Source organism: Panthera pardus, unplaced genomic scaffold, assembly GCF_024362965.1.
Source record: "Panthera pardus isolate Hobbes unplaced genomic scaffold, ASM2436296v1 HiC_scaffold_8, whole genome shotgun sequence".
Taxonomy (NCBI): Eukaryota; Metazoa; Chordata; class Mammalia; order Carnivora; family Felidae; genus Panthera; species Panthera pardus.
In genome coordinates this window covers 50,095,977-50,168,065 of record NW_026527013.1, presented here as the reverse complement: position 1 = coordinate 50,168,065, position 72,089 = coordinate 50,095,977, and positions in this window count along the sequence as shown.

Sequence of the window (72,089 nt, the reverse complement as noted above, 5' to 3'; positions counted from 1 at the left end):
AGTAGGACAGAGTTGTAGGATTCCACTTATACAAGATCCCTAAAGTAGTCAAATACATGGAGAGAGTAGAGTAGTGATTACCAATGGCTTGGATAGGGATGAATGGGGAGTTGCTGTTTAATGCATGCAGAGTTTCAGTTTGGAATGATGAAAAAGTTCTGAAAATAAATGGTGATGATTGCACAGCAATGTGAACATCCCTAATGCTACTGGAGTGTGTACTTAAAACTGGCAAAGGTAGTAAATTTTATGTTATGTATATTTTCCCAGATTTTTTTTTAAAAAGCTACTTGCAGAGGTTTACCTGAATACTCATAAACTACTCTTAGACAGCCAGACAGTATTCTATTTACATTATAATACTCTAAACTAGACCCAGTGGCACAAATTTTAGTTGCTTATAAAATTCCAGTAAACCTAGATATAAATTCAATATAATGTTACAAAATTTAAAATGTTGTCTTTCCAATACACAAATTACATCTCAAAGTTTTACTGTAGAGCATTATCTCTGAAATGCTATGGAAGTAGATTGTGACTTTGCACACTGACTGTTTATGAGCCTGGACAGTTAACTCCCATCCTTGTGTTGAGGTGAGAAACAATGGCCATCTTGTCATCATGTCTGGGTTAAGAACTGTAATAGGTGCTAAGGATAGAGAAGGTCACAATTAAGTCTGTTCCTTCCTCTCAAGGGCTTTTGATATTGTGGATAAAACATACAAATGAATGCTTTCTTGGGAAGTAGTGACAAGCAGTTGCTAACTCATTATAGTGTTCTGTTACCCACTTTGCCTCTGGCCCAAGAACACTTCTCACCTTTTATCTAGCCATTGTCAATACTTAGAACATTTCTGTTGATTTATTTTAGCCTCTGACTGTTTCCACAAGAGCATGATAAAATGTAAATAGGAAATCAAGGTCAGAAAAGAGAGAAGCTGAGAGGCTCAGTGAAATAATATACCCCATCCCAAAGCAACTCATTATACGTTTCTCCCAATTTCCTATTGTTTCCTTTACATGGCAGCAGTGAGAAAGCTTTCTTGAGTTCTAGCAAGATTGATTTTCCAATGGGTTGCAATTATTCACAATCACTGTTTTTGACTTTTGTCTATGAATGAAGCATTGCAGATGGAATTTATGGATATCATTATGTGGAAATGAATTTCATTTGTAATAAATTATTAAAAAATATCTGCTTTTGGGTATGCTAGATGTTTGGGTCATTGATAGAGTTTTATGTGGACAGAGAAAGGCTGGTTTGGACTTACTGATACATTTGGCCAAAGTGCTTATTATGTGATAATTGATATAGATATATATTTTGATGACAAAAACAAATAGCATACACACACACACACACACACACACAACTTTAATGTGTGGTCTTTTTTCATTTACATGCACAGTTATGTAATGGATATTTCTCAAAATAGTTGTGTACTTGATTTTACCATGATCTTGATAATGAAAGCTTTCCTTTCCAAGAATAATATTCAAAGATTTAACTGTGGTTATTTTCCCACTAGAAACTAAGAATTGCCCTCTGCTTTGCTTACTTACTTCTCTATCCACTTGTCTTGTTTTGCCATCTTCTTTATTACCATTGCTGTGCCCTAGTACAGGCCCCCAGTGCTCTCACCTGGATTCCTGCAGCCATTCTCCCTAGCTGCATTTCCACTTTCCCTCCAATGGGGTTGACATTGGAGTGACCGTTATAAAATGCTAATCTACTCTTGCCACCCTCTGCCTCAATAATCTGCAAAGACTTCGCACTGTTGCTTTCAGAGTAAAGTGCCAACACATTGGCTGGCAAGGATCTGACTATTCTAGTTGCTCACCACATTTGCACATGTATCTTCTATTCATGCAGAGCAATCACACTCACTTCCCAAATGTTCCATGCTCTCTTTTGCTCCGTGCCTTCATTCACAATGTTCCATCTTCCATTTTCCTATCTCTGCTTACCTTGTTAAGTCTTAGGAGCATAGAGCAATGGAAAGATATCAGCCCTTGGATTTGGATACAATAGTTGAACTATTTACCCTCTTGCTTAATATTATGTGTCTCTGGTTCTTTCATCTGCAAGACATCTTAAAAACAACTACCTTATAGGGCTTTCATGGCAATTAATAAGATAATCTAAGAAAAATCACTTATGACTTAACAGTCATTACTTCATCAATAATTGTTCTTATTATTCATAATACTGCTATTATTCATAATACTGATACCACCATGAGTTTTATTAAATAAACTATTCATGCATCACTTTTGTTGAGAGTACTTTCTGACATCTCCAAACAGGATTAGTTTTCCCTCTTTGACTCATCATAGGACTTGAAAACCCTTTATCTGTTTTAGCTGTCATCTAATTGTGTTGGCATTGTTTGCTTAGTTGTGTCTTGGTCTTGTTTACTTGTACATGTCTGGATAAGTGAGTGGGTGAATAAGAGAGTTCTCCAGGATCTACTGGTGTTTTCATAGCATCACCCAAAGTAACTAGTAGTTACTATTTAAGAAATAATCTCTAAATCAATGAGGTGTTTAGATATTTTTAAGCCAACAGCTTAGATAATTTTTTCTATGGAATTACGTATCATTTGAGGAGAAAGTGTGTATCCTGTGAGGTTGTTAAGTGTATGTTCAAGTGTCATTTGCTAATCTGCCCCTGCTCTTTGCTTTGGGGATGTGATGTTATTCCCCTTTTCCCCCAAATCCTTAACATGCCCCTGATGGTGGCAGGGCAGCAGAACATTGAAGATGTGATGCAGAATTCCAGAGGCTGCCTGGGCAAGTTAGACATGGAGCAGTTGACCTAAGTCTTGAAGGAGTCCAGAGTAGCAAGACAATAGGGTCAACTGATGCTGGAATGGAAGAAGTCTGGGCAAGTCATGGAGACCTGACTGGAATCTACAGCAGAGATGTTGGAGTCAAGGAAACATCCTCTCTGGTGAATGGAGATGTCTTCAATGGACACTTGGTACCAGCTCTGAGGGCCCTTACCCCTGTTTTCCTACCACATTGTGTGTCAGATATATGTATTCTTTATCACATCAGAAGGACAGTGCTAGTATGTGATTCTTGTGAGCATCCTAAAAGAAATGTATTCACAAAAAAAGTCACTGAAAGAATTAATTCAAGATGGCAGAAGAAGAAGATGGTGGCATCTTCAGGCATTGGCTTCTCATCTTCTCTCTTCTAGTTCATTTTCCTCCCAGATAACTATAATTAGTGATAAATATGACACTGTCAGTCATCTGCTGTAAACACTTCAAGTGTTTCTTCATGTACTAGAAGGTCATACGCCCTCTTAATATTCTTAGCTCTCAATTCTCATCATTGTGCGCCCTCTTTCAATATTCCAGCCACCTAGAGCTTCCTCCAGTTTGTCAGATCACCTGGCCTTGGCACACAGCCTTTCCTAGGCTGGGTGTTTCCTCACCACTTTACTTGCTACCTTCTCTTTACACTCTGGTCTCGGCTTAAACATCAGTTCCAGAAGGAGATATTTCTGATGTGCTAGACTAGTTTTGGATGCTCTCCCTCATACCCCCTGGCTACTCCATAAGGTCCTGTGGTAACTTCCCTAGTCACCACACTCATCGCAATTTGTGGTATTTAATTGCTGAATGCCTGTTCTCTTGGCTAGACTGCAATATCATGAGAATTGGGGTCAAATCTATCTGATTCACTATTGAATCTCCTTAACTATAGCAATATATAACTATATGTAACTATTTATGTATATAAATATGTTTTATATATATAGTTTTATATATGACAATATATACTATATTATATATAAAGTTTTATATTTTATATAAATATATAAATGTTTTATATAAATATGTTTTATATTTTATCATCATATATATGTATATAATAAATGGTTGCTGCACATCTCTGAATAAAAACAATGATGACGACAACAACAACAACAACAACAACAACAAACTGGTGGTTTGGGAAGCAGTTGCTGGAAAATATACATCCCTAAGCTTGATAAACCTTGTTTTCTGAGAAAAAAGAGAGTCAATTTCCAAACCCAGATGGTCAGTATATCTTTTCTCTCCTCACTCATATTAGGACATTGGCAGGAATCTTCAATTACTCTTATATCTACCTGGTTGCATAGAAAATAGGACCAAGTTTTGTGGCCAAGGTGATGAATCATTGAGAGGAGCTTTTGGCCCAATGTACATGTCATGTGACTATGGGGATGCCACAACTTTCTGGAGTCTGGTAATTCATTCGATAGCACTTCTAGAGATCTTAGTTTACCTCTTTTTGAATTTTCTCTAACCCTTTCCATATTCACATATACTTCTCTCACCTGATGGTCAGTGCAAATAAACTAAACTGCTTCTTAAAGTTAGTTTTTCTACCTTAGATGATGATGACTTTATATCTATCTATCTATCTATCTATCTATCTATGTATCTATATGTCTCAATCTCTCTCTCTCCCTCTCCCTGTCTCTCTCAGGGAGAGGGAGAAGGACAGGGAGAGGGAGAGAGAGAGAGGGAGAGAGAGAGAGAGAGATCCTGACATAACAAAGGTTTATTTCCTTTATTACATAGGTATATAGTTTATTTTTACTATTCTTTATCCCAGAAAAGATTTAAGATGGTGTTATATTAACACTATCTACTCTGCCTGATTACCACAGACAACTGAAAAATACTGTAATGACATCTTCATGTAATTCTAAAGGATTATTGAGACACTTGATATACGATAGACTTATTTTTTCTCAATTTTCATTTTGATGTTTGTACTTATTTTCTCTTAACCAATTTTTCATTCATCTAAGGTATCACAATTCTTCATAAAATCAAGGCTCTTTCTGCTCAGAGGATTCTTCTCCCCAGATCACTCTATCTTTTGATTGCAGAACAATCTTCCTAATTCATAGGCTTGCAGATGGCTCTTAATATACCTAAGATCTTCAAGAGCTTTCAAATTCCTGTAGAATGAAGGCCAAATAGCTTAGCCTGGCATTTAGGATCCTCAAGCTGTATAGTGCTGACATCCTGCATTATTTTCTTTTGTTTGTTTGTTTGTTTGTTTTTTTGTCATAACCATTGATTGAGCACTAGCTGTGTGCAAGACCATGGTGTTAGGATGCTTCAAGCAATACTATGACAGACATGATTATGGTTCCAAGTATCTCACAAATATAAAAGCAGAGATCACATAAATATGATACAAATGAAGAAGAATGAGAAATTATTTCTGATTCTGTGTGTATGTGTATGGGAGAGTGGTGATCAGAAAACTCAGAGCTGGAAATATAGTAGGTGCTTACTTGGTGTAATGGGTGTGTACATGAAAGATGCCATGATGCAAGTTGTTCTGTTGGGAGGTTAATATGAGAGAAAGGATTGTAGTGGGTCCAGGCTGGAGATGATAAAATCATATATAATTGATCAAAGGAGATGAAGGGAGGTATGAACCTTGTTTGCCAGAAGGGGCTGTCAGTGAGAATAGGGTGTGGATGACCACAAAAGGGGTCGATGGAGAATCATCAAGAATATGTCTGAGCATAAGGGGGTTAAAGAGTACCAATATCGTTTCAAGTCTTGTGTGAAGTTGTTCTCAATACCAAAAAAAGGAAAATTAGGAGGGAGTTGAGGAGAAGGATTTCAGAGTACTTGACTTTGAGGACCCAGTGGAATATTCCAAGAGAGATGTCCCATGGCTGTTTCAGAAAAGAATAAACTCCAACAAACTTTGGAGTAGAGTTTAAGTAATAAATGGGAGTCTGTGGAACAGAAGGCATTTTTGAGATGTAGGTGAGATTTTTTGAGGAGATAGTTTTGAAAAAGCATTATTTTCTTCTCACCTTTTGGACATCCTGCTCCAGGCCTGCCTTTTGTGTTCCAGAGGTCACTGGGACCAACCATCCCCACCTTGCTTTTTCTGTGCATTCAACTCAGACGTCCTCTTCTCTACTTGACTAAGTACATCTTATGTCTGTTGAATTCTCCTAATGTTTCTTTAGCATCAACTATATACCAGGCACTTAGCTAGATGCTGCAGGTTATATAAACAGGTCCTCTGTCCTCCAGGGAGTTGTCTTTACATTCTTTGTCCAAGCTCCCACCCACATCAACCTTTCTCTCCATCAAATCTCTGGAGCATATCCTGTTGCATTTTGACATTTAGCACAGTGAGCCATGGTAATTGTATTTGTCCATCTAGACAATGGGTTCCTGAAGAGTAGACACTGTCATACTCTAGTTTGAGGTCCCTAAAGGCCTAACACAATGTTTTGCACACAGCTGGTACTCTTTCAAAGGCTATGTGACTCTGCTTTTATTTACTAGTATTCTCCTCTGCCCTCCACCACCCACCCCTTTATATCTACTGGAACAATTTCTTATATCTTAACTTTCTAGTTTGATGACTCAAGTCTAGATAAAAACATGACTTGTTATGACTCACAAATTATAGAGACATTTTTAATAGAGAGGCTATTCTGCTCACCTTGTCATTCAAAAGAGCTAAAGTGCTTTCTACATGCTAAATATACAAAGATGCCATAAACACTGCAGTGAAGAATGAAGTGATAATTAGTACTTAAGTAATTAATCACCCAGCTCAGTCCATGGTGGGTAGTTCAGTACAGTTACTGGTATAATCATCTTCCTTATGTTAAAATGACAAACATTTTAAGAAGAATTTTGGTTAAAGATTTCCATGGTTTGAGGATCATGCGGACATAAATTTCAGAGGTTGGAGAGCAACATATACTTGCCTGGCAAAGGATAAGTGGTTCCTTCTCAAGGACCTACCGTGAGTAACTAGTAGAACATCCGAAGTACCATTTCGAAAAAGGGTGTAAGGTAGAGTCTAGGATCAAAGGGAAAGTCTCACAAGGGGAAGTGTCCACTGCAAGTAAAGATCATAGAGTCACCTGCTTACCTTGTTAGGCCACATCCTCATCTACAGATGAAGAAACTGAGTCTTGGAGTAGGGACATTTTCAACAAATGAACATGTATTGAGGGCTACTATACGCTAGGCAATTCACCATGTAATGTGAGCATCCCCTGCACCTAGACACTATATTGAGAAAAAGAAGCACTACTTCAAAGGCTGTTAGCATAGTGCATGTGGTGGAAAGTGCATTTACTGTTCTCTGTTTCTAGTACACTCAAAAGAAGGAAAATATACTCATGCATTTATTTTCAGGTTACCCACTCAGCAAACAAATTGAATGTTGATTTCTTAACCTGACTGTCTAAATATAGTTACTTTTCACACCTTTTAATTTTCATAAGTCTTGCATCCCCCCGCCACCCTGCCCCCGGGAATAAGTTCACTTACATTTTCAAATAAGTAGTCTCTCTTCAAGATGGAAGTCCCTAATGTAGATGACTAATACTGACTTTGGAATTTCAGAATAAGCAAAGGTAAATTCATGAATTTGCTCTTTTTTTTTTTTTTTTTTTTGCCTTCAGCTACAAAACATTTGGTAGACATTGTCTTTAGTTATCTTACATATTCAACATCCCCAGAGTGATTTTAGTCTGGATATTAAATAGTCTGATACAGATGGTGGAAGAATTCTAGTTTTAAATTTAAATTTTAGATACTTTAATAGGCACATTTCAGGTATATAGCAATGTGATTAATGGAGCATCTGGAATTACCCATTATGTCCATGAAATTTAGGTGGCTCTGTTTTGTTGGATCCATGTTCAACAATACTCAAGGGAAGGAACTCTGCAGAAGGCCCATATTTGACACCAGACTTTTAGCTACTCTGTGACTTTTGGCAACTCATATTTAACTTCTGTATCTTTACATATATAATAGGGACTACAGGCTTACTTTGTTTTATTGCCTTATTGTGATTTGCATACATTGTGCTTTTTACAGATTGAAGGTTGGTGCCAAGAAGTCTATTGGCTCATTTTTCCAACAGCATTTGCTTACTTTGTGTGTCTGTGTCACATTTTGGTAGTGGTTGCAATTTTGCAAACTTTTTCTTTATTATTATATTTGTTGTGGTGATCTGTGATCAGTTATTATGACTCACTGAAAGCTTAGAAGATGGCTAACCCTTTTTAGCAATAACTTTTTTAAATTAAGGTATGTATATTTTTAGACATAATGTTATTGTACACTTACTAGCCTATAGTATAGTGTAAACATAATTTTATATGCACGGGGAAACAAAAAGTTCATTTGATTTACTTTATTGCAGTGGCCTGGAACTGAACCTGAAATATCTCCAAGATATGCCTGTTATAGTGAAACCTACCTTCTAGGGATAGTATCAACATTAGATATCATACTGGAGTTTATATCCAATGGCTTCTCATCTATTTTGGATGAGTGTAACAAATTACACTCACAACTTCATTAAAACCATTTTAGTATCTTCCATGATTCTGTATCATGATTTAGTATCTTCTATGATTCTGCGGGCTGACTGGGCACTTCTCCTCCCTTCTGTGTTTACTGGGGTCCTCTGGGGGCTCTGTTGTATGGAACATTCAAGATGGCTCCCTCATATGCTGGAAGTTGATGTTGCTGTCAGCTAGAGGCTCTGTTGGGCTTTTGACCGGACCGAATGAATTCTTCATGCAGTCTCTCCAAGTGACATGGTAGCTGCGTTCTGAGATAGAATGTTCCCAGTGCTCAGAGAGGAAGGAGACAAAAGCTTCTAGTCCTTTTGAGGCCTGGAGTTGAAGTCCCAGAACATCACTTTACTTATTCTCTTGATCAGAGCTCTCACATGGGCAGCCTAGATATAAGAGCATGGGAACTGGCTTCACGTCTTAATTCAAGGAATAACATGTGTGAGCCAGGGAAGGGATTCTTGGGGCCATATTTGAATACTTTCACCTCATTACATACAGGATCAAATCTAAAATCCTTACCATGACTTACTAGAATTGGTCCTCATCTCCCACCACCTCTGCCCTCTCTTCTACTTTCCCACTCCTCTTGCCACACAGGTCACCTTGCTCTTCTTCAAATATACAAATCTTGCTCCCACTTTGAGGTCCCAACCCTTGCTGTTCCTTTTTCCTGGAATGTTATTACCTTAGATTTTAGCTTAGCCTGTGGACTTCATTGTAACAACAGTTTCTCAGAGACCTCTTCCACGACCACCTTGTCAAGAAATAACACATACTTCTTTAATATAATATTATATTGGTTTTCTTTAGTTTTACCCATATTATTTCAGTTTTCTTCAAAAAGACTCTGGGACAGGAATGTGTGAGGTAACTGAAGAACTTCATTTTCTTCCCACTACTGACATTCTATTTCTTTTTGCTTACTGCCCATTTTTTCTCACTAGAAATGAGTTCTGTGAGGGCAAGGCCATTGTCTTATTTATAAATATTTCCAGTGCCTAGAACTATGTTTAAACATAGTGGATCTGTGTAAGTGTATAGACACACATATGTACATAACCAAGTAGGAATTAAATGAATGAACATAGCTTTGTACATTTTGTAGAGTGTTGTTGTTATTATTATTATTATTATTATTATTATTATTATTCCTGGGTAGAGATGTAAATACCACTCTTTCTCTAGTTGGGTCATTCTTACTTCTGAAACCATTTACTGAATGCATGCTACATGTAAGATCCTGTGCAAGGAGTATTTGCCTAAGGAATTAATAGTACCTGACTTATAATTTGTCTGATAGATCACATTATAAATGACAACAAGGTCTATGTTACATCCTCGCAGAGAGTTTCTGCTTATCCATACTTTACAGATTGGCCTTTAAAACCCTACCTTTCAACTTTGCGATTCTATGCCAAAGTCACAACTTTGCAATGAAATGCCCGAATATAGTTGTAGCTGTATGGTGATCCTGGACTGGGGGAGATGAAACTACCATTTACTGAATGACCACTGTGATCCGTGTGTCTTCTTTATCCTGTCCCATTTCATTAATACTACGATCCTGTGAAACAGAACATTTGGCCCCCAGTTTACAGAAGAGGAAACTGAGGTTCAGAGCGCCTCGATTCTCCCATTGATCTAGTGCCTAGCACAGAAGTGCTTAACAAATCTTTATAAATTACTGAACAAAAGACAAGTTAACCAAATTATTTTTAAAAATAACACCTGGAAATTGAATAGACTTGAATTTGAACCCAGGCTGATGGGCTCCAAAGGCCAAATGATTTCCACTATTCCGGAGCCAGGCACCATTGTCTTAGTAGCGTCAGTATCAAATCTAAAAATTTGAGAAGAGGAGAAATCTTAGAGGTAAGAGTTACAGATCCATTTTGAAAGTGGGAATGAGGCAGGAAATATGAAAATTGTTCAAATGGACATTTTATATTAGGTGCTATAGTTGGTTCGTTGAGGAACATCTGTTTAACATCACATGCAAAATAAAAACTTCTCTCTGATGTATTTGGCTCTTGTGTCTCCTAGAAAATGCTGGGAGATCTACATCCTTTGAATATTAATGAAGCAAATTAGCTCCAAAAATGCCCTACTGTGTCTCAACTCCAGGAACCAACATGACTCATTAGACTCCTGTTGATTAGAAATGTTCAAGTGGATTTTCTTTCCTTTCATTTTAATTAAATAAAGTTGACAGGCTTTCTTGACTCCCAATTGGCCAGGCCTCCCAATGCGTGGAATGAAAGGAAATGGCACCCTCTTCTAAATAACCCTTGCTGAGCTGTGTTGGGTTTTATTCTTTCTTGAAAGACCCCATGAAGCAATGCGTACATTTTAAGACAAATGAGATCCAAAATTTTTGCTGTTGGGAGAAAATATAGAGAGAAAAAAATATATTTTGTATATAATTTCAGATGAGTGGTTATAGAGATTACAAATTAGGTCAGGTTGGTCTTCTGAGTGTCACAATACTGTGTAAGCAATGAACACAATTGTAATTCTCCACCATCCAGCTGAGCCATAAGAGAAGACTGCAGTGATTCAAGGGCACTTAATTTTTTCATCTGGATGGTTGATGCACAGCCATAGAGACTCTGTGCAAGATCATAGCTGAGAACCTTATCATCCAAGGAAGACATATACTTTGATTTCTGTCTTTTATTTCCATTGTCACATAAAATCAGCTTAACCTTAAGTTCTACCATTCTTTGGTCAGTTTACAACCACATAAAGAATTCAGTGAACAGGAGCAGGGAATAAAGACCTGGAACAGGATAGTTTTGAAATATGCAGGAAAAGAAAAGGGACTTGCCTTCCCCTTTAACTTCCTGTCTACACTGCATCATCTTCTCTTCTGTTAACAAAGAGCAGAGAGCTCTGTGCACAATGGGACCAAAAGACCAGTTAATACAGTCTCCTACCTTTAAGACATTATTATTTCCATTGTACAGATGACATAACTGTACCAAAGAGGATAAAAGAGACTTCCCCATTGTCACAAACAATCAATTGATTAAAGTACATTGAGCACCTGACCCTGGTATGTTAAACACTATGGAAACAGAAATAAATAAGACCTAACTGTTATCCCTATGAACCACTGTCCCTAATCACTGTGTGACCTGGGACATCCAGTCCACCAGTTTAAAATATCTATTCAGTTCCTACTCTGTGCTGTGAAGTAGGTCAAATCACTTTTTTAACTCAAATTACTTCCCTTCTCTAGGCTCTGTGTCTTCATTACTCTTACCCTCAAATTCTATCTAATCCTAGAAAAGAGCAGTAGGCAACATGGAAAGAAGAAACTGGGGGTGGGAGGTCCTGTCTCAATCACTGTGTATTTAACCACGTGTAATGTAACCCATGCTGTAGGTGTTTGTTTACATATAATGATAGCTAACCTATGCTCTCTCCTTAAGGAACATGGAGTCTGCTGTGGACTGAGTTGTGTCTCCACCTCTACTTTCATATGTTAAAGCCCTAACTCTCAGTGGGACTTAATTTGGGACTAATTTTGGAGATAGAATCTTTAGGAGGTAATTAAGGTTCAGTGAGGTCTTATGGGTGGGGCTCTGTGGCTTTATAAAAGCAAGAAAAGAGACAGCGCTCCCCCTCTCCATGTGTGAGGGGTAGCAACCTGCAAGCTAGGAAGGAAGCCCTCATCAGAAACCAGACTCTGCTGGAAACTTGATCTCGGAATTCCAGCCTCTAGAACTGAGAGACATAAATTTCTGTTATTTAAGCCACTAGTTTGTGGTATTTTGTTATAACAGCCTGAGTGGACTGAGTCTAAGAAGACAAGAAAAATGGCACACCAAACCATACAAGATAGAATATAGTTGTGGTAAAGCCCTAAGTTGTGTTTCCTAGCTGTTTTCATATAATTCCTCTCTATCTCATATACTTCCCCCATACATACACGATCTTATATATACTTTTCAAAAATTTTGATTGAGGAAATGTGTGTGTGTGTGTGTGTGTGTGTGTGAGAGAGAGAGAGAGAGAGAGAGAGAGAGAGAGAGAGAATTTGGCAAATCTTTCTGTAACTCTCAAACCCCTGATGAGTTCTCAGCCTAGTATCTTGGAACAAATGCAATAGAAGTTGAAAGCAAGAAGAAAACGTGGCAGCAAAAACATGTAAGGAAAGCTCTTTATATCTAAATAGGCTGAAATCAAAATTAGGAAGACATTCTGGAAGAAGCAGAAGAATGCGAAATCTGTCTAAAAGTAGTCCTAGCCATGGTCATGTCCCCAACCTCTGCTCTCTCACCTCAAAATTTGTGGTAGTTTGGACTCATAATTTCAAGCAGTGGTGTGCTGGAAAAATGACTCTGGAAAACAAATTCTGATTTGTGGTGTTTGCTCATTTCTGAGGTGTAAATCTTCCCACAGTGGCTGATTTCATGCTATACTTGATGTTATTGACCATGAAGTTGGGAAGATATGAGCAGAATTCGCCCTCAAGAATCAATAGGAGGCAACTTTAGCACGTTATTGTAACGAACCTTAGAAGTTACATTATTCCAAACTTTGATTTGTAGAATTTAACCATCCCTGGAGAGGACTCGAGTGCTCCCCTGAGGGCACTGAGATGACCTAGACCTACTAGGCACTGCCACTCCCTCCCTATAGCCTTTCTATTCACCTTAAATCAGAGCAGCTCCACTTTAAGCATACACATTAGGTGTCTGGGTAGAACACCACTTGAACAAAGCTATTTAGTTGTACTTTAGGTAAGTGTTTGACAATTTGGTGTTTTCCAGAAAAAGGTTCCAAATATGTCAATATTTAGTGTATTATCATGAAAAGTTAAAAAAAAAAAACCTGGGAAAACTGCTCCTTTGTGTATTGGTTTTGTTTTAATATACCTTTGCATATAAAGTGTCCTGCAAACTCTTGCAATTAATAATACTATCTCAATTTTCTTGTAATTAAATCTATTCCTAACTTCTTTGATTAATAAAGATTACCTTTTTAAACACTTTACAGAGCAGGATTACATGTGATACTCTTTTGGGATATCTTTTCACTATATTTTCTAAAATTATTTTTGCCCTTAGTTGAAACCTCTGCTCTATGGATTAGAGAAGATACCAGACCAGTGGGAAGATTTATGAGAATACCTATGGACTTGATTCCCATGGGCATCTCCAGTTCTACATTTTTCTTTTTTTTAGCTCTATATTCTTGCTTTGGTTGTATTTGTGTGTGTTTTTCTTCTACTTTTCTTTGTTTTTTGATTGTATCCAAATATCAGTGTTCTCTGGAAAACTTCCTTTTCATCAGCTCCTTTTTAAAATGTGGCCACTATACCTAATAGGTGTTATTCCAAGCAGGGCCTAGAAAAAATAGGACTATTGTATTTCATGGATTCTAAGAAATACATTTTATTTTTTTTAATCTTAGCATCTTTGAAAGTGGGATCCAACTTACAGTTAAAGTTGTAGTCTAATTGGAAGCATTTTTTTCTCTTAGTGTTACATAAAATAATAGTGCATTTTACAATCAGTATCACCTTACATCAATATATAAGAGCTCTAAAAACTTGCAGCTCTAAGTGTTATCATATAATATTCATCTTTCTCTCTGACTTCTCTCAGTTAATGTCCTCAAGGTCCATACATGTTTTTGCAAAAGGCAAGATTCATAAGACATTATAGGTGCCTCATTCATATTTGTTAAATGAATGAATAAATGAAATGAATAAATGATTGAATATAACTTTTTTGTTCCTGTTTCTCCAAATCAACAGAAATAAGGGACCCAGTCCTGTTTCTTTATTTAAATACACATTCACACAGAATACTTTCTGAAATCAGGTCTACTAACAAATTAAAAATGGATGTTAGACTTAACTCTTCTTCAAACAGTAGATGGATCATTTCATCAAGTCATATTCCAGATGTTCTTTCTCCCTCCTTCCTCTTTTCTCCTTTTTTATTTAAAATATGATTGACATATAACATGGGGTAAGCTTAAGTTGTACAACATGTTGATTTAGTACATTTATATATTGTAATATGATTGCCATTATGGTGGCAACACCTCCGTCATGTCATGTTATTACCATTTCTTTTTTTTGTTGTGGGAGTAATTGAAATCTAGTTCCCTTACAAATTTGACTATTACAACACAATACTGCTGTGTATATTCACTACACTATGCATTAGATCTCTAGGACTTATTTACTACTAGCTGCAAATTTCTGCCCCTAACTAATATGTCTCCTATTCCTCCACTTCCAAACCCCTGGTTACCAATATTTTACTCTCTGTTTTTACAAATTTGGCTTTTCATATTTTATACATAAGTGATATCGTATAATATTTGTCTTTCTCTCTGACTTCTCTCACTTAGCTAATGTACTCAAGGTCCATCCATGTTTTTGCAAAAGGCAAGGTTTCTTTTATTCTCATGGCTGAGAAACATGCCAGTGTGTGTGTGTGTGTGTGCGCGCGCGCACGTGTATGCGTGCACGCAGCATCTTTATTCATTCGTATCTTGGCTATTGTGAATAATGTAACAATAAACATAGGACTGTAAATTTCTCTTTGATATTCTCTTTTCATTCCTTTTGGGCATATACACCGAAGTGGAATTGCTGAATCATATAGCAGATCTATTTTTTAAATTTTTTAAGGAATTTATGTGTTGTTTTTCAAAGTGGCTCAACCAATTTAAATTTCCACCAACAATGTAGAAGCATACCTCGTTTTATTGTGTTTTGCTTTATTGTGATATTTGGATTGTATTTTTTACAAATTGAAGGTTTTTGGCAGCCCTTCATCAAGCAAGTGTATAGGCACCATTTTTCCAACAGCATTTGCTCACTTCGTGTCTCTGTGTCAGATTTTGGTAATTCTCACAATATTTCAATTTTTCATTATTATTTTGTTACAGTGACTTGCAATTAGTGATTATAACCTATCAGAATTTCAGATGATAGCTGGCATTTTTTATCAGTAAAGTATTTTTTAATGTTTATTTATTTTGAGAGGGCGAGAGAGAGAGGGGGAGTGTGTGTGGCACAATATATATGTGCCACAAGTGGGGAAGGGGCAGAAAGAGAAAGAGAGAATCCCAAGCAGGCAGCACAGAGCTCAGGACATGGGGTTCAAACTCTTGAACCATGAGATCATGACCTGAGCCGAAATTAAGAACTATATGCTTGGGGCGCCTGGGTGGCTCAGTTGGTTAAGCATCTGACCAGCTCAGGTCATGATCTCACGGTCTGTGGGTTTGAACACGCGTTGGGCTCTGTGTAAACAGCTCAGATCCTGGAGCCTGCTTCAGATTCTGTGTCTCCCTCCCTCTCTGCCTATCCCCTGCTCACACTCTGTCTCTCTCTCTCTCTCTCTCTCTGTCTCTCTGTCTCTGTCTCTCTCTCAAAAATAAATAAGCACTTAAAAAAAAAAACCGAATTGGATGCTTAACTGACTGAGCTACCCAGGTGCCCCAAGAAAGTATTTTTAGTAAAGGTGTATATATTGTTTTTTCAGACATAATGGTATTGCATACTTAATAGTATAGCGTAAACATAACTTTTACATGTACTGGGAAACCAAAAATGCATTTGGCTAGTGTTAGTGTTCTATTCACTTTATTGTGGTGGTCTGGAACCATACCCACAATATCTCAGAGGTATGCCTATAATAAGTTTTCTTTTTCTCCATGTCCTTGCCAACACTTGTTATCTCTTATCTTTAAATTTATTTCCCTTTGTCCTCTCTTCTAGATCCCTTCCCAATCAGAATCAAAACAAATTCTTTTCCCTTTCTTGTGAAGAGAAATTGAGATATCTCAAGCTTCTCCAAACCCTGCTCAGGGTGACACCACCACTTCAAGGTCTTGGACTAAGTTCTTGGACCAAGGTTCTTTCTCCTAGACTCCATTTAGAAGGAGAAGGAAGTAAAGAGTAGGTTTGGTTTTATTTTGCTGATTATATACACATGCCCTCCACAATATTCCAGGTGGTGGACCTATTACTTCAGTTTTATTTCCTCCAGTGATAGACTGCCCACTATCTCCCAAAGCATAGAGGGTCCATGTGCAGATAGTTCCAGTTGTCAGAACATTGTCTTGTATATTGACCTGACATTTTCCTCATTGCAAGACTGTCCAGCTTTTATGATTTCATATATAAAAAGGGATTATATATGTGACAGTTGTTGAAGGATTTAAAGACAAGGGTCACATTAACTATGAATTTTCTATTCCACACAACATCATTTCTTTCTATGATTTCTTGAATGTCAAGACCTCCAGATTCTTTATCATGAAGAACTGTCTCCTTAGGTATATTCTAGTTTGTCAGGCTTCAACTGAGGGTATGGCAGCCAGATCTGAATGATACATCTCACATGAAGCTTACCAGTACATATGACCTTATATGCTTGATACAATTTAAAATTTTACATTATTTCATTTCCTTGTTCATTGCATTACGTTTTCATTACAATGTGGAGGCATGGTTCTTGCCCTTTTGTTCACCTTTTTATCATAGGTGTCTGGCAAATAGTAGATGCTCAACAAATGTATTGACTGAATGAATGAATGAATGAATGAGCTATCCTTTCTCCAGCATTTCTCACAGATGTCTTATAGCCATTCATGTATTTCATCTGTGAATTCTCTTGGTGTCTTCAAATGCTCTTTATCAGAAACCTAAACACAAAAAGCATTTTAAAGGCATTCAACCCAGCTTGAATTTCACCTTTCTTGTATCAGTAGTTATTGGTATATGATAGAACTAGAAGTTGATGGATCAATATCTGTCTATATTTTCTTTCTCCAGTCATTTATCTTTGTCACTCTTGCCTTACAGAAAAGTCAGAAGCAAGATAGAAATTGAGCAATGCTCTTTCTTCCCATCATCTCTCATTTTTAAACCATCCTTTCTGTGGTTTGTGGAAAACTTAAAAGTGTACTCAAACTCGATTATGGATGCTGTGCCATGGGGCTGCGGAGTGGATTCTATACTGAATGACCTAAACCTGCATCACTGATCAATTTGTGTTTTTGGATACACCCTGAATTCTGTTGTATCTTGAACCTTTCTCTTTATTGTGTGATTTAGGCATAATTAGAAATTCTTGAAAAAAGCAATTAGAAATTCTTGAGAAAAGGCAGGAGGCTTTTTGTCCTTTTCACTATTCTATTCAAATTTGGTGTTTGCCTTATCAATAGATATTGAAAATCCAGGAGAACTTGCATGACTCTGAGCAGTGTTCTTAGCCTGAAACCTTCGGAAGCATCCTCATTTCCAGGAAGTTGATTTGACTCTGCCTGCATGACAAGAGCCAGGAAGGGGAAGATGAGGTCATGGAGGGAAAAGCATTCCAAGACTAGAGGTGTGGGTGAAATTAGCTATTGGATTTCCATATAATCGTATTACATATCATTATGTAGATGATAAAAATTAAGAACTCATCTTCTAACGATTTGGAATAGTGTCCACAATGCATTATTTGCCTAAGAAAGAAAGTTAGAGCATAATGCAAATGATAAGATGCATTAAAAAATCACGTGACAAAAATCTGTGTGTGCGCATTTATGTTTTTGTTACACATGGGAATAGGAAAGATACTCACCACGCTATTAGTATCCATTAGTCTAGGAGAATGAAAAAAAAAGCAAAAGTGGGTTCGATGGTTACAGTTTTTTCTTATGTATGTTTTGTATTATTTACTTGGTTGTTATAAAAATGTTAGGATGTTCCTTTGGAAAGAGGAATTTTGTAAAAGATTAAAGGGACAACAAATCTAAACCCCAATAACTCTCCAAAAGAAAAACCAGGACAAGGTTGTAGAAAAGTAGAACTTCTAGGCATGTTCTCCTTCTTTTCATAGTTCTTCCTGTGAGGATGTGGCTTTTAAGGGGCAGGGAAAGAGATTAGACTTTTCTGACTTGTCCTTGAACCTTGAATATTGCTATATTTCACACATGATTCTAGATGGCTCGTGTGGTCAGAAAGGTCTCCTGAGTGCTGAAAACACATTAACTGTCTTCTCTGCTCTGTGTTGTTCATGTTTCTCAAAGGAGGCCATCCTGAAAACAATGTTGTGTGTTGTGGGGTAGAAGGAATGCCCACCCAGTTGTGAGAACAGGCAATATTAATGACATTAAACAAACACTTGATAATTTCTTGCCTAGGCTGAGCCATTTATATGATAATAGGTTTGCTATTGGGAATTTTTATTCTTTCGGATAAATCTAGAGTCTGACACCTAAACTCTCCCCAAAATAACAGCTCATGTTTACATGTGGTCTTCAAATAAAAAGCAACCTAGAATGTAGGAGTTGGAATAGTGGCTGTGGAGACAGACTGTGTGAATTTGAAACCAGGGTCTCTTACCAAAGTAGGTGTGTGACCTTGGGCAACATCCTGTGCACCTCAGTTTTTCCATCTGTCTAATAGAGTTATTAGATGACCAATGCACCACATGTAAAGTGCACCAATGCAATTCTTCTCAGCCTGCCTTTTAATTTAGCCACTGCTGAGGCAAACAGGTCCATGTGGGCTGAGGCCAGCTTTGCAGAAATGCAATGTGAAACTCACACATATCCCTTTAGGTTCCCGGGCTTCACTGCCACAGTGGTGTGAGAAGCATGCAGGAAAGTGACTGGTACTCACACGTCTGCAACCCAGACCTGTGGGGTCACCCTTGAACAATTGGGGGATCATCGTTCTGAGTATTTCCTTAGGGCTCTGTAGGGAAAAATGTGTGGTTTTCTAGAAAACTAGCCCCTGAATTGTCTAGATACTAGAGGATACCCTTCCAGATTATCTGATTCTCTATGAAGTATTTTACAATACCCTAAATTATAAGTGACTCACAGCAATGCAAAATTATTCTTGTCTATAGACATATTATGTCCTGTTCATAAGACTTTCTTTCCTGCTGTGGCAAAAGCAAGCTTGCCTCCATTTGTACATTCATTTCAATATTCCTCATCTGTGAATATGTCTGTTCTTTGGATTCTTTTGTAAAGTGATTAAAATATCTGTCTAGTTCCCTCATGGATTATGAGGTAAATATTTAACATGTGTCCATTTTTCTATCTGTATGAGAATCATGGTTTACTCAACTTGAAAAATTATCTTTTAACAGTTTCTTTTAATGTCCCAAGGGACTAAATACCAATAGCCTTTGTGTGTAACACAATTTTGTATTGTTTTTCCCTCCCTGAACCCATTACACTGCCTCTTATCCCTTTCTCCTGGCACTTTAATGTCACATTCCCAAGTAAACTACCTGTAGGTAAGCTTTTATTTTGGTTTCTGCCTTGAGGGGGTAAGGAATGGGTTGGGACAGGGGCTTAAGATGTAGAAGTTATTCTATAAATGTTTGTTATTATTTGGATAAATTGGTAAAGTTAATTGGAATCTTGAAACTAACAATGTAAGCTGTGTGTGGAGGATGGTAGCGTGACAAAATAGAAGGAGCTTGGGTCTCCAACAGTCATAGAACCACTATATTATCTCTAGTGCTTACATGAAAAAGAAGCAAATGTCTGTCTTGTGAAGTATGCCACCACACGTACATGTTGAGTTTCCTGTCACTCAGGACTGAACCTCATCCTAACTGATGCATTCCCTTTTCCTTCAAGCAGTCCTTGATACCAAAAGACATAGGCATCTAAGTGAAAGGTGGAGCTGACATGAGGAGGCCACTCATGAGTGATTAAGTTCTGGTTGCCATAGATCTGACTATAACCAATTCAGAACACCACAGTGGGCTAGAATTCTGCAGAAACTGTCTTGGTTAAGAGTGATTTGAATGGATTCAAGAGGAGTAGGTAGGATTTAAAGTAGCAAAAAGGATTGTGTAGGAAGTTCAAGATAGAAAGTGGCCTGAGGAATTACATGAAGGTGGCAAAGAGTACAAAGCAGGCCGTGGAGGGTGAGAGGGAAAAGACCATGTTAAAGAGGGCAGCAGAACATGGAGGAATGTGTGAAGAGTTCTCAGAGGGCCCCTTCTCCCCCTGCCCACCTCAAGAACAGCTGCAGGAGCCCTACAAAGTCTCACTTCTGAGAACCCCATGATTGTTCCATCAGTGTTTCTGGATACTTGTGACTCCTTGCTTTCATCAACCTCAGAGGGAGTTCTTATGTGCGTACAATGAAATGAAATAGGAAAATGACCTGTCAGAATGTCTGTTAACAACCTCTTTCCTCCTTCCTTTCTCTGATGACACCCCTCTCTGCACAAAATTCAGTCCTCAGCAATTTGTAACACAGTTTCAATACCTGATTCCTAATGGTGATAATTAAGCCATTTAGCTTGTCTACAGACACCAACTGGCATATTAAGTCTTTTGTTCCTATACTAAAAAAAGGTAATGATCCTTTTATATCAAACACTCATTAAAATAACAGTTCCCAAGCCTGGTGCTAATTGTGTCTCTTGTTACACAGTTAAAGATCACACCGACTCTGGATCACACCAAGTGATTATTTTTATTCATTAATAGCCAGCACATAGGAAGAAATGGATCTTACCTAGTCATTATGGAAGGGGGCTTTTTGATATCTTCAATGGGCACATCATCAGTAAGAGTCATGACAGCTCAGATTCTGTGTAATTATTGGAGTTTATGTTCTCTAACAGTATTTGACTATGTTGTTGAGGAAGTTTATTGCAAGGAGTTAAGAAAAGGAAAGGTATAACCCTATAGCCCAAGTCTTTAAAAGAGAGACACCTATGGACTCCATCCAGAAAGTTCAGCTAGATGATTGAAAGAAGCATCTGAACAGTGTGGTTTTCAGACATCATTACAAATTAATCACTTGTGTGTGTGTGTGTGTGTGTGTGTGTGTGTAAAATAGCTTCTATAGAAGTCTTCTAGAGTCTAGGGGTACCTGGGTGGGTCGGTCGGTTAAGTGTCCAACTTCAGCTCAGGTCATGATCTCACAGTTTGTTAGTTCGAAACCTGCATTGGGGTCTGTGCTGATAGCTCAGAGCCTGGAGCCTGTTTTGGATTCTGTGTCTCCCTCTCTCTCTCTCTCTGCCCTCCCCTGCTTGCACTCTGTCTCTGTCTCTCAAAAATAAACATGAAAAAAAAAAGTCTTCCAGGGTCTAGGCAATGCAGGGTCTAGTTTTCTACAAAACCACACATTTTTCCCTACAGAGCCCTAAGGAAGTACTCAGAACAATGATCTCCCAATTGTTCAAGGGTGACCCCACAGGTCTGGGTTGCAGACGTGTGAGTACCAGTCACTTTCCTGCATGCTTCTCACACCACTGTGGCAGTGAAGCCCGGGAACCTAAAGGGATATGTGTGAGTTTCACGTTGCATTTCTGCAAAGCTGGCCTCAGCCCACATGGACCTGTTTGCCTCAGCAGTGGCTTAACTAGAGGATTTGCATTGGTGTCCTTTCCATGGGAAAAAAGGCTCAGAAGGCTGAACTTAGTTGCCCAAAGTTACACAGCTAATTCAGTAGAACATTCTGGTTCAAATTCATGCAGTCTGTCTCCATAGACATCTTTCCAACTCTCAAATTCTAGGTTGCTTTTTATTGAAAAACACGTGTAAACATGAGCCATTGCTTAAGGGAGAGTTTAGGTGTCAGACTCTGGATTTATCTGAAAGAATAAAAATCTCCAATAGCAAACCTATTATAATATCAGTGGTTCAGCCTGGGGAAGAAATTAAGAGTTTGTTTAATGTCATTAGTATTGCCTAATCTCAGAACCCTGCAGGCTTCCCCATCCAGCCCTCCTCCCCCAGTACACACACACACTTGTCCTTTACTGAAAGAGTTTTGTAATATTTTTTTTTCAATTCTTCAAAGCCAGAATGAATTATAGAAGTGAGTATGGAGTCCTTTGGAGAAGTGGGAAAATTGCCTTCCACAAAATCGCTCTAGGAACTTGTAAGTCATGGTGTAAAGGAAATGTGAAAGCAACTTGGCCCCCACTGTCACCAGCTGTACAAATTATCAGTTTGTGGTTTGTGTGAAGTGGAGCTGGGATAGAGAATGTGGGTGCTTAAACAACCATTGGACACTTAATCACAGTTCACTGGAGACTTACAGGCTAGTCTAGGGGACACATTTAAGTTTGATTATTTATTTCTGTGGTGTACCTTTGAGGCAGATTATATATACATAAGTTTCTTTACTTGTGACTTCCCTTTTTTTCTGGCCATATTTCTGTGTCTAAAAATCCTTTTCATCCCCTGGTGGAAAATCCTCATGTGGTTTCCCTCAGCCAGGTTACTTTGACAATGAAAAATCAAGCAATGTTTGTGAGCCCCTCTCTCTCCTGCTTTGGTATAAGTAAATACTAGTGACTGTAGAATTTGTCTGGAAAAAGAAAAATGCCACCCTGGAGTGTTGTGGCAGGAAGAGTTTGCAGAATTTAGTGATGTTCTCTGTTTTTCTCATCTCTTATATGAGCTCTGTGACCTTGGACAGGTTGCTGAGACTGGCATCTCTGCTGATTACAAAGGTTAAACAGAGTTGATAATCCCCACCTCTCTCAAAAGGGCTGGAGGAGGGCAGTGTGAGACAGTTGCATTGAAAATAGCCTTGTAAACTATTAACTGCTGGACCACCCAAGATTCAGCAGATGCTAACATTTTTCTCTCTGACCTTCAATACAAGAAAAAGCCGAGGGTGTGAATACCTGTAATAACTCAGTCAAGGCCACAGTGCAGGGGCATAGGGGCTAATGTCATTCAAATGTATGTTGACATTATCCATGGTTAAGCCTAGAGAAACATTGTCTTGTTGCTTGTCTTTGGAAATAGCACCTGATAATAAAGTTGTATGGTCATTTGCCGTGTTCCACGCAAGGGTTTTCCATACATTCCTCTTATATTATGTCTGACTCTCAGCATAAACAAAAGACGGGGTGGTGGGTAGAATGTGTAATAATCAGGAAGCACACCACAGTGAAGGACACCATAGCACTTCTCTGTACTTGTTTATTCAGCTAACATTTGCAGAGTTCCTACTGTGTGCAGACAGTATACTGAGTAAACATATATCTTGGTGTTTGTTACTGAGACTGAGGCATGACCACATATGGCAATGCAAAAAGAGGCAGCTGTGAGGCTAAATGGTAGGTAAATCCTGGAACTAGCATATGCTTCCTACCCTAGGCTGGGGGACCCTGGCCTTAGCTCTGCAAATCAAAATCCAGGCCAAGAGCTTGGAGCTGCTTAAAGATCACTCCTCAGAGGTCACTAAAAGCTGCTAAGTGAATGTTCCCACTTTCCATCTGTCCCTCTAATCACAATCTCTGTGCTTCTTTTAGTCACAGCAAGCTCCCACATGAAGGGTGTGGGAGAAGACAGGACCCCCCCAACCCCAGCTTTTTGTTAATATGATTCTCCAAAGGCTCCTCTCCAAACTCTGGAGGAAACTGGAGCTGCTGGCTTGGGCTCAAGCTCGCAACAGCAGCAACTCAAAGATGTCATGTGGTCTGCACTAATTAGACCTGCCATAGCCATTACCAAAGAGAGCCAGAGCATTTAGGCAATTAGTGATGATTTGGCTAGTGTCCACAATTGCCAGATGGCCTCTGCAAGTCCCCCACGTTTTCAGAGAAATTACACATGGAGGCAAAGCTGGTGTCCTGTAAAGACATGGACAGAGTGAACATTCTAGACATGCAGTAGGAAGAAAAGATAATACTAATCATCCCAATCATAAACATAGGTGCTATTCATTGAACACCAGTGGTGTGCCAGCCTTGAGGCTAAATATTCCATGTGCTTATCAATTCAATCCTCACATCATCCCTATGGAGAAGGTGATGATCCTCATTTTAGTTGAGAGAAAATGAAGGCTTTGAGAGTTTGTCCAAGGTCACACAACAAGAATATTTAAAGCTGGGACTCAAACTCATTTCTTTCTGGCTGCAAAACATATTCTGGAATCACATAGACCATGTTGTGATAGGTTGGCAAGAAGATCTCCTTGAAATATATCAGTGCCCCAGCCTAGATTATGTCTCTCTTGTACATGCTCTTCCAGCACATATTAAGCCTTTTATTTATAGCTATAACTATCATATGCTAAATGCCTATGTGCCCTATTAGAGTAAGTGCAATGAAGGCAGGACTTTGTTGTTTTCTTTATCACATTATCTGCAAATATTTGCATTGTTCCTGGTATATAAAAAGTGGTCAACAGCCACTTGTTTATGAATTAATGAAAGCAGACAATCAGGCAAGAAAAAGAGGGCAAAAGAAATAAGACATGACTCATGAGAATATAAACAGATTGTTAGGTTTCATTTATATATTACAAATATATAACAGTGGTGTGCTAGTAAACCAGCTCTCTGGGGGGAGACAGTACCCAATTTGTAGTGTCTTACAGGTATACCTACTTCCACTCTGACCATTGTCAATCTACAAACATGATATCACTGAATGCAAAGTTGGGAAGTGATACACAGTTTTGTCTCTTGCCAGATTCAGCAGGACTTTCCCAAAATGTTTGAAGTCTGGGAAAGTCATTCTCCTCCCTGACTTTCATTCTTCCCATCTGCAGAATTAAGAGTTTGGGTTAGTGGTTTCCCCATTCTCTCTATCAGCCCTGAAATTCTATTAGCCTACATAGGAAGTCTTTCATTATTTTGTCCTCCTATTATGGTGATGGATGTCAGGAGGAGAAAATATGGAGGACTAAACCCCAAGAAAGATAGAGTAAGGGCTCAAGCCAACAGGTGGTTATAGCACATTGGCTTCATGTTTGCCTTTTTAAAAGAAATAACTCCCAGCACTTTTAAAAAAGGGAAACTTTTTACATCCATTTGAAGGAATAAATCCATTTTATTCCCAAGTAAAATACAGCTACCTGTCACTAATTTCAAAAGTCAAGCATTAGTGGATTTTGGAAAGCTAGTACTTAGTATTGGGGTACAGCTGAAGATAAACTACCCTGTAATGTGTTGGAGAGGTGTAGAGAGACTTACAGGTTCTGTATTTGAGAAAGACAAATTGATACAATGAGAGCATGGTGATAACTCTATTTTATGCCCTTCTGCTTACTTGACCATCTCCTCCCTTCTTTCACCATTTACTTTATAGTATGCAGGCTCTCCATCCAAGGTAAATGTAAGATGTCACAGAATATCCTAGGGAGAATAGGAAACTGTTATTGTGACTGTAATCTGTGAGAGCTGTATTTCTGCCTCTGTAATATTTTCAGTGGATGGTCACTTGGCCTTAACATCTCAGTTTCACAGGGCTGCTAAGTCACAATTCTGAGTGTTTATCTTGTAAAAAAATGAAAACCATAGATTTCTATCAACAGAAAATCCTTTCAAGGTAAGTCACTGTGATTTGGACAGTTCTGCACAGAAAACATTTCAAGAGGTTTAGAGATTGAGGGACAGAGAATGAGCTGTACATGTTTGCCATTTTCTGGGACTCAATGGTAAATGGATCATTTAAAGTGCTGGCAGTCACCTTTACAGTCAGGCTTATTAGATAGTTTGCATTGAAGTTTCACTCTACTCCTTAGTCAATATGTATAAAGCCCTTATTTCAAATTCAGATGTAGAAAGCATTTGTTCAACCACCAGTATTTGTCAAGAATGTTGGAGGGGTGTGGTGGGGAGAGGGAATAAATGAATAAAACCAGTTTTTAATATGGTACCAGAGGATGGAAGTATGAATGAGTAGTTAAGGAGTGTGATATGAATACAAACAGAAATATGTAGGAAAAACACAAGACTTTGGGTCATGTGCTGAGGAGAGAAGGCTCTGGAGTCAGATCAAATTTATTTATTAACGTTGTGACATTAAAGAAATTACTTAAACCTGAAAGTTTCGGTTTTTCTATATATATAAGGGGTAATAATAATAATCATGCTTATCTATCAAGTCGTTTTGCAGATTAGATGAGATAATGCATGTGAAGAACTCACCATAGTCTCTGACATGTAGTGAACACTCAATAAATACCAGCTATGATTAGTTCTTTTCTTTGGAATTAGTATTTTGGGTGAGATTAATGGGGGAGGGTGGTTTATGGGTAGGAGTGGGGATAGGGTAAGGCATTATAGGCAGACCACGCTGTATTTGGGTAATATTTACTACATTGATCCAACAAATACTGGATGGAGTTTGAAAAGGAGGACTAGAACAAGCTTGGAAAAGACTGATAAACCTAGTAGTGAAGGTGATCTCACCCTGAAGACCAAGGGACCCACTGTAATTTTTAAGGCAGTGATCAAATCTGTGTATAGAGTTTGCTGAGGTGATACAGTTTGCTCAGAGGGGAAGACTTTCAAGGCAGGATGACCTAGTAGAGGACTTTTGTCTAGAGATGCATATTAGGAAACCAGTGGTGTTGAACCATAGTTGACACCATGTGAGTGGGGAAAGGACTCCCACAGATATATGTAGAATGAGGAGATCAATGGTGACGGCTTAGGGAATCCCGCATTTCATGGATGGCAGAGAAACAAGCACTGACACTAAGGAAAGAGATAGTATGGAAGCTGACAGAGCTAAAAGCAGAGATTGGCTTCATGAAGGCAGAAAAAGGACGTCTCTGGGAGGAGAAGGTGGGATAGCAATGTCACGCACCACTGAGATCCCAAGAAGGTTGAGGCTTGAAAAGAGCCAAGAGTTGAAGCAATTAGTGCTTCATTGATGGTCTAATTAGAATGGTTTGAGCAAACTGCTAGATTAGAGTTGAGAAAAGGGGTGAGGAAATGGAGTCATGAGTGTGTACAACTCTTCAAGAAATTGAGAGGTAAGGGATAAAGAGACAAAGGTCATAACCTCAGGTTTGGGGCGGGGGAATGTGAAAGTTAAATAGTTTATGAACATTGAGATCCCCCAATACTTTTAAAGTGAATGGATTTGGTTGAGACAGAGGAATTGAAATGAATGAGAAAGAGAATAGTTACCTGTATAACCTAGAGAAGAGTAGATTAAACACGGCAAGTGGATATTGAACGATCCCTGCATCCCAGGTATAAATCCTGCTTGGTCGTGGTGAATAATTTTTTTAATGTATTATTAGATCCAGTTGGCTAATATCTTGTTGAGGATTTTTGCATCCATGTTCACCAGGGAATTGGTCTATAGTTCTCCTTTTTAGTGTGGTCTCTGTCTGGTTTTGGAATCAAGGTAATGTTGGCTTCATAGAAAGAGTTTGGAAGTTTTCCTTCCATTTCTATTTTTTGGAACAGTTTCAAGAGAATAGGTGTTAACTCTTCCTTAAATGTTTGGTAGAATTCCCTTGGAAAGCCATCTGGCCCTGGACTCTTGTTTTTTGGCAGATTTGTTATTACTAATTCGATTTCCTTACTGGTTATGGGTATGTTCAAATTTTCTATTTCTTCCTGTTTCAGTTTTGGTAGTGTATATGTTTCTAGGAATTTGTCCATTTCTTCCAGATTACCCTTTTTATTGGCATATAATTGCTCATAATATTCTCTTATTATTGCTTTTATTTTTGTTGTGTTGGTTGTGATCTCTTTTCTTTCATTCTTAATTTTATTTATTTGGGTCCTTTCCTTTTTCTTTTTGATCAAACTGGCTAGTAGTTTATCAATTTTGTTAATTATTTCAAATAACCAGCTACTGGTTTCATTGATCTGTTCTACTGTTTTTTTTTTTTTTTTTTTTTTTCGGTTTTGATAGTATTAATTTCTGCTCTGATCTTTATTATTTCCTGTCTTCTGCTTGTTTGGGGTTTATTGGCTGTTCTTTTTCCAGCTCCTTAAGGCATAAGGTTAGGCTGTGTATCTGAGACCTTTCTTCCTTCCTTAGGAAGGCCTGGATTACTATATACTTTCCTCTTATGACCACCTTTGCTGCATCCCAGAGGTTTTGGTTTGTGGTGTTATCATTTTTGTTGACTTCCCTATACTTCTTAATTTCCTCTTTAACTGCTTGGTTAGCCCATTCATTCTTTAGTAGGATGTTCTTCAGTCTCCAAGTATTTGTTACCTTTCCAAATTTTTTCTTGTGGTTGATTTTGAGTTTCATAGTGTTGTGGTCTGAAAATATGCATGATATGATCTTGATCTTTTTGTACTTACTTAGGGCTGATTTGTTTCCCAGTATATGGTCTATTCTGGAGAACATTCCATGTGTACTGGAGAAGAATGTATGTTCTGCTGCTTTAGGATGAAATGTTCTGAATATATCTGTTAAGTCCATCTGGTCCAGTGTGTCATTCAAAGCCATTGTTTCCTCATTGGTTTTTTGATTAGATGATCTGTCCATTGCTGTGAGTGGGCTGTTGATCTCCTACTATTATGGTACTACTATCAATGAGTTTCTTTATGTTTGTGATTAATTGATTTATATATTTGGGTGCTTTCACATTTGGTGCATAAATGTTTACAATTGTTAGGTCTTTGTAGATAGACCCCTTAATTATGATATAATGCCCTTATGCATCTCTTGATACAGTCTTATATGACTTTACTCATATGATGACTTTAAGAGACAAAACAGATGAACATAACAGAAGGGAAACAAAAGTAATGTAAAAACAGGGAGGGGGACAAAACAGGAGAGACTCATAAATATGAAGAACAAACTGAGGGTTACTGGAGGGGTTATGGGAGGGGGGAATGAGCTAAATGGGTAAGGGGCACTAAGGAATCTACTCCTGAAATCAGTGTTGCACTATATGCTAACTAATTTGGATGTAAATTAAACACACACACACACACACACACACACACACACACACACAGCAAGTGGAGAAGTTGGTCTTTGATGGGAGAGAAAACCCTATTCCCCTGAGTCAGAAGGGAGTAAGTAACCATCCATGGAAGGATTGCTAAAATTGGAGGTGGTGGCACACTGGCCTGTATTTTTTTTTCTCCTGTGGAACAAGTAGAGCTATTGTGTGAATGGAAGGAGGTAGAGGTGGAACCTTGATGCTTGATTGAATTGGTAAACTTTGGAGAAGGCCTCATGGGCAATGAGAAAGAATGTGAAGAAAGGCCAAGGAGAAGCTGTGAAAGTATGACTCAGAAAACATGATGTAGCCAAAAGGGCATAATTGTAGTTTTCTCTAACCCTTAGGAGGAATCCTGGGAGCAGTTGTGGAGAAAGCATATATGTGGGATTGATCCAGGGTTGGGGATTGGCAGGAAGTATACAGCAGAAAGGCTATAGGATAAAGGAATAAGGAAACTCCAAAGGGAAGGAATAAGGGCTAGGAGGGACTGAGAGGCTGGTATACTCACTTAGTAGGGGATAGAAATGTGAGACTATGCCCCTTGCCATCTTCCCATAATTCTGTCAGAACAACACCATACCATCTGTATCTGTCTCTCTTTGCTCATAAGTAAGTGAGCAAAGCAACCAATGCTGAATAATAGTACTCCAGACCATTCTATGCCAATGGAGGTAACAATATGTATTCATTGGATAGTTCCTATGGCAGCAACTGGAACAAGTAGAGCTTTGTAGGGTGACATAGAGTTTCTATGAGAATGAGACAATCCCTGCATCCAGTAATCTTAGAATTGGATTTCTATTAGCTTGGGAGGGATCATATCTTTATTTTCCTCTTCACTTCTTCCCCACATTAGAAGGATATCCAGAAATTTATGTAAGCAAAATGTTCCAGTTAGTTATCTTAAGCATGGTCAAAGGAGGAATTTAGAAAATTAACTTGGAAGGTTCCAGTAACACTAATTTACTCATGCGTATCTTATAAATGATCTCAGAAATTCCCATCTAGTAAGTTCTAGGCATTATCCTCTTGCTCTTCAAAGTCGGATATGCTTGGGTGAAGTTATATCTTCATGTCTTAGTGTGAATGAGTTCACCAGATAACTATCGCAAACTGAGGGGTATAGAGTTTAAATTCTTTGACTACCTCTTATTAAAGAAATATAATTGGGGCATTGGGTGTCTCAGTTGATTAAGCATCCAACTCTTGATTTTGACTCAGGTCATGATCTCACGGTTTGTGAGATTGAGCCCCATGTTGGACTCCATCTTCACAGTGTGGAGTCTGCTTGGGATTCTCTCTCTACCCCCCTCATCCTCCCCCACTCATGTGCATGCTCTCTTTCTTTAAATATAAATAAACATTTTCAAAAAAAATATAATTGCATTTGATAGGAAGACTTGAGAATAATGTTACTAACAAAATGTTCAAGTGATGTTGAACTTGCCCTTTTTGGCAAGAGAGGGAGGAGAAGTACTTTAAACTGACTATCTAAAGGGATAAAAGTCTTACTAAAATTTAAATCTTTACATGCTGTGTTTCTATCTTTAAAATTGACTATTAAAATATTGTTGTGTAATCTCCAAAGAGTGTAACGTTTTACCACCAGGCTTTGCAAAGCTTCAAAAAAAATGCTATTGGAAGATCCATTTGTTCATATGAACTATGAAATATCATTGTTTTAGAAACTAAAATTTGCTCTCTTAGGCTATAAATGAACTCAAAGCCTGTGGCGAATAACCCACCACTTTGAGAATAAACTCAACAAAGTATATTGATTGATACATCACTCTGTGTATCTGTTATGCTTTGCTTTAAGGTAGCATTCTCTTTCACTCTTCTTGGGAGTGGAAAGTTGTGGGGTATAAAAATGCATTGTTGCCCACAGAGAGTAGGTGATGAGCACTGAGATGAGAGTGACAACTTCCTTCTATATATTGCCTTAGATCTGGTAAGGGAAGCAAATATTTGGGGGAGAATACTGAATTGTCATGTATATTTGAACATACTCTTCTGCCCTAAAAAATTATTGATGGCTTCCTGTTATTCTTTTTGTAAAGTTTAAATACCTCACCATGATCAGAAAAGCTGTTCATTATCTGGCCCATGCATATCTCTACAAACTTCCTTGTTTACAGTGTTCTAATCATGCTTGCTCTCTTTCAGCCCCTCATATAGCCCACACACTTACTTACCTCAGGATATTTGAACATGCTATTTCCCCTATTTCTGTCTTGGTTTTCATTTCTCTTCCTTAGTTTTTAGCTTAGATGCTGCCACTCCAGAGCTGTGTTCTCTGGCCTGACTACCTAAAATAGGTTCAGCTGTGTTATTCTTATCTTATGTAAAACCTTGCTTGACATTCCTATGACATTATTACAAACAGAGATTACCTGGTTTCTTCATTTACCCAGATCAGGCTACATGAACAATGTATGTATCCACCTTATGCTCACTGAAGTCACAGACCCAGATGGGAGCAATGTTTACATGATAGTAGGAATCTTACATTTTTTTCTCCCTTTCATTATTGTTACCCCATCGCAGAGCATGGCACACTGGAGGCATTCAACAAATATGTGGTAAATGAATAAAGTAATAATAATAGCATTAACCTTTTATTGAATTATTTCTAGGACCTGAACAACTTGTTAGGCACAATAAATGTAGTCATGTCCATCAACACCACTTCTATCAACACCTCATAAAAGGTCATTTTTATTTCTACTATATAGATTAATAGGAAGATTAACTAATTTACCCAACGACTTTTAAGTGGCCAAGCTATAGTTTAAATTCTGACTGTTATGACACAAATTTGTGCTCTCTGTCATGACATTTATTTCTCTTGCCATTTGTTAAGAGTAGCAGATTGGGGGTCCAAATTCAAATTGTCCAAAATTCCTTTTAAACACATGATAGTTGGCTAAGTTTTCAAATCCCTGCAATTAATTCTCTAACCTCCCCAAATTTTCACCTCATTTTGGTGGCACGGAGCTGGTCTCAGTACTGAGCTTAATTATATGGAAAGTTTCCTGAGGCATCTCTTCCCCTCTGATTCAAATCTCATCTCTCTGTGGCCTCCATTAAAGAGGTGCTAAGATGCAAACAATCGCTGTGAAGTATATATTTTAATAGGTATTCCAAATGCATGGAAGATGTGCAGAATTCGGGGAAAACAGAATCTCAACTTCTGCAAAAGCTAGTCAAAATGGTATTTAATAAGCCTAGATTTTTATTCCTCCCCAAGAACTCTAAGTCCCTGGAGCTCTTTTAATCTTGGCTCATTAAAAGTTAATATAATTTTGGATTGGTGCTATTCATTTTGTGTCTGGACACCTCATTTACCCAGCTCAGGCTGGGTTTCTGGGAACCAAGCCTACATAGAAAGTGTTTGTATCCACCTTACCTTCATTCAAGTTGCAGACCCAGATGGGAGTAATCAATAGCCAATCGTTGATAAATGGTAATCGTTACAAAGAATACAGATTTAAATGTCAGCCACAGAATGAATGCCAGCTATTTGTTGTTGGGTAATTCGGTAATGTCAGGAGGTAACAAAGAGAGATTGCTATGCTGCAGTCATTACCCAGCCCAGGGGAGGAGTGTTAAACATTAATACTTGGGCTCTGAAAGTATCAGAAACCTGATGTCCAGGCCAGCTTTGTAAGGGGCAGGAGGAGTTTAATAAGCCCAAATTTTCAATCATGTGCAACGGACTACTGATGTCCAGAATCTCCATCTTCTGAATTAGACCCATTCTCTTTGATTCCTATATTACTACATTTATAGAATTATGATCTGGAGAGTAAGGGGATGGCTTGGGATTGGGGAAGAAATGAAGCAGGCAAAGCAGTAGTTTTAGATTGAAGAGTGATCTCTTCATACTGTAGACGGCTTCCTCGAGTGGTTGCACCATTTCCTTGAGGACACAGTTATTTGATTTGGTCATTCGTTTTTCTCATTCAGTTATTTATGCACACTTCCAAACAATCCACAGACATGCTACCATATGCAGACACTTGCTATAATAGGAATCCAAAAAAGTAAAAAAAGGCTAAAGTATGGATCTTTGCAGTGGTTATATTCTATGTAGGTGAAAAATAGGTATCAGCATAACAGTTATTAAAATACAATGTGGTAACTTCTATGGTAGGGGTTCATGGAGTTATCAGAAAATAAATCTGAGAGTACATTAGGTGAATGATGAGGGGGTGGAAGAAAGTGTCATTATGAAGAGATTTTTGATACTGATCTTGAATGATGAATCCTTCATCATTCACCAGGTGGGGAAGGTAGACAGAGAGCAGTTTGGGAAGAGAGAACTACAGTGTCTGGGTAAGAGCAAGTGTTTGCTTGAAAAATAGTAGTGTGTGAGTTGATATAGTGGGAATTGAAATTGTGATAAGCAAAGAAATAGTACCATGCAGAGAAGTGTTGTTTTTGATCTTGTACCCTGTGGTTCTTGCAGGTTTTAAAGAAATAGAGTCATCTGTATGTTTCAGTGTTTTCTATAGTGCATTCTCTGAAAGTGTATGGTAAATAATGGTAGAATGGAAATATTTAAGTCTTTGAAGCTAGGATTTTCAAAACAGTCCATGTAAGAGCTGTTGAGGGATGGAGAGGCAGGGACAGTATTGGTGTCATTCACTGCAATGGAGAACATGGGAAGAACAGGAGTAACAATGTGAATAAGGAGCTTAGGGAAAGAACATGTTGAGTGTGAAAGCACAATAGTAATTTATGGTGAGGTGGAAGGCTTGGAGGTATGGGGTTAGAGCTTAGTAGACATGTCAGGGAGGAAGATAGGGTTTGAAAAGTACATGATGGGTATTCTGATAATTGATAAAATTATGGGGATGGGGAATCATGAGTAGGTGAGAAGAAATGTAAGGATGAAAGCATGGTGAATGTTGGCATCTACAGGGATGAGTGGAGGAGAAGCCAGTAAAAGAGACTGGATAAAAATTGTAATAAAGGTCAGAGGGCAACTCTGAGGGAAACCCAAGGAAAGGCTTGTGTGCTACAACTATGTTAACAAACATCCTAGTGAAAAAGAACCTAAGTTGGTCCTTTTAATGAAAATAATTTATTAACTCTTTGTGTTTGCCAATTTGTATTAATAGTTTCAAATTTTAGTAGAACATCTACTTTATTTTAATAGGAGATAATGAAACCTAATTATGGTGAAGCTAGTAATTATTTCAGAAGAATGTGGAGGCATATTGGTAAACCAAGTTGGAAAAACCTACATCATCATCTGAGAGCCTTCTTTGCTCCTCACGTAATGAAAAGATCTCATTATCACACTTATTAAGGTGATGTGTTTTAATAACAAAACTTCTTAATTAATAGTTCCTACACTATATTTTATAATTAAGCTTAGGCTAAAACCAGAGAGAACACTTGTCTCAGTTTTATTGGTGGCCTCTTGGCACTGACTCAGATATGTTTGTTGAATTGTGTTTATACATATTTCATGGTTGGATAGGGATGCTGGCTAAGCAGTGTCTCATCTCTCAGTGTGTTAATTCATTCAGCAAGTATTTACTGAGACTCTAGGAATTGCTTTAGACTCTGGGAACAAAGCAGTAAAAAAATGGTCAACATCTCCTCTCTACTCTCATAGGGTTATGTTTGGATGATGGCAGAGGGGAGAAATGATCAATCAATCAATCGGATTGAGATACTGATAATTGCTTTGAAAAACCAAAGGAAAATAAGGGATAGAGATGACAGAGAGTCTCGCCTTTAAGAACAATGCCTCTGGGTCTCACAGCCTGTCTACTGTGTCAGTGGAGATCCAGCCAGTGGGAGTTCCCTGTGAATAACCTATGGGGGTGAGCACTCACTCTCAGCAGAAACTTCTTTCATTCATGCTGTCTTCTCTGTTGCTCTCCCATGTTGACTCTCATGGTCAGCGGCTGGTAAATCCCAGAAACTCACAAAGATCCTGCTGTGTCTCCTCAGGTTCATTCATCTACAGAGCAATTCTTCCTATGCTCTGCTGCTAGATGGCTTTTTATCTTTAAACACTCAAGAGAGTGAACATCTCCCCATGGGCTTACAGTGGCCCTCTGTTGTATTTCCTCGGCTAGCCAGCTTTTTGATTTGGAGTATTTATGTTTTAATTTAACTAACTTGAAAGAACAACTGTAACAATAATACATAACACTGGGGAAACATTAAAGCAATAGTATTGAGAAATATATATATATTTCCTTTTTACACACTTTGACCTAGTTTCTCCTGTTTTCTCCCTGCTCCCTAGAAGGAATTGCCTTTAACAGTTTCTTTTGTATTTTTCTACTATATAAGAGTAAGAGGTAGGGGCCCCATAGCAGGCCTACACTATTGAAATATCTTATCAATCTTTTTATAGTAGGACACAGGCTTTACTAAGGTTTGGTCTCAACTGCTTCAGGGTTTTGGGTATGTCAGTAGGGAATCAGGCTTAGAAGAACAAACTCTCAACTAAGAAGGACACCATAAAACAGCAATGCAATGTGAAATAACAGACTTTCGTAAGAAACCCAAGACTTTTATTTTTCAGTTGTTTAAATTTATTTTGAGACAGAGAGAGTACAAGTGGGGGAGGGGCAGAGAGTGAGAGAGAGGGAAAGAGAGAATCCCAGGCAGCCCCTAAACTGTCACTGCAGAGCCCAATGCCACACTTAATCTCCCATGAACTGTGAGATCATGACCTGAGCCAAAATCAAGAGTCAGATGCTTAACTGACTGAGCCATTTAGGCATCCCAGAAAACCAAGACTTTAAAGAGAAGGGACTGGCAAGAATGTATAACCTCATAGAGGCAAAGTTGATTCTGAACTGGTCCAATTCTAGAACAAACTGTGACATGGATAGTTCGCTTTGTGCTTTTCAGTGATCTCCATCCCTTACTCACCAGTTGTCATCTCCTGACCTGAAATGACTACCCATACTCTTGATTTCCCCTATTAGGAGTGAACTCTGGCTCTCCAGATTTTGTCATGTTGAATCCCAGGCCACTGAGGTATCTAATTTGCTTTAAATAGGCCTACTTTGCATATTTCAGTTAGTTTCTTCTTTTTCAAAATAAATTTTTATAAAGAAAACTTGATACAATCATGCAAAGAAAACCAACACACATTTTCATAAGTAAGAATACAACTATAAAATTATATGCAATTAAAAACAAATAATAATATTAAATTGAAACTGGATTCTGTTGTCTCCCAAACTTCTGAGACTGAAGCCCACTTTGTATTTGTGTATGAGGTGAGAGAGGTAATTCTCCTGGAGGTATTTAGAAGAATGAAAGGGGAGTTAAAACAAATTAAAAAAAATACCATTCTCAATAAGAAATGCATCACCCAGACCCTTCAAGGATTTATAGGATGTACTGTTAAAGGGAGTACAGTCCCAAATGGCCCTAGCTTTTGGCTCCTTCAGGGTGTTTCAGCTGCAGAGAGCCCCTCTATCCTCGTCTGTGTCCTTCCCAGAGTAGCATACACAGTGACTGAGTGAGTCAGGTGTCTGAGGTCTGGTTATTTTGGCCCAAGAAGAGACCATTCTGAGGGGCAGGATTTGCAGTTAGAGCTTCCTGTCAGGTTGGCTGGGGTTTTTTTGGGCTTCCTTATGGTTTGCTCAATCTTAATTCATGCACCCCAAATTCCATCGCAGCATCTGCTTCTGGAGAATCCATCCAGACTCAAGGATTTCACATTATTTAATATTGGGTCATTTTGCCACTAAAATATAGTCTAGTGCAACCATGTGAACCTGAATTTGGAGTCAGACAAACCTAAAATTTAATGTTCTCATTGTTTCTTATGAGCTGTTTCGCCTCCAGGAATTCCCAATTTTATTAAACCTAAAGTAAGAATAGTAATTTCTCACTGGGCTTTACACAGTGAAAGAACAGGAATTGTCACAGAGATTATTCTAGATCTAGATTATGCAGTAGATCAGTGGTGTTCAATAAAAGTATGAAACAAATCACAAAATTTTAAATTTTCTGGTGGCTGCATACAGAAAAGTAAAACAGTTGAAATTAATTTTCATAATATATTTTATTTCACCCAATTTATCTAACATTGAGTTATTTCAACATGTAATTGACACAGAAATTACTAATGAGATATTTTACATTTTGGGGGAGTATTAAGTCTTCTAAAACTAGTGGATATTTTATACTTGGAGCTCATCTCAGTTTGGACACCCTGCGCTTTCAAGCATTATTTCAATGCTCAATAACCACAAGTAGGTAGGGAGTACTGTATTGAACAGCATGGTGTAGAATAAATCTTGGGATTTATCTCTAATCCGCTCTGAACCTTCAATGAAAGAAAGAATTACAGGGGCTAAACACCTATAGAGAATCTAGAAAGAGTCAGTCTGGGATGAAGTCAGTGGGAGGGAATACCTTGACAGTGCTCACCTTTTCTCATAAATACACTTAGTCTGATATCTGCAGAAGCTCCCAGCCAATATACCAGACAGATAGTTGAGGGAACATAAACACCATTAATTGAGAGTAATCACTTCCCCAGCCTTAGAAGAAGTATGACTCAGTGTTATTCACATAAAATTGCATTCTTCATCAAAGATCTTATTTATAGAAAAATGTGAAGAAGTCTTATTCTCAAAAGATGGGAGAGAAAATAAGGAATTTAAAAGGGAGCTGGGATATAAGGAAATATGTTGAAATTTCAAGATAACTTGTTGAGAATGCCAGGATTAAGACAATACTTTTTGTGCTGCTCAGAGGGAGATGGGGAGAATTTACACGTTTTTTAGAGTAGAAAAAATTATTTTCCTGACACAGAAGGAATATTCATCTGTTATGATCACCTACATGTTTACTGGATCAACAGGTACTTATCAAGTAACAAATGAAAGTATGAAAGAGTTAACACTTAATGAGGATTGACCATATACCACTCACTGTTCTAAATATAGTGCATGGATTGAATTAACCATATCATAGGTATGATTATAATCCCAATATAATGTTTGCAGAAAATGAGGTGCAGAGGTTAGGCAAATGCCCAAGGTCACACAGCCCAAAGAGAATAGAATCAAGAGAATCAAGACTCCATCCCAGGCTGTCTGATCCAAGAACTGCACCCTTCACCACCATTAGGAGGTGTGTAAAACACAAAGGTGCATCAGAGTTAGCTTTTCCTTCTTTTTGTCCTGGAGACCCAGAAGGAGGAATAAGATAAGCATATACATGAACCTGATAAAAGATAGAAACTGGAAAAGGTGTAATAGAAGGAAAAAGTCCAGTGGGAATTCACTGGAGTACACAGAAGTATTTTGGACGTCCCTCATTATCTTACAGATGAGGAAAATCAAGTCTAGCCATAGATCATTAACATTAACATATCCAACTATTTTTGTTTCTTTTTTTGTGTGTTTATTTATTTTTGACAGAGAGACAGAGCTTGAGTGGGGGTGGGTCAGAGAGAGAGGAAGACAGAATCTGAAGCAGGCTTCAGGCTCTGAGCTATCAACACAGAGCCCAACGTGGGGCTCAAACTCACGGACCATGAGATCATGACCTGAGCCAAGGTCAGATGCTCAACCAACTGAGCCACCCAGGCTCCCCTAACATATCCAACTATTAAGTGACAGAATCTTTTTTGGGTCCCAGTGTCGTGTTACCTGGGAGTGCATTGAACCGGTCTTAGTGCAGTCTCTCCAAAGAAGTGGCTCTTGTTTTAATAATACCAGAGTTTAATTTATTTCCCTTGGTCTCAGTGCTTCATGCACAAGCTTTCTACTTTGTTAAGGTTTCTACATTGTAGAACACTGTTTGATTAACACTTTGCTGAACCAAATCATTTGTGAATCACTTCAGTGCTCCCCAAAAGTAATAATTCATTGTGAATAGGAGGAAAGAGAGCTGTCACTCCTACCCATTGTACTCTGTTCACTTAAGAATATGTGTAGATAAGAACTGAGGGATATTTCAGGTGAAAAATGGGAGGATATATTGCTCTCAGATTGTCATCTTACATCTATGAGGGTGGATTTTATGTTTTTCAAGATTTTTTGCTCATGAAGATAACTCATTTACAATCTGAGCAGTTCCTCTGATTATCTTGATAAATATATCTATAGATGTTGTACTGAAACAAATGGCGACCCTAAGGCCACGTTTTTCAACACATAAACACTCTATCAATCCCGAATGACAGCATGTCACCTACAACTGCTCTTAGTGACATATTTGAATACTGGAAGGTGGTATTTTCTAAAGTGTCCCCAAGGTTTCTTATAGGGAAAAGGAGTTCCAAAATCAAAGACCATTGGGAAATGTGGTTAATAGGTTTATTAACTCTAGAACTTCTCAGAGACTTAAATATGCTAATGTGGATGTTTAATCTACAAGATTTGCCTAAAATATTTGACCAAAACCTCATCCCACAGCCCTCTTTGTTTTTATCCGTTGAACAGCACTTCATAAATCTAGATAGTCTAACTACATTAATTTGAACCACATGAAATTACCGATATTTGACAACTTTTATCCTACAAAAATGGCAACCTCATATAGCTCTACTTAAATGGTTTGGAAATTGGGGACACCACCTTATAGCTTATTTCTGAGAGCTCTTGAGGGATTTGTAATATATTTTGGTTCCTGGTTCACAGCCCTTTCTAACCCTCACCCCTAACTTAACTAGGCCTGTCTTTGATCCAAGTACTAATTTTACTTGCTAGAGTGTCTCTGTAATCCCTCCATGGTGGGCTTCTCATAAGCAAGTCGAACTGATAATTAATATTAGATTAACTTAATTTCAGCCTTGCACCTCTAATGATTTGCTTTACCAGAGAAATTCCATCCTTAGTGCTTAAGACATTTGGGTAAAAGTTCAATACTCTGGGGTACCTGGGTAGTCCAGTGGGTTAAGCATCCGACCCTGGCTCAGGTCATGATCTCAGTTTGTGAGTTGGAGCCCTGTGTCTGGCTCTGTGCTGACAGCTCAGAGCATGGAGCCTGCTTCATATTCTGTGTCTCCCTTTCTCTTTCTCCCTCCTCCGTTCATGCTCTGTCTCTCTCTTTCTCTCTCTCAAAAATAAATAAACATTAAAAAAAAGTTCAATACTCCATTGATAGGTGCACTTAATTTACTGGAAATCAACAATCTCAGTGGAAGGGGCCATACAGATGATAATTTTCAAAATATACAAAATGTATACAAGATATACAAAAATAGTTTACAAAAGTAGTTTAAAGATCTGTACTCAAGTTAATTGTCACACAAAGGGCTGTGACTTTACTGGGTATTTCCACATAAGAAAGAGTCTAGATTAGGGGCTCCTGGGTGGCTCAGTCAGTCAGGCGTCTGACTCTTAGTTTCAGGTCATGATCTCATGGTTTCGTGGGTTGGAGCTCTGTGTTGGGCTCTGTGCTGGCAGTGAGGTGATTGCTTGGGATTCTCTCTCTTCCTCTCTCTCTGTCCTTCCCCAGCTAGTCTCTTTCAAATAAATAAATAAACTTTAAACAAAAAGAAAAAAAAGAATCTAGATTGGATCTTTGAATGTTGGAATTTGGGAAATTGTTTGATGGTCTCTGGTTCAAATGCTCAGTATTGGAACTGCTACTGGAAATCCCACACATGTGCTCCCCAGAGCTACCTCATATGCTTATGTGAGTCCTTGGGAATGTTGCTGAGGTCTCAGCAAGTTTACAGTGTGGCCATACATTCTGGGCTCTGCCTGTCTCTGTACCACCAATTGTAGAATGAATCTCCAGAGGCTTGCTCCATAGCTGGCACAGAGTAAGCATTCATTAAAATTTTCTAGAATTGAATCAAATCTTCCTTTCCCTGCTCCCCTTCCTGTGGTTATATCATTAAGCAAGAAATTAGTCAGAACAGCCCAACTTGGTGAGAAGAAAACAGAAATACATTAACCAGATAAATGGAGAGAAATGTGTGGGTTGCCTGAATTCCTCAAATTACTTCTCTAATCACCATTTTATTTAGCATGTGTTAGGGAAGCCTTAATTCCACAAACTTCCAATAGTTTGGCTGTAGAAAACAACCCTCATTTTGTGCTGAGTTTTTATTTTTTATTAAAAAATATTTTTTTTAATGTTTATATTTGAGAGAGAGACAGAGAGAGAGAGAGAGAGAGAGACAGACAGAGAGAGCACGAGTGAGGGAGACACAGAATCTGAAGCAGGATCCAGGCTCTGAGCTGTCAGCACAGAGCCCGATGCAGGGCTCAAACCCATGAACCATGAGATCATGACCTAAGCCGAAGTTGGATGCTTAACTGACTGAGCCACCCAGGCACCCCTGTCCTGAGCTTTTCGATAGAGACCATGCGGGAGTGAAGTCCTGATGTTTGGAATTCTATGCAAGGGGGGCCTTTCCTGGTGTTAAATACACGTGTTAACTGAACAATTTCTCTTGACCTTGATTAAAAACCCCATGATCCACTGATTAGATTTGCCTTAGAAACTATCTTGACAAGGTTTACAAATCAATTACACTAGCAAGAGTTTGGGCTTTTGTTTGGAAAAGGGATTTCATGTTTTGCTCATTTTGTTCCTTCCTGGCACCATTCTGAACAGCATCCAAAGAACAATGCTACACCTAATTTGCTCCTGCAAATGAGAGCAATTAAAATACCTCAACAAAAATGATGGCGGCTCTCAGATGATTTACAGACCAAGAGTGGAATGTAATGACTCTGTTTATTCCTCTATCATCTGACTTGCCAGTGGCTCTGGAAGTTTAGTTATTAAGCACTTCCAGCCCAGTTTTGACTTGCACGGTTGGTCTTGGCTCCTTACTGAGACACACAGCTGTCAGTAGGACCTTCTGGTGCTGGAAGAAATGGGCCAGCCACTGTCAGGTCATCTTTATCAAACAAAACAAAACAAAACAAAACAACCAAAACATACATCTAAATGGCAAGGATCTGCTCCTGAACTGGTAGCCCCAGATCAGGAGAATATTTCTGTGTGTATGTACCCTAACTCTCCCTTAGTACACAGAGAGATAGCATGTGTAGTAGAAACTCTGTGTTTTGATTCTAATCTAACCTAATCCAGTCTTGATCATTACCTGTGGGCTCTTTGGACCTGTTATTAATCTCTGTGAACCTCTTTCCCTGGGCATGGCCTGGGCATTCATGGGGGTTTAGCCTGTGAAGTTTTCTTTCCATCTCACCTTGGCCCACTACCTGACACACTGTCATTGCTATGGCATTATTTTAATGCCTCCAACAGACCCACGTCTTTCCTAACTCATGGCACACACCTGTGCTTTTCTTGCTTACAACTCCCCTGCCACCTCTCCTCCTACCTGCACTCTACCTATCTCACCCATAAACCATTCAGGTCTCAGCTTGAATGCCTCTTACTTACCCAGGTCTGTTTGACACCCCTCCCCTCAGTCTAAATTATTCTTGCACAGCTCCTTTGTATTGTCATGCCATTATTTACAGTTCATAAAAAAATGTTTGTATCGTAGTTGCCCAACACTCTTTATCATACCTCCCTATGTCCTGCCTTAATGCATTCAGAGTGCTTATTAATTTCTTACATGTTATTATTCAATTAATAATTGTTTACTCTTCCCAAGAATATAAGTGTCGTGAATGCAGGGATCTTGACTGTTTTGTTCATGACTGCATCCCCAGTGCTTGTCACAATGGAGCTGGCACAAAGTCGGAACTCAAAAAACATGTGTAGGATGGGTGGATAATTGGGTAAAGGTGGGTGAATATGCTCTTTGCAGGGTAGTTGAAAAGGTCAGAGAAGATGATATAAAGCACCTAATGTAGTGAGAGGCACTCATAGCACCCATACAGAAAGGTGGTTATTGTCACTAACATAAAAGAAGAGGCATATAAAAAAGACAAGAAGGGTTTATTCTAAAGCCTCTTGAGTGTACTTCCATGGGGTGCCTGGGTGGCTCAGTCCATTAAGCCTCTGGCTCTGAGCCTTTCGACTCAGGTCATGATTTCACGGTTCATGAGTTAGAGCCCCACATTCGGCTCTGAGCTGACAGTGTGGAGCCTAGGATTCTCTCTCTCCCCCCTCTCTCTCTGCCCCTCCCCTACTCACACACCCTCTCTCTCAAATTAAATAAGTTAAACAAAATTAAAACTCTGAGTGTATTTCCAGTTTAAAAACACATTCGGTGTAATATCCTATACGGTCTGCCTCAGTGGTTCTGCAAAATCCCTGCCATCACCCTTCATCTGTACCACCTAATTCCCCAAGCTGTGCACCCTCTTTGGCACATTGGACAATGCAGAGTTCATTGAGCAGCCCTAGTGTTTCATTCCACTGGGTCTTTGCACACCTGGATCTCTCTGCCTGAAATAGCACATGAGGAAGGTTGAGGCAAACCTTATCCTACACCCCACAATAGGGATGTTCTAATTACAGGCAAGTTTCAGAGATTCCCCACGTCTACTCAGGGCCAACAAAGCACAGTTGAATCAAGTTCTTGATAAATTGTCAGCAGCTGTTACCAATAACACCAGGATCTTTTTCTCCTTAATTTTCAGAGACGTCCTCAACTGAGTTTGTGAAAGGTCTCTGTACTAAGATGGAAGAATTGAGGCTACAATCTTACATCTCTATGAGATACATAACCATAAATTATTGTCTCTTTCGCTTATTTATATTCTGAATTGAGAAAATGTAGAGAGGACACATCAGGGATACAATGAAATGTATCTGAAATGGGGGTTCCATGTTTGAGTTGGAGCAAATGAGGAAAAAGTCATTAAATGGGCCTTTAGTTTTAATAATGAAAATATTATGTTCTCAGTTAACCATATTTTTCCCAACAGAAATAGACTGGTAGTCTTACTACATTAGCAGCACCTTAGCAATGTAATATCACAAGATCTCTCTTGCAGAAGGAAACAGAGGTCCAGAATAAGTGATTGGTTAGTTTATGAGATAGTTTTCACCCCTGGCCCATGCATGGACTCCCCATACATAAAATTATCTTTATGAGAAAGCATTAAGGTGATAGATAGACTCAGTCGTAGTGAGATGGCATGATGTGGCTTGCTAAGCTGGCTAGCAACTCAGATGCCCACAAATGTTAGGCTGGTAATGAATATGGTTGGTGCTGACCAGGTCAAAGGAAAAACATTTTCTTTTTCTTTAAAAATTTTTTTTAAACATTTATTTATTTTTGAGAGAGAGAGAGAGCACGCACGAGTTGGGGAGGGGCACAGAGAGAGAGGGACAGAGTATCTGAAGCAGGCTCCAGGCTCCGAGCTGTCAGCACAGAGCGAGATAAAGGACTGGAACTTGTGAACCACGAGATCATCACCTGAGCCGAAGTTGGTCGCTTAACTGACTGAGCCACCTAGGCACCCCAAAAACGTCATTTTATACTCAACTCTCTTATCATAAAAAAGTACTGCCCAGTCAATAATAAATGGCAACAGACAATTGACCTCAGGATTTGGGGACAATAGGGAATGGTAGAGTTTGTGGCCAATTAGAATTGGATACCAGATCTGAAAGAGGTATTTATTATGAAGCTTCAGCAAATTGTTCTGAGAACCCTGATGTTAGATCTTCATGTGCTTCATAGCTAGAGATCTAGATTTGGAGTGAGGTTTTCTAATTTTAATTACTGTTGAATGATTACAGTTATTTACAGTGTTTTTATTTATAAATATCATGATTCCTCTGAATGCCCTGGTGCCATGAAATCTTGCTCTTTCCCCATGTAATTTATGTATAATGAAGTTTTGTGTCCAGAACCTCCAGTTGTGCGCTCTGAAATTAAGTTCTTGTAAAAGGCTAACTACACCAACATGAGAGCCAAATAAAGTACATCGTTCTCTTGAGCAAAGACAGTGTGGACCACTGTTCAGGAGTTACTCCAGCCCAGTTCACTCTATGTACCCTTCATTATCATTCCTTAGCGCCCCAGAAAGCTAAACTGTCATTGAGATCACTGTCTTAGTAGGCAATCTCATTCTGCCAACTCGAGACTGGCTTTCCTGAAAGGTGGTGTCCACCTGATGTTGAGCCATAGCTTGGATGCCTACTAGACCCCAGAAATTCTTTAAGAATCTTCTTCAACACCAGTGTTCTGAAAGGTCATGCCAAGGGGCCTGGTGTGGTGCTGTTTTAATTCTTGGTCCTGTGCATCCGATGGGCCCTGTCAGTCAAGAAACTCATAGCTTTTTTTGGTTCTAAATAATATCCTTACATTCTTTGATAATTTTTTTCCTTCTTCCTTTATCTCATATCGGTCAAATGTTCCTCTTCTTGGATGGATCCCTTCAATATTCTTTAATTTTTTTCATTCCAGTTTTCCAAATCTATGTTCATTTATTTTGTTTTCTGAGAGACTTCACTGTCTTTATCTTTCGGTCCTTCTAGTGGAGTTCTTTTTTTTTTTTTTAATTTTTTTTTTTTTAGCGTTTATTTATTTTTGAGACAGAGACAGACAAAGCATGAACGGGGGAGGGTCAGAGAGAGGGAGACACAGAATCTGAAACAGGCTCCAGGCTCTGAGCTGTCAGCACAGAGCCCGACACGGGGCTCGAACTCACGGACCGCGAGATCATGACCTGGGCCGAAGTCGGCCGCTTAACCAACTGAGCCACCCAGGCGCCCCTAGTGGAGTTCTAATATTGATGAGTGTATTTTTAATTTTCAAGAGTTTTTCTTATTCTCTTATTCCTTTTTAAAGATGTCATGATATTCTTAATAAATATTATATAATTTCTTCTCTCTAGCAAGGTATTAGTTATCTTTTAAGGTTTTTTTTCCCCCTCCTCATATTACCTTTCTACTTTATGAACAGTTTTCTGTGTCATTTTCAGTGACTGTGCTTCATGTTACAGGCTTTTCTTAAACACCTGGCAGGCTTTTGTTGTCTGCCCATATTAATAGTTAGGCAAAAGCCAGAGTGTGAGCCTTATATGTAGGGGGAGCAAATGGGGAAACTTGTTGAATGGTGGGCCTTTCTGTAGCATGATTAGGCAGAGGACAGCTGCTTCATTAGGGGACCACCAAAAGTCAGTTGGTCTTTTCTCTCTCACAGACCAGGCCCCCACAGAACACCCCACTACTTTCTCCCTTTGCTTTCTTGCTTTCTTCTGGTGGTGATTGGAAGTGGAGATATGTGATTGGCAGTGCACTTGTAGATGAATGGCCAAGTGTTGCTAAGACTGTCATCATTCAATAGGATTTTACTTAAACCACTTTTTTCAGTCATGGGCTTCTTCATCAGCATCCATGGGGCTTGCATGTCAGAGTTTGGAATACTTTTGATTCAATTTCTTCCTAGATAGAGCTTCCAGATTTAGCCAAAATGAAAACAAAAACAAAAACAAAAAACAAAATAGATTGCCTAGTAAAATTTGAATTTCAGATAAACAAGAAATGGTTTTTTTTAGTATAAGTATATCCCCTGCAAATCTGAAAGTCAAATATCACTGAGTGTCTTGTACTTTATTTGGCAACCCCATCCACGTCATTAGAAGGGAGGAGTAGTAACCTGGCTGCACCAGTGTGAGGTGGCAGGGATCTGCAGGAGCCCAGACATTTGTTTCGTTTTGTTTTAAAACCAACTTTGCACCTTTCTCCCTTTTTCAGCCTTGTTCTTCAGTCCAACCTTCATGGCATCTAGTGTTTCCAAGCCCTCATTCCCTCCTGAAGTTTTGCAAGGCAGCTTTGTTTCCTCTTAGTGACATGGCTGTCTACAAACTTTTGACATTCAGATTCCTCTCTGCGGCTACCATATTTTAATTTCATCTAAGATGAGATCTGTTTTATGATGCACCGTCTAGTGCATCTAGTGAATAATGAAGAAAGAAAAAAAATGCTTCCAATTTCAATTGTGATGTTAAAGTCATATTTCCTTCTGAAATGTGAAAGTGTGAAAAAAATGCATGTTTTAGAGCTGATAAAACATGGTAATTCTCCCACTGTTTCTCAGTTTCCCCCAAATTAGTTAACATCTCTTATTTACTATTATCTCTTCTTCCATCTTGTTTGTCCTTGTAGATTCATATCTTTTTAGAAAATCATTTTTTTCTCATTTTAGAGGAATTTCAGGGGATTGCAGAGATTTTTTTTAATGTTTATTTTTGAGAGAGAGACAGAGACAGAGACAGAGTACAAGCAGGGGAGGGGCTGAGAGAGAGAGATGGAGACACAGAATCTGAAGCAGGTTCCAGGTGCTGAGCTGTCAGCATAGAGCCTGCCTGACGTGGGGTTTGAACGCACGAGCCATGAGATCATGACCGGAGCTGAAGTCATCTGACGCTTAACTGACTGAGCCACCGAGATGCCCCAGGAATTGCAGAGGTTTACATGTGTGTTTATTCTTCCTCTGTTCTCATTTCATTTAGTGGAAATTTTAGATAAATCTGTTGCTTGGCATGATGAGACACAAGCTCTGGCTGTGTGTGTCCTTCCATTCTTACCAGATGTTTTGGCAGCATGGTGGAATGGACCGTGAACCAAGAGCCCTGGGGCCCAGGCAGACTCCAGCCTCACCCCACAATTGCCAAGCCTCTTACAAGAGAACACATCTTGGCCACAGCTGCCACAGCCCAGACAATAATTTATTCCCAGTGCTCTCTGTTGCAATGCTATAACTACTTCATGCAGAACAGAACTTTTGAGATATAAGCAGCTCATTTCAAAGAACAGGAGGACAGGGAATAAGCCCCCATGCCAAATGAAACAGTGGGAATTCCCACTGTTTGCCATTTACTTTTCTTCATTATTTAAAAAAAAATTTTAATGTTTATTTATTTATTTTGAGAGAGAGAGAGAGGGAGCAAGAGCTTGCGAGCAGGGAGGGGGCAGAGAAATAGAGAATCCCAAACAGGCTCTGCCCTGTCAGTGCAGAGCTTGACAAAGGGCTTGAACGTACCAACTGTGAGATCACGACTTGAGCTGAAACCAAGAGTCAGACACTTAACCGACTGAGCCGCCCAGGTGCCCTTATCTTGCTTTATTCTTTATGTACAATTTTCAAAATCTTTCCTGATTTTGTTTTTTTTCCTTTATTCATTCAACTGTGTTCCAGGGACTATTTTGCATACAGTAGTGACCCAAACATATAATAATCACCAGTCTCATGAACGTTGTATTTGGGAGGAGTCATGGGAGATGGAAAATAAAAGGGTAAAATTAGACAAAGAATAAAAGGGAGACAGAGAAAAAAAAATGTTAGAAAGTGATCAGTGCTATGGGGAAAGGACATGCAATGAGAGTGACCAGGTAGAAGGGCTGGGATGCAGCATTGTTGCCATTATTAAAAGGATCATCTGGGAAATTCTTACTCAGTAGGGGACATGTAAGGAAAGTCCTGGAGGGGGTGAACCAGGCCATTATCTTGAGGGTCGGAGTGGAGGGAGTATTCCAGGCAGAGGGAATAGCAAATACAACTGCATGGAGACAGGAAGTTTCAAGAAAAACTAGGAGGCTGCTGTGGCTGGATGGAGTAGGCAAGGATGAGAGTGACAGGAGATGAGGGAGAGGCCATCTCAATCAGATGGGCTTTGTCATCATTGTAATGTCTTCTAGGCTTCTACTTGATGTGACATGAGAAGCCTTATGCCCTTACCCCCACATTCCTCGCCTCCCAGATGAAGAGCACTGGGCAGACAAAGGATATGATCTAACTTGTATTTTCTTAGGATCTTATCTAGGCCAATGCACTTCCTAAAATTTTTCCTTATTTCTAGTTTCCTTTGAAAAACCCAGCCAGAAGTCATACATGCTTTTGTCTGAGATCTTCCCTTTTAAGCCTAATCCACTTTTCTCAGCCATGACTCCAATTCTGGGATCTAAATGTGTGCCCCTCCATTACCTCAAGGATTAAGACTGATAAAAAGCTCATATAGTGTTCTCATAGTTTAATTTTTAGCTCAGGGATTTAATCTGACAAATTACTCTTTATCTCATTTGTGGTGACTGAGATTCACCAAATTTCCCTTGAACTAAAAGGTAAAGTAAAATATTTCTTTGGGGAAGAGTGAGACATTATATTCATACCTGGGCTACAAATTATTAACAGCAAATCTAATGCAATCATCCAATAAGTGCCAAGTATAACCCCACCCCTCAGAGATATTTATCACTACATGCAGCCTATGTTTGCTACCAGCATTGCTACTATAATGAGAAAACATTTTTGCGTTCTCCCAATATTGAAAGAAAACTCAAAGAATCCCTCTTGATCACAGTCATTCAAGGCTGGAGTCATAAAGCAAAAGACTGATAAAAAACAAAATGCCTAGCTATCATTTGTTCTTAAGAAGCGTCAAAGGGTCTAATTTAATCATTTAGTGTTATTAAGTAGAAATTAGGTTTCCATGAAGACAGTGTCTTTAGATTTGGCAGGATTCTGATCCTCATTTGCTAGCCTTTTTCCTCTACAGAAACAGACTGATAACAATAATACTCCCTTTCTCATTTCCAAAGATGCAGAGCCCTGGAGTTTTGGTTCCTAATTGGTAAACTGGGTGATGCCCTCTAAGGTACAGATGCTTCTGGGAAGGAATTGTCTTTTGGTTGTGGAGACATGTGGAAATGGATGCACTGTTCACATTTATTATTGGTATTTCAGGAGCCTGGAATTAGGATTTGAAGGTTTTGATTGGTTCACCTGCTCCATGACAATGGACACATTCTTTCTTTTCCTTAGTCTGAGTTGGTTTTTTTCATCTGTTGGGTGGGGATGATATCTCTCCCAGAAGGATTAAATGGGAATATTTATTCATTTTTCCAATGGAAGCAGCAAGCATAGGAGGCATTCAATAAATGCCCTTCCATTCTGTTTCTATATAAAAATACCTGCCTGGACTTCCTTGCAAGTAAAATCAAGTGAGCCATGTATCCAAATGTGTTTCCAACAGCATTGACTGCTTTATATTTGCTAACCTATGCAATACATAGACATGACCCATTATACTCTAGGTGGGAAAAAGAATGGGATTTTTATTCCCCCATTTAGTCTTTACCTACTATGGCTCTCCTTTCCAAAACCAGAGTTAATTGACACTGGTAACATACCAGAATCCCTTATATGCCTATCCTAGCATCCCAGATATGAGCCTCAAGCTGTGTCCTCTCCATAACTGCTGTGACTTCTAGAGTATCCTGCTGTTGCTACAGAGAAGATGATCATTTTCACCCTGGTACCCACTTCATCCTGGGGCACATGGAGGGATGCTGCCAAGTTAAGGGTAGGGCGCACTAGAGCTGTGACCAACCAAGCGTTGTCTCACATCTGCCTCCGCCAACTCTGCTGCAGGGTTTGGAATGTAATGAATAAACTTGATCGTGGGGTAGCAGGACCATCCATTTCAGACATCATATTGGGTGACCCCTCTGAGAGAGAAAAGGAGGGAAGCTAGTGCTTCAAGTACGAGTAGGAACATATAAACCATTAAATACTTCCCTTTACAATATTGTATACATTCAATTTTTAGTTATACTTTATAGAGTAACTTCCAATTTTTCCTTCCTTCCTTCCTCCTTCCATCCCTCCTTCCTTCCTTCCTTCCCTCCTTCCTTTTTAGTTCCCTCCCTCCCTTCCTTTATTCCATTTATTTGTTAAAAATTTTTTAATGTGTATTCATTTTAAGAGAGAGAGAGAGAAGCAGCACATGAGTGGGGGAGGGGCAGAGAGAGAGGGAGACACAGAATCCATATAGGCTCCAGGCTCTGAGCTGTCAGCACAGAGTCTGATGCGGGGCCTGAACCCATGAACTGTTAGACTATGACCTGAGCCTATGTCGAATGCCCAACTTACTGAGCCACCAAGGTGTCCCTATTCCATTTCTTAAACAAATAGTGAAAACCCACGGTGTGCTCAGCATTGTACTGGGTACTGGAGAATGGCATAAATACTGCAGAAAACTCCTTTGTCTGAAATACTTTCTAATAGCTGGGTATTTCTGAAAATGCAGTAGCTTTTTTAGAATGTAGGAAGTTGGGCTCTGAACTAAGTACCCAAAGTCCATCTTCTGTGAACATAGGGACATAGTTATGGAATCTCCAGGCTAGAAGGAATCTTGCCCAACTCCTCATTCAGTCCTTTTGTGTTACCTCAAGTGCCAGTCTTCTCTTGCACACTTGTGTGAATGACATGCTCCTATAATTGCTGCATTTTTAGAAATCTATCATTTCCAGAAAGTATCTCTTTTGCTTGAACTGAACCCAAGTCCACCTTATTATACCATTCATTTCTCCCTTCTGGGACAATATGGAAAAAAAATTGCTATAATGTATGATTTTCATCTGCCTTTCTATTTGAAGCCAGGTTTCTCTTCTATAATGGATCTTCTCTTTTGATGTTGAACTTCTCCTTTCTCATTGGTTCCTTAATCCTTGGTCTGTAGCCTTGACTTGAAATTCTTCCACCTCCCTGGTCATTCTCTGAGGTCAGTCTTTTTCTCTGGTGACTAGTAGGTAGGGAAAGGGAACTGTTAGAATTTAAATCAGTCATTCGTCCTCTTTGTTAATATTTTTGAAGAGTTCCTAGAGAACATTGTTACAGTATGGCAAGAAAGAACTCTTATGGGGTTTCGCAAGAATGCATTTATTTATACCTTCCCAAATGTCATGGGATTTTGCAGCTGTAGGGTACCTCAGAGGTAATATACCCTCAAAACATTCATTTTGCAAGATGGGAACATGCCCAGAGAGAGTTAGTGCCTTGCCTAGACAACAGACAACAGAGATAATGGTGGCAAAATTGGGAATCAAATCCCAAACCCATGTCCCAAACCCATGTCCCACACTTTATTCCTTCCATGGAGACATGCTGATCCACCTACTCAGAGCCAGGTTCTAGTAGGGGACACAACTTCTCTGGCAAGTTTGACCAAGTAGAGGTCATCATGAATGGGATTCTATCTCCATAATGTACACAACTTCCAGAAGGATGCACTTGGAGCATTAGGGAAGAGGGTGGCTTCTTAGATCAGCCATACCAGCCCCAGGGTTCCATAGAGAGATGTGGCAGCTGAATTTCTTCTGCATCCCTCACTTCCATAGAACAGAAGTTGGCAAAATATAGCCTTCATGCCAAAACAGCATATAACCTGTTTGTATAAAGTTTTCTTGGAACATAGCCATACTTATTCTTTGACATAATATTTAGGGCTGCTTTTGCTTTATGATAGGTAAGTTGGGTGGTTGCCATGGAGACCATACAGCCTGCAAAGCAGAAAGTTTCTACTATGTGGTCCTTAACAGGAATAGTTTCTTGATCACTGCTGTAGAGAGTTTAGAATTCCAACAGTGGCTCTACCCACAGTCCTTGCATTTTTGTTAATCCACCTGTGCAGGCTCTTTGCTTGACTCTGTCAAGATAGACCTGGGTAAGGCTGATTTAATTGCATTATTTAAATCAATACATGGGGTAAAACAGACCAGGGAGTCCAGTTCAGGCAAAAAAAGAGGATATATTCACTATCATTAGTGTATTATGTATACACTATCATTAATTTTCAAATTAGCTTTTGATATCACATATAGAACACAAAGGGAATACCATCAGTAAAGACAGTCCTTTGACTAGGTCTTGACACAGTTGTACTGGAGCTTGACTGAAATTAACTTTTTCTATACTACAACTAGGGGACTTAAAAAAAAGGCTAGAAAAAAATACCATGAATAAAGTCACTTATTCCATTGATGAATAATTATGATTAGCTCCAGGTCTTCAACTGGCAGCAGGATCTGGGAACAAAGGTTCAATTCATGGATAGGAGTAAGAGAGGCAGCTGTCAGATGGCCCGTCCCTGCAGAGACCCCCTCCAAGCTGAGAGGGGGGCACGGCTGAGGCATCAGGCCTGGAGCTCAGCCAGGTGAGCTTTGGTGAAGGGTACTCAAAGATACTTTTTTGTTTTTTGTTTTTGAAAAAAAATTACAAAAAGCATGTTTCTATTTATTCTTGTCTAATTATTTTTAGTACTTTAAAATAAATAAATTGGCAAGGATACAATTCCAGACATACAGATCAAGAACTGGAAGATTTGTGCTCTATACCTGATTATTAGCGTCTGCTGCCAATGCATGTAGTATTTTTTTTTCTTGAGATGCTCCAAGGCCAGAAATTCTTTCTGTGATTGTTTCTCTGAGGCCATTGGTCACTCCTTTGACTACAGTGCTAGCTTTGGGGCGTCAGTACCACCTGAGATAGAAAAAAATGAGCCCTTCTTTCTTCTCTTAGTGATGGATGCCTGAAGAAATAGGATCAATGTTGCCGGGTCTGTGGTGTTGGCTCAGGTGCTGGGATCATCTGCCAAGGCCAGAGAAAGGGCACTTCTGGAGCCACTGGACTGTAGTAGAAGATTAGCACTTCATAGGCTTACTCTCAAACGTACTTCCTGGGCCAATATCACTGGGCACATCTTGTTTCCAAAGATGTCTTTCAGCATTTGGACCCGTTTTTCATGGTGATATTTCTGCATCCAATTTTATTTATTTTCTTTATGTACATAATAAGAACCAGTAATCAATAGTATATAATATGCATATTTAGCAAAAGAATAAAAACTTGCACAGGAATGATAATTACCAACTTGAGGGCAGTGGTTACCTATCAATGTGTATGTGCAGGTAGGGATGGACAGGGTTAGCTTTGTTTATAATTTTTAATTAAAAACAAGAATTTTGAGGAAAATATGAAATATTAACATTGGTTATATTTGGCTGTGGATACTTGGGAATCTCATACTATTTTCTATATTTTGTTTTCATATATTTTTACAATTCAAAGTAAAACACAAAGGGAAGGCAGGCAGGCAGGCAGGCACTTATTTGACTTCTGTGAGTTTTATAGAAAACCTTTAGTAGGAGGTTTTCCAAAGTCTTTGGCAAAGGCTTTATTCCTCTCTTTAAGGAATGTGGGGAAACACACATTACACCCACAAAGGAAGAAATTTTAAGAAACATTCTATTTGTATGTCTATTTGTATGTATATATATGTAATGCTCAATTTCCAAATACACACTACTTTTCCTCAACCTTAATAGTAAAATTAAGGTTTTACTTAATAGTAATCAGTAAATAGTGAAGGCTGCTTGGTGTATATGCTTTTGTATCCTTTTACACATTTAGAAACAAATGAACACATCTTTTTTTTTTTTTTATTCCTAATAACAGTTTCATACTGCATGAACTGTTTTCAGACCTGTGTTTTTTTGTTTTTGTTTTTTTTTGGGAGATTTTTCTAATTCAGAACATAAAAGTCTGCCTGTTTCCATATGATGATTCAGTAGCGTTTTACAATATGGATATATTTCATTTAATCACTTATATGTATGAATTATTCTATAATACATGTTATTTTCATCCTTATGTGTGTACCAGCATTTTGCCTTTTAGTGGTCAGGTAGAGTATTCAGTTTGGGAACCTATCTATAAAGAGTGGAGAAATTCTTTTTTTTTTTTTTTTTTTTTTTATTTTTTTTTATTTTTTTATTTTATTTTTTTTTTATTTTTTAATATATGAAATTTACTGTCAAATTGGTTTCCATACAACACCCAGTGCTCATCCCAAAAGGTGCCCTCCTCAATACCCATCACCAACCCTGCCCTCCCTCCCACCCTGCCCTCCCTCCCACCCCCATCAACCCTCAGTTTGTTCTGTTTTTAACAGTCTCTAATGCTTTGGCTCTCTCCCACTCTAACCTCTTTTTTTTTTTTTTTTTTTTTTTCCTTCCCCTCCCCCATGGGTTTCTGTTATGTTTCTCAGGATCCACATAAGAGTGAAACCATATGGTATCTGTCTTTCTCTGTATGGCTTATTTCACTTAGCATCACACTCAAGAGTGGAGAAATTCTTAACTCAAACTTTGTTAAAACTTGCCCATAGCACCAGACCTATATTCTATTCTGTGTGCTCTCTAGAGCACTAGTGAGCTGCAATAGCAATCATTCCTTTATTAACCATCAATTTGTGTTAATTAATGTGATTAATTTTGTAAATCGTTCTTCGTACATTTATTTAATCAGTTCTGGTTTTCAAGCTTTGACAGTGGTAGGTATATGATTTTGTCTTATTATATCTCATTTTTTATTGAGATTTTTGAAAACTCCTTTCATTGAAATTGGTATCCTGCTGGGAGTCAGAAAAAAAAAAGAATGCTGTATTGGAGTACATTTGTATCATCATTAAAATTCTCAGGGATGAAGCCTCTGAAATGTATTGCTATTTCATCACTTTGCAACTTACATGTCAGTTACATAGCCAGAGGCCATTGGAGTTGGATATATATAATTACAAAACACCTTTCTCTATATTTGCAAGATCTCCTTGTTTTTAGAAGATACTCGAAATACATCTTAATAACCTTTCTTTTTCCCAAGAGAGTTCAAAAAGTTTAATGGCTTATAGCAAGTGTATCTGGAAAAAAGTTGTTTGAAAAGAATGATACCAGTACTTTCTCACGGTGATAGGTGTGGCTGTTTTGAATCTTCATTGTGGTTGAGGTATGATTAAAGAGAAGTCAGGAAATTCACAGTTAAATCAGATAGAAAGGCCAGCAGCTATTCCCTTTTCTTTGTAAAATGAAGCTCCAAGGGTATGAATTTATAAAACAAACTATCTTCCCCAAATTAATTGAGAATGAGGTTGGATTTAGCCCAGTTGTGGTTGCCTAGCAACCAAACTACATATTGGAAAGGAGATGAGGGTACTTTAGCCCCTGGGTACCACTTAAGGCACTGAGTTTCCTTGAAGGATGTGAAAAAACTTTGCTCTTTTTGGTAGTCTCTATTTAAAGATGCCTATGATCCATACCATATGCCTTTCACCTTTAAAATCAGATTTAACATTGTAAGTCAGCTTGTCACCTCTTCAATCAAGCTTTCCCTGACCATCTCGAAGGAACCCCTGAATCTGGGCCATATCTACTTCCTCTGTGCTCCCCTCACCCTATGCATTTCATTACCTCTGTACTTATCATCCTAGAATCAGTAACTTGTTCACTTATCTTTTTTGTGTGTCTGCTCAACCTGATTGTCATTAGGCACTATCTCTTGTTTTACTTTGTATCCCCATGCGTAACTCCATGTCTCATATTCTGTAACTGTTCTGGCATCATTTGTTGAATGGATGGATGGGTGGATGAATGAAGATATTAATGCATGAATAAATTAAGAGTTAATAAGGCTTCAGTAAAGATACTCCCTATATTAGCAGATGTATCAAAGACTCTATATGTAAATGTAACAGACTCACTGTAATATATTGTGTTGGAACAGACTTTGTGATAAACCTATTTCAAGCCATTGTTGTAAAGAGGTTTTTTTTGAGTTAAGTTACCTTCCCTCTTTTTTTCTGTTCTCTGCCCTACAGGCTCCCTAAACCGTTGTGACTGGTTCTTAAAGTGGGTTCAAATCATCAAGCAATTTACCCCAACTTTCCATCCCTATGTCTGCCTGATTCTCCTTGCTTGTTGGACTTTGCCTATGGCTTATTGTTCTGTTTATTATTACTCAAGTGCCACTTCTTTCATTTTAGTGTGATGTATTCTTCATCTCAGGTTGGCACAGGGAATTTTTCTTGGGGAAATTCTGGATTCCCTGCAGCTGTTAACATGTTTAGTTATGACTGTAATAACCCTAGAATTCCCCTGGATAATCTGTAAAAAGGACATTATACATGGGGTTGTTTCCTGAGGTAGGGAGCTATAAAGGGAACACATTTCTCATATCCAGGTCTTCAAATCCAAGGCACTAGAAGGATTTTGTTTTGATCAGGGTTATTGCAGGAATCAGGTGGCATACAAATTGTATAGTTTGAAGACAGTTTTAGAAAAGGACTATTTATAAAGGCCTGGTCAGGGCATAGAGAAATCAAGAGAGATTGGATACTACTCTAGGGCTAGAAATAGGGTCATCTGAAGGGGAAATGGGGAAGAATGGTTCTGAAAACCTAAGGAAAAAAAATCAGAGAAATCAGAGAGAGGAAATGAGAGCTGTGTGGAGAAGGTTTCCTGAGAAGAACAGCACCCTTTTTTCAAATTCATGGAGACTATGCAGAGAGGCAACCCAGGCAATCAATACCCTGGACTTTCTTCTCTTCTTCTGATCTCTCACTGATGTGCTCCAATGGCCAAGTCCACCAGAGGGCAGAGATGGCCCATGTCAGCCAGCCTCTTGCGGTACAGAACAAGGTACAAATTGGAGAGAAGATCTGGAAGGGCAAGTGAAAGATACTTGGCACAACCACCCAGAAGGAAGGCAGACATATCGGGTCCTGTGAATGGACGCTTTGTTGTATATAGCTTCACTCCAAAATAACTTTGGGGGAAATGTTTTGACATTTTCTTACAGATCTTCAACTGCTTCTGTAAACATTTCTTTATCTTATGCCTTATTGGTATTGCCCCTTTACTAATTTGCTCATTTAAGGGCTATAACACTCTCTAAAAACAAACACACACTTCTTTGGCTTGATCTTACCTCTAGTATAAAGTCCATGTTTACTGTGGCATTTGTGAACCTCCGAACTGTGGCTCCAAATATTGTATACTTTTAAATGTCTGGGTACCTCTTATACATCTTTGGGTAGGTGCTAACATAAAACTCGACTGGATACACGTGAGATAAATCTATATTACACTAATTTAGACAAGGAATGGAATTTATTGGACAGATTACTACCCAGGAAGGGCAGGTCTCTGAGCAGCTTCTGGGATTCCAACACCACAGAGTGGGGACAGTTTCTTTCTAGAACACCACCATTGATGTGACTTGGCTTCCAATCCCTATGCTTTGTGTGTTTCAGTTCAGGTTCTCCAGAGAGATAATCTGATTGGTCCAGCTCTGGTTAAATGCACACTGAGGGTCTAATTAGGTATGGTCAATAGAGATACAAAGTAGCCACGTTGTCCCTAGGAATTTATTGGTGGATAGTAATGATGACACAGTTATTAGAGAAGAGAGAACAGGTTATAAATTGGAGAGACACTTTGAAAGGCTATGTAGTATGAAGACCTGACTTAATTGTGATCTTTTTAAGTGAAGTCTTTTCAGATTTCTCTAGAGATTTCTATATCCTTTAGTGTAATATACTTACCTTGTTAAAATCTAATTATTTTTCTAAATATTTGTCAGTTGCTCCCCTAAGATGTTGAGTTCAAAGAAAGGGACCATATCTTATTCATTCTTGTATGCCCAGTACCTAACACAATGAACTCACAATGAGTAGGCACTCACTACTTTTGGTTAAACAAATGAGTGGATATCATTGTAGAAAAGTAATGGGCATTGGAATCACAAGGCTGATGGTGAGTTACTTCCTTCATTCATTTGTTTGATCTTTTGAATTAAGCCAATCTTTAAATTACTTTAGCTCTGGTTTCTTTGTCTCCAATGATAGCCACATCTTAGGGTAATGAGAAGCAAATGGGATACTTGTGAAGCAGTAATGAAGGCTTTAATTGTTGGGGAGCTCAAATACTGTTGGAGTCAGACCTGTTTTTCAATCATTCTGTTGCCTCTTGCATGATATTGAGCAAAGTCACTTATTCGCCTCTGTGAGACTAAAGATGATCATACCTACTTCATAAAGTTATGATGAAGATTAAACCATGATCATCTATATATTATGCTTTCTTCTTGGTGATTGCTCATCTATGTTACCTATACTATCAAGGTCAAATCCTAGGCAACACAGGAGAGCAGATAAATCTGATTATAGGTTCCTTTTAGTTTCCACCTGTCTCATCTCCACATTACTGCCTGGCTATCATGTTGTCTTTTGTCTAATCATCTGAAATGACCTTCCCCTTAAGCAATTCGACTGGGGGATTTTCTGGCTTTCCCCTCCACTTTATCAACTCCAAGGACTAATCCCTGATAATAATCAATCCCTGATAATATTGTAAGGGATGCTAATGAATTCCCATCACCTCTCAAACAACTGTTATGTCCATTTTTTCGGGGCATATTTTAGAGATTCAAAATGAACTCATCAGATTAGTTTCCATGGAGAGATGTGCTAGCCTTGGGCTTAGGTGAGAGGCCTGGAGGCATGTGTACCTTTCAGTATTTCACACATTATAACAGGGGGAGGCCCTTGCTGTAGCTTAAGGAGGAATGACCCTGCTGGAGGTAGTCTTTCAAACATTGTCTTCCTTCTCTAAAGTAAAGAAGATTCTGGCATAGTTGAATAGGTAGAGAACAAAAAGTCAGGGTGTCCCACTCTCATTGACTTTCTTTCTGTGAAATGGGGCTAACATATATCCCACTTTAATTATAGGACAATTTTGGAAAGCAAAAAAAAACATAATATGTGAACAATTTTATGAAGATCCATTAAAATTAAGGATATATTCTAAAAGTCTTCATTTCATGTAACTCCAAGCTTAGAAAGGCATTTTCAGGCTCTAAAAAATTAGTCCATATATAATTACTCTGCCTTAAATCGAAGCTCCAGACTATCATATTCTATTGTATAGAAGAAACAGACTTTGTTACTTGGTTTAGGTTTAAACTATTAATGACACATTTTAAAATTTGATCCAGTTTTATTGGGACTGGCAACAGAGAGACATTAATAGTAAATATTGAAGCCACCTCAAAAAGTGTTCTGGACTTTTAATGATATTGAAAAAGGAGGCTTACTTCTAGATGTTAAAGAAGTAATATGATTTTATGTGTATATTTATTATAAATTCATTTACATCTGAAGTATTTAACACAAAATACAACTTATAAACTATTATTCTATCCTAAATTAGCTATTTTCTATAACCTGCCACAATTTTTTAAGATGTATTTTATAGACTTTGATACCTAAACAATATGGAGGTTTATATTTCAGATGCATTTACACAAATACTATAGTAAAATTACTTGAGAGTGATTTCTTACTTCTTTGGATTAAAGGGCCAAAAATAGCACTGAAGATTAAAAATTTGCTGAGCTTTCTGCCTTAGCTGGTTTGTCAACCAACTAAAACTCTTTATGTTTGCCAGGTTACAACTGATGGATCCCGTGGCTTTTCTATCTGCACAGGGAAGAAATTTAAAACCAGAAGAAACAAGTGCTTTAACATTCTAGAGATTTACTTCATGACTTCCTTTAATTAAAGTCAATTCCTTATTAAAGAGGGACTCATATTTCCGATCCTGTATCTTCTCTTTCTCTCAAGGAGAACACTCATACTACTGTTTCCACGACTACAAACATTAGATGGGTTTCAAATTATTGCTTTATGATTATTTTTTGAAGTCATTCTTTCATGTGAATACCTAATTCAGAATCTCTCTGCATGTTAATTTCCTGATTTGTAGGAGAGATCAGTGATGATAGGGTTGTTTTGAGATTTCAATGAGTTAAATAGAAGTAAAGGAGCTTGAATTCTCCCTGGTAAGAATTCAATATGTATCCTCCACGCTGTGGTTGTTGCTGAAAGTGTGCCTGTCGCTGTTGCCTTTGGTCCTTTAGGACCTTCTTGAATCATATTCTTGCAAGAACATGAAGATAAATGGGCTACTTTTGTTTCTTGTGCTCCGCTAGAATCCAGAAAGATTAGTCCAAATAGTAGGATGATCTCTGAGGAGATAAATATGAGATTTTATTTCAGAAGCTTCAGTCTTTGAGAGTCTTCCCCTTGGGAGCAGAATATGAGTATTTGGAGTACTCCAAAGCAGAATAATGAATATTTGCTTTTCCTTTCATTTCTCACAATTTTCCTGACCCAGAAGCAGTAGTGGATTCTTCTGTCATTCTGGTATTCCCTAGCTATTCTTGTGGGCACCTTGCCTGATTCAGTTATGCTTTATAAATTTTAAAATACAAATGGAGTCTCCATACTACTTTATCTCAGAGTCTGAGAAATATATAAATGAAAAATAGAGTGGAAGCCTGTATTAGTTAAGATTAAATTCAGCTATATATGAAAGAAGCTCAAATAATAGTGGCTTACCTAAGAAAGGAGATTTTTTTCACTCTCCCATAAAATATGATCAATGGTTGACAGTCTAGGGCTGCATTAATCAATCACCGGGGTGTATTCTCCCTTTCTGCTCCTCCATCCTTAATATGACTTCTATCTTCAAAGTTGCCTCACTGTTGTGAGACGGCCATTTGAGCTCCAGCCATCACATTTATGTTCCCAGCAGCAGAATGGAGGAAAAGAGAGGAGCAAAGATATTTATCCCCACTTAATGAACTCCTTTTAAAAAGCTTTGTGAGAAGCCCCACACTGCAACTTTTGCCTACTATGTCGAGGGAAGATAGGAAATAGTTTTACCCAGAACTTGCATTTAGAGTTTAGAGGTATTTCTTCGCTGTCTTGATAAGCTGATAGGTCAGAGCTATCCTCATCATTATATTCCATAGTGGTGGGCATAGGCTACAGAATCAGATGAATCTGGGTCTGGATCTTGGTCTGCCCACTACTCTTTGAATGTCCTTGGGCAGATCAGGGAAGTTCCTTGAGCCTTAAGTGTATCATCTATCAGATAGATATAATGATAGAGCTTACTTTATAAAGATTGAAAGAGATGATCTATGTATGTAAGTTTTTTATCCAAGTAATAATTTTATTTCACTGTCTCTTATGGATAAAACACTATACCAACTTAGACAAATATCATATCTTATTCTCACAATAAATTTGCAGTGTTTTACAAATGAATAAATTAGAAATTCAAAAAGACTAAGTAACTTGACCAAGATTTTACAAAATGAAATGTAAACCTTCCCTCCCAATTAAAAAAGAAAAAAAAAAAGCCCACATCTTTCTGACTGTAACAACTGTGATTTTTCTTCCAGATTAGATTGTTTCTTTCAGTTCCAGGTACACACAGAACATGTAGGTTTATGTAATAACAAGCTGGGTTCTAATAGCATTTTAGCCTACAGGTTGTAATTCACTCAGCAAGTGTCAGGAGTTGCTAGACATTGTAAATTGGAGTTTTAAGCCCAAACTTCAGACTTGTATTCTAAGAAAAAAAATGGGACCCTCTTGTAGAAGAAAAATAAGAAAGATTTTCTGCCTAAGACATTGTTTCAAAGTCTCATGTTTCTTGTTCTTTGTCATCAAGTTAAATATGTAGACTTTGAGTGAGATAATCAGGTTGGAGGGCCAGATCATATTGTTCTCTGTCTTCTGCTGTCCGTTCAATTTGTAAAATTGAAATGAGACATCTGCTATGCAAGTTATAAGGTTGAGCTGGACTAACATGATAAATCCCTGGAGTGGTATACAATACCCATATGACTTTCATATGGCAATGGTTGCCATGATAGAAAAAATCTAGGATGGTGTCAGTGCAACAGAAGGTGCAGCTGAATTCACACATCTCCCATGTAAGAACATTTTCTAAGCTGGGAGCTGAAGAATAAATAGAGATTAACCAAAGTAGGAGAAGCTGAAAGAGTATTCCAAGCAGGAGAGACAGCATGTGACTTTGACCCTGGGAGCTTATTTTGGACATCTTTTCTTTGATTATTCCTACCCTTACCTTTTAACTTTTGCCTTGACTTTGCCAGGTCTGGCTTTCAGCCTTGCCATCTGAAAGCTTCTCATGAAACATGGATGCCACCACTTTAAACAACATGCCACTGGGATTATGTCCTCGTAAAGCCAATGTTAACAAACCATCCTGTAGAATTGTTCTAAAATGAGATGGCAACTAGACTTCATTTCCTGTGCCAATGCTAATTGTTTATGGTAGCAGACTGGACAGATCAAAAAGATACTGAGGATTAGTGGAAAGAGTCCCATGATTAATTAGTGATGCTTCTCTAGGTTCAGAAAGAGAGTTCTGATGCACAAGAATTGGCATTCTTGGGCCCAAAATTTTCTTTTCCCCTTTCCATTATGTTTTGAGTGGAAATAGGAAAAATGCCAAAGAAGTAGGGTACAGGCCAGAAAGGACAGATGATAATACCTCCCGTCTCTTGCCTGTAGCATTTCCAACCTCAGCATACAAAATCTGGCTTTTGATAATAATGAAAAGCTGACTCCAAGTTCTCTGGGTCATCTTGGTGATAGTCCCTACATTTGTCTTTTCAGACACCCAGCTGCTGCCCCTAACATACCTGCCTACAATAAAAAGCCTGATGTAGAGATTGCCCCAAACAGGAATGGCTGGGGTGAGGCCAGAATATTGTCTGTGGTCACAGACTTGAGGTTGCTACTGGCCTGCATGGACTTGAGCCTATGATCTCATCCTCATAAAAGTTTCTTGCTAACCTATGAGTAATAAGCTACAGACAACAGTCTCCTCTGCAATTTTTTAAAAAAATTATTACTCTCTTTCCCGTGCTTAAAACTTTTCATTGGTCCCATTGACTACTTGCCGATCATTCTAGACTATCTTGTACACTGCATTCCAGACACATAAAAACTTAACATTGTTTTTCTTTATGCCACCCTGTTTTAACGTCTGTGCCTTTGTCTCTTCAGACCTTTGTACTTGAAGCCTTCTTTAGTGCCACTTTGTCCATTTGGCTACTCTAAATTCCAGACCTGGCTGGAATACAACCATCTCTGTAACCCTTACCTGTCCATCCCACTTGGTTCATCTCCCTCAGCAATGCCATCTCTGTGTGTTTTATATACTTTTATTATTACACACTTCATATTGGTTGTAAATAAATCATATTCCCTAGTAGACTGTGACCTTCCTGAGGGCAGGAAACGGGTCTGCCTCATTTTGTAACAGACATTTAAGCCAGAGACTGGTCACCTCATATATTGAATTTAACTTAATCATTGGGGGTGGGGGGCACTAAAATGCTCCTTACAGCCTCACTTTGCATATCTGGAAGAGAGGAAACTGCTGTCTAATCAAAGATATATATTTGTTTATCCTTATTCTATTTCATGGATTATAGTCAGGACAGGGAAGATCAGAATTAAAAGTTAGACTTATAATCAGAATTAAAAATTGAGTTACTCCACTGCAATTTGGAGGGATGGGGGGCCATGTATACTTCTTGGAATTTTCAACCAAAGAAATTTTATTTTTATTTATTACAACATGGTTCCAGGCAACATCTTGCCTAGTCATATTAATTCAATTATTCAGATGCTCATGAGTTAATATTGTCTTATCTCATGTTTCCAGCTCATTAACTAATAACGAAAACACAAGTAATTAAGGAATTTAGAAAATGCCATTAACTGCCATTGAATTTTGTCTCCCTTCTGTGTTTGTCGAGTAGTTGGATAGAAAACACTTAACCTTTTTCTCACAATACCTTCCTAGGGAATGACCATCATCCTCTTGGCTTTTCCCAGATGGACTGGGCTAGTTTTCCACACTGTGGATTCTTGAAGCCATTATTCCCACTAACTATCATGCTTTTTGGAAACATGCTGTCTAGTCAGAGAAGAAGGAGAAAGATTGTGAGCTCCTAATTGTCCAAACATGTTTATTGACTTGCTTGCTTTCTCAAAGTTTGATAAAGACAAACTGAGTGAATCCCAAGTGCCCCCAAGACCCTACCAGCCATTGTTAGAACATAAAGTTAAACTCCTTTATTTATTAAATACTAAAATTAAGAAGTGAGCCCTCATTATGTTTGCATAAAGTTCTGTCTTTAGAATATTTGATTTCCTCAAGTGTCTCTGCACATCCACATATTGCTTAAATATTCCACACATTTATCCCATTGGCTATCCCTGCCAACTGTTTGACTCTAGATTTCTGCCCTCTTTTGCTGGTTGCATCTTAATGTCTCAGGTGGGTCCACTAAGGCTTGGGATTCTCTCTGTAATTATACCTGGGCCTGGGCATAATTTTTTCTTTAACCTGCCGTAGAGACAGATAATACAGGGTGATGAAACCTTTGAAATAGTGGGTGATAAAGACTAGAAATAGATACCAGAGATCTCAGAGTTCATAGGTCAGAACCCCTTCTGGAAGACCTCTAGGAGGTGTGATCTGTTTATGAGCTGAGTTATGTTCCCAAAAAGATATGTCAGTGTCTTAACTCCAGTACCTTAGAATGTGACCACATTTGGAAATATTGTAGATGTGATCAGTTCAGATGAGGTGATACAGGGCTAACATGGGATCCTAATCCAATATGATTAGTGTCCTTTTAAGATGAAGCCTCAGAGAAGAGAATGCTCTGTGAAGACAGAGAGAGAAATTAAGGTGATATAGCTGTAAGCCAAGGAGCACCAAGGACTGATGGCCATCACCAGAAGCTAGGAAGAGGCAAGGAAGGAGTCTCTCCTATAGGCTTTTAGAGGAAGCATGTCCTTGCTGACCACTTGATTTTTGGACTTCTACCCTCTGGAACAGAAATAAATTTCTGTTTTTTAAGCTACCCAGTTTATGGCACCTTGTTATAGCATCTCTAGGAAACTAATACCAGGTCCTTCCTGCTAGCTCCCAGCCTGTCATCATAATTGCAGAACCTAGCTCATATCTCTAAACCAGAAGCTGCCCCTGTTCATCTGAAGTCCCAGATCAAATTCTGATGTTCTCCCTCTCTAGCCTCACATCTGCTCTGTCCTAAGATGACTGCTGATTGTGACGTCCATTTTTTTCAAGAAAACAAATTAACAAATATTTGGTTGACTCTCTTCCAGGAATCACTTTGTGATGACCATCACCAGGTGGACAATATTAGGCAACAAGTCTCTAGCACAACAGTTGAGGTGGATTTTGGCATTATCAATCCAGTTCCTTTTAGAGTCCCTCTTGCAAATTTGCTGACACAATCTCTCTATTATGCTTTCCTTTTTATGGTTTTTGCATAAATAGGAATATATATCTTCCTTTTTTACAATGTTAATTTATTTTTAACAGAGTGAAAAGAGAGATCATTAGTGGTAGAAGGGCAGAGAAAGAGAGAGAGAGAGAGAGAGAGAGAGAGAGAATACCAAGCAGGCCCAATTCAGCATGGAGCCAGAGCCCAACTCAGGGCCCCATCTCACAACCATCAGGTTGTGACTTGAGCCAAAATCAAAAGCCAGACACTTAACCAACTGAGCCCCCCAAGTGCCCTGGAGTACATATTTTCTAAGAAAAGACACTCACTTTTAGGAACAGCACATGAATTAGGAAATGAATGTGTCCTTAGAGAAATCATAATCTGTAAAATGTTAACACAATGAAATCAAAATTTTTACAGTCTATTTTAGAGAAGCTTAGATTGTCTTTGCATTCTATTAATTCATTCTAAAATTCTTTGCTTTACCTTTGCATAGCTAAAAGCTACATCAGAGTGATTTTCCTAAAATAAAGGTGGTTTTTATTTCAAGGTAAATTTAAATTTTCACTATAAGGTAATACAAAAACTATTAAAAGTGTTAAAATGCCCATCCAATTTATATGCTCCACCCTTCTGCTTCTATCTATGAAGGTTTTCAGTAAAAAGAGATAGAGATATAGAGAGTACTGAAGATAGAGGTAGAGGTAGGGGTAGAAGGGGGAGAGACAGAGACAGAGACAGAGAGAATTCTCAACCCTTTAGAGTCCAGCCTTGGCTAGACAGACCCCTCCATTATCTCAAGATTTTTTCATTTTAGGATTTCAGTCATTCCTACTCTCTTTTCCTCCATGAGAAATTATTCCTTGGATTATGCTTCTTATATGATACTTAGAACTGGAAATTCCATAAATAAAAGGAGAAATAGCTCAAGAGGGATGAGATGTAGAGGGTATTATGATAGCACAGTTGTGAGGATGCAGCTTTTCAGCACATTGCCAATCCCTGGTGCACTCCCATGATTGATTTATGATGCCCACCATGGGTGTGGAGGAAGTAGCGATGAATCTGTAGCATGAATTTTCTGTTCTGCATAGTCTACTTAATCTGACACTTGTGCTATAGCTGTCTTTTTTTTTAGGTTAAGTCCTCTAAGTCAGGAATCAGGAAATAAGGCTCACCACTATTTTTGTAAATAAAATTTTATTGAATTCAGCCACACCCTTTCATTTACATACTATCTGAGGCTGCTTTTATACTACAGAGGCAGAGCTGAGTAGTTGCCAGAGGGACTGTGTAACCCATAAAGCCAAATATATTTACTATCTAACCCTTCACAGAAAAAATTTGAGAAACATTACTCTATATGGTGCCAGTCCTGGGCAAATGCCCTTCTTCTTGTATCTACTAACTGGACTCATTCCATCCTTCAAGACAGAGTATTTCATGTATTCAGCTCTCTTAGTAATAGAAAATTGAAATCAAAATCAAACTATCTAGAGTGAAATAGTGGAATTTAACTCATAGCTGCAAGGTCCAGGGATAACTGGCTTTAGGTACAGATGGATCTCAAAGGGCAAATGTGTCATCAGAAGTATTCTCCCTACCTTCATCTCTCAGTCTTGCTTTTCTCTTAGGTACCCAGGAGTCCCAGATTTATAGTTGACCAGTTATCCCAATAGGGCATCTCCTTAGCAATTAGTCCAGCAAAAGCACCAGCACTGAGTGTAGAAGAATCACCATGGATTATTTGACATTCTCTAACCAGTACCATGGCCAGGGAATAAAGTTTGATAACTAGCCTGCCCGGGTTCATGGATGTCTCCCTATAGCTGGACCTGGAGTCATTTCCACCCGAATTATAAGACTGGTTATAAAGGAAAGATAATCCTCCAAAGGAAAAACAATGCTCCCCACCCCTGCCCCGCAAGACTAAGGGTAACTGAACGTACAGTAAAGAAACATCCATCCACTATTCCTGATTAATGGGATTTCTATAAGAAGGAAGAGAAACAAAAGAGTCAGAGAATACATCCTTTTAGATTCTGGTCTGTTTAGACCTGGTCTGGTCCTTCTTGATCCCTTTTGATAGCTTCTATTATGATCTGTGACTGCCAGTCATTGCATGCCAATCTGAGGGAGCATTCAGGCTGCCGTGGCCATAGGAGGTGGCCAGGAAAGAAAACTTGGTGGTCTCTGGATATCTATATACTCTCCCAACTATAAATATTTGCATAGGCAACATTTCCAGGTCAGAGCATTGTACATTGTGATCTTACCCCAGAAGATTTTCCGACAGAGCTGCACCCATATCCAGCTGTAATTACTAGTGATGATGCATCATAGCAACAGACCAGACCTTGGCTAACACCTGCCAGGTAGATATGGTTGGTATCTTTTTTTCTCCCCCAAATCAACTGAAAACAATAAAAAGTGGTTGTTAATTTAATACCTTTGGTTGAGAAATTATCACTGTTGACCATGAATATGGAAGTGACATAGTGTGCCCATTTCAAAAGATTACTTTTTTTTCCACACTCAATTTTAGTTGTCTATGCTTTCATCTGTAAATACTTTCCATGGAAATGAAAGCCACAATTTCCTGCACTTTTCAACATTAATGTTTCCAGATAGTACAGCTCATTCACTGTATAAAATCTGTTCCTCTACAAATGACCCTGGGCCACCTCTCTCCACCTATCCAAACATGTTATATAGGGGGGATTCAAGGCATCAGTAGTTTTTAAAGCTCCTCAGGTGATTCTAAATACTGCTAATTTAGATAGTCTTCTTGTTTGGCACCTCGGAATCATCTAAGCCCTACACTGGTCACAGAGTTAGCTACTATCTTCTCTCTGTCTTCATTGACTTTTGTTATGGCTTCCTGAGCTATTTTGCAACAGCTGATTAATTTATTTGCCTCTTTCACTAAACTTTGTTCCCTATAGGCAAGCAAAGTTATTTATTTTTGTATCTTCAGCATTTAGCAGATCACCTAGAACAAGATAGCTGTTTGATAAATCATAGTGGAAAGGAATAATCTCACACCATCCTCTCAAAGATACTATGAAATAGGTATTATTGTAATCATTCCTGTCTCATCAGGTCAGAAATTGAAACTCACAGACATTAGGTGCTCTGTGCAGAGTTTGACTTGAACCCAGACCTTCTGACTTTAATGCCATGTCCCATTCTAGAACATCATTCTTAATGGAAAGTACTGATACAATTGCTGCTATTAATGGCTGAATGATATGAAATAGCAGGTTAAAAATGGTCAAAATTTGGCAGTTTGATAGGCTTCAAACTTTTGTTGTGGTCTTTATTTAGGGTTTTTGACTTTTTGTTAAAAGAGATCAACAACAAGTAGTCAAGGCAAATTGGCTGGAACTCTCAGTGGCCTTAGATGGTCAGAAAAAAATGTACATAAGGTTGATGAGCAGAAACTCAGACCCACTGGCCCCTCATAGTATAGACTTCAATAAAGCGTTTCATGAGACGAGTTCAGTCTAATGACTGTCTGGATATTAACCACGAGATTAGGGCTTTTCTTTATCAACTCATGGAGTGGTGAGTTGGAAGTCAATCTATCAACTCATGGAGCCATAGATTCCTGAAGAGTTTGACTTCTCATGGAGTCAGATCATTTCACAAAGAGTTAAAGGACCTGAATTTAAATATCAGTTAAGTTACCACCTTGCTATGTGAACTTATGAAAGTCTTTCATCTCTGTGAGTTTTACTTTATTTATCTGCAAAATGGAAAGAATAACTCCTATTGTATCAGATTAATCTAAGGTTATTATATATATATATATATATATATGTATATATACACATATACACACACACACACACATATATATATATATATATTCCATTAAAGACTTCACAAACTATAGTGTAGTGTACATACAATGTATGTACAATGTATATACATATATACATACTATATATGTATAGTGTACATATACATATATATACACATATATATATTCCATTAAAGATTTCACAAACTATAGTGTAGTGTACAATCATATTATAATGTTATTGTGGCTCTTCCCTACCTAGAAGGGAAAGGCCAGCAGGTTCACTAAACACAGCATTAAAATATAAATACTTGAATGAACAACCTAGATGCCTTTAATGATAATACATGAACATCCTGTCTTTAATGTAAAGTCCCCTCTGGCATGAATAGATTGTTACAGCCAGTTCATTTTCCATCTTTCCAGCAGATTAACTGCTTGTCTGAACTCTTGAAATAGGAATTATGAACCTCTGTGGAGTTGAAGGGGCTTCCTGATTAACTCATCTGTTTTCGTCTCTTAAAATGAGAAGTTACCACTGTGCCCAGAGTGTTCTGCTTCTCTGAAGGCTTGCAGTTCTCACTTTATACACAGTGGCAGGTGGGCACTGCCAACAGTCTTACTGATGAATTCACTACCTAAGACTTAGAGAAAGAAATGACATTGGAAGTTAAACCATCTTAAAAATAATACATGAATAGTGCCATCTCCCTCTTTGTCTATTTTGGAAGCTTCTGAATGCAATTTTGATAGTGTATCTATATGGTTCTCAAAGTAGGGATTCCAGAACGTCACCATCATCATCATCATCATCATCATCATCATCTGTGAACCTGTTAGAAATACAAATTCTTGAGCACTACCCTAGACTTACTAAATGAGAAATGTTGGAGGTGGGTTCCAGCAATCTGTGTTTAAGCACTTTCTAAGTGAAACTGATAAATTAAAGTTTGAAAAGCATGACATGTCTTTACTGGACAAATTCATGTCCCTTGAAGTAAGATAGGGCCAAGAAGAGTAACATAGGAGTATTTATAGTTAAAGTCTCTTTTCCCTAGGTACCCACTGAGAATTCTTTATCAATTATGTTCAGTTCTGTTGTGGGATTTTGTTGAGTAAGTAGGTGTTTGGGTGGAGAAAACTGGGTGAAATCATGAGAATATGAAGTAATATGAATTTTAAAGAGACATGTTTCCATGTTTAATTGAAAAATTCTGGGAAGCATAGGTGGGGCAAAAAAGGAGGTATGACCAAGACAGTTAAATGAACTTGTCCTTCTTTTAGGAAAAGAGAAAAAAAGAAGATAAAACATGCATGCCCCCAGTTGTTCAAGTCATCAATCTAGCATCACACTTTTAACTCATTTTCTTTTCTTTAATGGCACATCCAGTCCCTTAGCAAATCCTCTCAGCTCCATCTCCAAAATGTATCCTCAGCTCATTCACATCTCCAAATATATGCTGCCACTGTCACATCAAAGGCATTATCATCTTTCTCCTGGGCTACTTCTTGCCTCCTAACTGGTCCCCTAGCTTCCCTCTTGTCAATCTACTTTGAACACATTTAGAATCACCTTAAAACATAATTCAGATCAGTCACTCTCCTACCTGCTCAGAACACTCTAATGGTTGTTCTTTGCATTTATAATAAAACCCACACTTGAAACCATGACCCACAAGGCTCAGCCTGACATGGACATTAACCACCTAATGTTGTTTAAATCCCCTCCCCCAAAGATCTGCTGCAGTAGCAGTTATTTTTGTTGTTACTATAGTTTAGAGAGAGAAAGAGAGTGTACAGGAGAGGGGCAGAGGAAGAAACAGATCATCTGAAGCAGACTCCATGCTCAGCCGAAAGCCAGAGACGGGGCTCAATCCCACCAGGACCTTGGGATCATGACCTGAGTCAAAATCAAGAGCCAGGCACTCAACCTACTGAGCCGCCCAGGGACCCCATCCAGTAGTAGTTTTTTATTGTTAGTTCCTCAAACATCCTAGGCTCTTTCCTGTCTCCAGACATTTGCCCACACTGTTAGCTCTGCTTGGGTTGCTTTTGCTACCACTCTTTCAAAGCTGGCTCTTCTTTCTCCTTTAAGTCTCCACAAAACTGGCAGCTCTTCACAAGGACCTTTATTGGCGAATCTGTCTCAAATGAGTTTCACCAAACTCACCCAGTACGTAGTCTATCTTGACTCCTTTTTTGTTTCATGCATAGTATTTTTCACAGTTAGAAACTATTTATTTTTTGTTTCTGTCTCTAGAATGTAAAGTTCTCATAGACTAAAATCATATACATCTTATTTGGTTTTATTTCTGCTGCTACCACAGTGATGGGCACATACTGATTGCTCAATAAATGTTTGTTGGATCAGTAAATTGGAGCATCTTTTGTGCTGTGTGATTCTTTGGACAGATAGATATTTAGAAAGTTTTGCTTAATGCTCTGTAATATTCTGCTATAGTTGCTCTTCAAGAAAGCTTGGGGGTAGAATTATTGGTTTTAAATGAGGTGGGCTATGAATATATGCTGTGTTACACTAGAACCAGTTCATACT